This window comes from Eurytemora carolleeae, unplaced genomic scaffold, assembly GCF_000591075.1.
Source record: "Eurytemora carolleeae unplaced genomic scaffold, Eaff_2.0 scaffold369, whole genome shotgun sequence".
NCBI lineage: Eukaryota > Metazoa > Arthropoda > Copepoda > Calanoida > Temoridae > Eurytemora > Eurytemora carolleeae.
In genome coordinates this window covers 204,261-259,266 of record NW_019396298.1, presented here as the reverse complement: position 1 = coordinate 259,266, position 55,006 = coordinate 204,261, and the positions used below count along the sequence as shown (strand labels likewise).

Here is a 55,006-nt window from a genome sequence, read left to right as displayed (position 1 = left end):
TTCCTCCCCTACCGACCAACTTGAATCCCCCCCCCTCCATCGACCAATTTCTATCGGTAAAACGGTGATTAATTAAAATGTGGATCATGCGTGTTCTGACGGTATTGTTTAAACCTCTATAAAAAGCGCGTGCTAAACTTATAAAAAGCTCGTGTGCGCCTTCAGCAGGCAAAAAGTCCCGTGCCATGGCGCGCTTGAAAAAAAACGTGATCGGAAACCTTAAAATCAACCGAAAATTATTTTGTTCTTACTTTGGAGCACAATTTCAGCCAGTAAACGTCGCCCCCCCCCCCATGATTGAGTGTGGTAGCGAAGGGGGGATAAGGGGGGGAAGAAGGGGCAGATTGTTACGACTGATTAAACCATTTAATTCCCGGATTTGACTGATTTGCATAAACATACAGAATTACTACTGTCTTCAGTAGTTAAAGAAAGGAACTGTAAGGAGCTAGGACAAAAGATTTTCACTAAAATATATACATACATAATCTATTTATAAATTTAGCTTGTCTGGGTGTCTGTTTTTTTGTATCCAATAAACGTCAAAACGGCTGAACAGATCTGGCCCAAATTTTGTGTGGGACCTCACGTGATCACAGGGAAGGTTTAACAATTTGTGTTAAAAGTGTTTGTTTTTTTTGTAAAATTTTGAAATCTAAAAAATCTTGAAAAATCAGCAAAAAAAATTTTTGTTTTTGTTTTATACTGTACAACGAGAAGATGCTCACAGATTATAAAGCCACAATTAAAAGTTGAAAAAGAAGATATGCGCGAAGCTCCCTAAAAGCCTAGTATAATAATAATTCTATATAGATATTAGAAAAGACTTTTTTACAAATAATAAGAAAACTTAAATAAAAAGGTGAATATTTTTTCTTCATTTAAAAGATTTTAAACTCTTTTCCTTTCCACCTGATTATCTATCCCCTCTACCCCCTCTCTTCGTTTACTCTCTCTACCCTCTCTACCACCCAATTTAGTCTCCCCTTGTTATGTTGGGAAAGGAACTAAATGATTTGCGAAAATTTCCCATCACCTTGATTACATGTATATATATCCGTGATGGCTCCCTCAATATCTAGGATAATAAACAACAACGGTGTCTCTTAGAATCAACCTAAACAAATAACAGAAAAAAAACTTGTAAGAAAAGTCTTTAAAATAAATAAATAACAAATAAATATATGTAATTCAGCAACAACATAATAACAAATCTATGATAGATTAGAATAAATGCAGGAATTAAATGAAGGAAACATTTATGTTTAAAAGTCCAAAATCTACTGAAGTTTTCTAAAATAAATAAATCATGAAAAAAGAGAGTGCTTTATTTGATTTATTTATTAAACCCGCATAGATTGAAAGAGTCACTCTGGCATAAAAACAAGCACTGGACCAAGGAACTATTTACAGAACGCCCAACTCGGATATACGCAAATTGTGTACTGTTCACTGTGGGAGGAATGTAAACAAACCCAGTGCCCCCACAGAAGCTGAAGGGAAAGGACTATAACTCTGATGTGATATTACAGTCCAACAAAAAACAAGTTAATATATCAAGTTAGAGCGAATGCTTATACGATTTTTGGATTTTTGGTCAATATGGAAAATACAATAGCATTATATTCTTATTCCACCCCTTGGGCTCTTTTCCCTCAAAAATGATGCGTTGCCCCTAAATTTTTTGTTTTGATCTCCTCCCATGCACTGCAGTTCACAGATTTGACGCATCAGATATGGTGGTTCCTGGTCTATATATTTCTTGCACTGGACCAAGGTTATAATGTAAGAAAAGTTAATTTCAGTTGCGTATACTCTGCACACATATTGAAACCAGTTCTCTCTGGGTGAAATTTGTAAACAAAAATAGATGCATCAGTGTTTGTTTAGTATCCGAGGAGGTTAAAAGCATTAAATTTTGATAATTTTGATAATTTACATAAGAGTTTCCTATGACCAGAATATTTCATTGATTTTTATGTAAAAGAGGGATCCCATGTCAGGCTGAGACATCAGTCTTGCGTTTACATTACCCAGACATACTAACTAGGTGCCCCTGTATCTACCTGACATATAAACAAGGTGCCCCTGTATCTACCTGACATATAAACCAGGTGTCCGTGTATCTACCTGACATATAAACTAGGTGCCCCTGTATCTACCTGACATATAAACTAGGTGCCCCTGTATCTACCTGACATATAAACTAGGTGCCCTGTATCTACCTGACATATAAACTAGGTGCCCTGTATCTACCTGACATATAAACTGGGTGCCCCTGTATCTACCTGACATATAAACTAGGTGCCCCTGTATCTACCTGACATTAGGAATAAATATATCCATAGATCTGAATAAGATGGAGATCAAACTTTGATTCTGAGATTGTCAAAATATAAGTTGTGGCTTCTAAACATGTAGTTATCTATTTTTAATATCAGGGGCATAGTCAAGCCCACTGGGTTTGATTTTTTGCTTTGGGGCCTGAAAACCCCCTGAAATCCATAGATTTCCTTGGTCCATGGGGGGCTTAGCCCCATATCCCCCTCCATTCCTGACTACACCTTTGTCTAATATATCTAAAGAGCTTTTAGTATTGTTTAGTATTCATATATATAAAGTAGTAATCTCTGTGTGTGTTTGTTTGTATGTTCGATCATAACTCAGGAATCCATTTTCCGATTTGCATCAAATTTTGATGCAAAGATCCATGAGAACATTCTAAGCTTGGTTTTAAAATATTTTAAATTGAGTAGGTTGCATTTTAAGTGAAAGTTTAGTTTCCTAGCAAAGCTAGTTCAAAATAAACTGATTTATTTATTTTTGAGTATACTATATATTTTAACAGAGTATTAGACACTACATTTTTCCACATCCTGCAACTATACATAAATCTACTAAGGTACTTGTTATCTAAAATCCCTTTTTCTTATTGCGAATGTGAGTCTACCTCTCTACGTGTGTATTTAAACCTTCCCCCAAATATTTATTGTATTTTAAACGGCAATTTCCATTCCCGTCTTGCTTGGTATCGGAGGCATTTTGGTCTTTAACTCGGGATAAATGGCGGAGACTGCTTTTTAGGAATATAGGGATACAGAATACCAATAACTAGAAATATACTTTACTCTTTATTTCAAGAAAGGTTTTAGAATTTTGTTTTAAATTGTAAACGAGAGAAACGTGCTGTAGTTTCTATGTAGTTTCCGGCATTAGGTTCCAGGTTCCAGGAAAGGTTTCACGTTCCGGGTTCCAGAGTCAAGGTTCTATGTTTCTGGTTCTAGGTTACAGGTTCTAATTTCTAAGTTCTAGGTTACAGGTTCTAACTACTAGGATCTAGGTTCCAGGTTTTCTAGGTCCTTGGTTCTACGTTCTCGGTTCCCCGTTCACGGTTCCAGGTTCCAGCCAAGTTTTAAGCTCTAAGTTCTAAGTTCTAACTTCTAGGTTTCAGGTTTTATATTTGAGGCATTATGTTCCAGGTTTCAGCTTCTAGCTTCTATTTTCCTAGTTACAGGTTAAAATTCCAGGTTCAAGGTTCTAGAGTATATGTTCCGGCTCCGGGTACTAGGTTTTACACATTGGATTCCAGGTTCCGTGGGTGTAAAAATCCAGGTTTCAGGTTCAATTGATTCTAGGTTCCATGCTCCTGGTTCAAGTTCTAGGTTCCATGTTCCAGGTTCCAGATTCTAGGTTACAGGTTCAGGATTCAAGATTCTAGGTTCCAGGTTCAAGATTCCAGATTCTAGGTTATAAGTTCCAGGTTACAGGTTCTTGGTCTTATGTTCCAGATTCAAGATTCTAAGTTCAAAGTTTCAGATTCAAGGTTCCAGCTTCATGATTCAAGATTCAAGGTTACAGGTTCTTGGTTTTATGTTTCAGATTCAAGTTTCAAGGTTCCAGGTTCCAGATTCCAGGTTCCAGGTTCCAAGGTTCAGATTCTAGGTTCCAGATTCCATATTCCAGATTCTATGCTCTAGGTTTTGTAGCTGAATAATTTAAAATGTGTGGATTGATTAGAAACTGAAAGAATCTGAGATGAAAAGAATATTTTTCCAAGAAACAAAGACAAGGAAGAGATGTTTCTCAGCAAACTCATTCCTTACCTAAATTATTATTTTCAATATCTATCTTTCTATCATATACAATCAACATTCTACATTTTACATTTTACATTTTTCTTTCTACATTCTACATTCTACATTCTACATTCTACATTCTACATTCTACATTCTACAACCTACATTCTACATTCTACATTTTACATTCTACATTCTACAGTCTACAGTCTACATTCTAAATTCTACATTCTACATTCTACATTCTACATTCTACATTCTACATTATACATTCTACATTCTACATTCTACATTCTACATTCTACATTCTACATTCTACATTCTACATTCTACATTCTACATTCTACATTCTACATTCTATATTCTACAGTCTACAGTCTACATTCTACATTTCTCTAGTTTTTTTTATATCTAATTTCTACAGTCTGTATATGTATATATACATATATACTTTTCTTGTCTATCTGTCTGTTTGTTTGTATCCAATAAACGTCAAAACGGCCGAACCGATCTGGCCCACATTTTGTGTGGGACCTCACGTGATCCCAGGGAAGAAATATGATTGATCAAATTTCAAAAATTTCAAAAACTTTTTTTTATATTGTACAAAGAGAAGATGCTCACAGATAAAGCCACAATTAAAAGTTGAAAAAGAAGATAGGCGCGAAGCGCCCTAAAAGCATAGTATATATATATTTATATATATGTAGCAAATACCTACTCCATAACAATTTACTTGAGACGTATCAATCCAGCTTTACTCGTTACCAAGATCAACCAGGATTAACTTCTTAGATTCCATAGGCCATATGATGTGAGCTAATGATGTTAATTATTCAATTGAAACGCAATTTCAATGAATAATCTCATTATGTCTCAGTTTAAAACATTAAAACATTTATGACGTACAATGTTTACCCGTCTTTTGCTCCAACTGCAAAATCAAAAACTAATGAATTGAGGCCTACTGATGAGCCCTAATCGGACGAAGTCAATTGATATATATTATATATACTACATTCTACATTTTAGATATATCTACACATACTACAATCTACATTCTACATAATATATCTACACTACAATCTACATTCTACATAATATATCTACACTACAATCTACATTCTACATGTATAAATGCATTTTACTTTCAACATTCTACATCAATTTCATAATATGTATATTTACAAATCTAAAGTTTAAAATTTTAAGATGAAAAAATGACATTTAAATGGTAAGAACAGGAAGAAAAAGATTGCAACTGAAAAAGTTTCCTGTGGAGTCCATTTTTTTTATATTTTTCTTGTTTTTTTTTACCTTATTTTTCGTTGCTGCACCTAATTTTAATCTTTCTTCTCTTTTTTTTTCCATTTTCAGATTGAAACTATTCAAATCTTGGCAGGAGCTCCCTTTATGTAATAAAATCATTTGTATTTGTATAAGAAGTTTTGAATATTTGGATTCGGTGTCGATATTTATTTATTGAATCTTCCTGGCGTCCAGTTTTACATTTTTATAAGGAATAAATTTACATTTGTGTAGAATACAGGAGTAGGATATATTCAATGGTGTAAATAAACTAGAAATATATTGCTTGGAATGTTTGGCTTTATTGGAGAATATAAGAGGGGGGGGGTAGAATAGAAAGGGGAAAATGCAAATAGGAGGAGGGAAAGAGAAAATATATGGGGAGGGGTTTGTAGATTTTTTTATGCTTATTTGATGAATGCACTTCATTTTTTATATCCCATGGTTTTACCATGCAAGCTTATTTTTGTGACAGTTTTAGATCTTTAACTTTTATGGTGTAAATGTGTGAATTTTAGGTAAGTAGTCTGGAATAGGCAGTCGACTTTTAAACTCAAGTTATGGCTTTAAATTGTTTAATGAACATGAGACACAGCAATTGTGCAGTGTAAACAGACCAATTTCACTTAATAAGTGATTTAATAACTTACTAGTAAAGCGTTTTGCCTTCGAAATACATGAAATGTACTTCAGAATTACTATAATTTCGTCTTACTATTCCACAATTTTATGGTTATCACTGTAAGTAGTTAAGTTATTAAAACATTAATTGGCTATTTTTTTATTTTATTATATATATATATATATTACCTAAAGCCGGCCCTTCAGCTAGTTATACAAAAAACACATTGTGTGATTTTTAGAACGCACTTATTTAACGTATTTAATTGTATTTAACCCTTAATTCATAATAAGGACGCACATCGAAGACGAATTTTGAGGACACACAATGAAGACGCACATTGAGGACGCACATTGAGAACGTATATTGAGGACGAACAGTGAGGACGCACATTGTGGACGCATTAAGGACACACAATGAAGACGAATATTTAGGACACAAAATGAAGACGAATATTGAGGACACAAAATGGAGACGAATATTAAAAATACATATAGATGAAGCACATTGAGGACGAATTTTTTAGGACAAAACGTATCGACGCACTTTTAAGGACGCACATTTGGACACTCATTTAGGTTGCACATTTAAGACTCATATTGAGGACATATATTGGGGACACAAATTAAGGACACACTAATCAGGACGCAAGTAGGACGCACATAAGTGTGACATAAATAGGACATGGATCTCAGCTTTATGATTGTTATATCTCTTGTGTTATATTCAGCCCTGAATACCTAATCCATTAGATTGAATAAACTCCTCTAAAAAGGATTAAAGAAGAAGAATAAAAGTTTGCTGAAGTTCTAATTATAAAAACAAAGGATTAGGGGAGACTTGACACAATGTACAACATCTTTAAGATTACTCTCAACAAACTAATTTAAAATAAAATAAACATCAAATCCATTTTCTGAATTAATTCACGAATAATTTTGTTTTTAACAGTAAAGATTGGGTTTTGATAAAAAGAAGATTTTGTTTATGTAAAGGGACTTGTGATGAAATTCAGATTGACCATCCTGGCTGATTGACAATGGTACCCTTGAAACATTCATCTGGTCACAATAATGTCAGATATCTAATTAGAGCATAGGTTTATTTCTGTAAACCGAAATATTTTTTTAAAATGCGCTCAGTTTCAGGGGCGAATACAGGATTTAAGTAAAAGGGGGTTCTAGATTTATTTCGAAATAAGAAAGCCAGATTTATTAACAAAAAGACACGCCGCAGGAGAAATTTTGTTTTCCTGTTTTGCACTATGGTTTTCTTTCCCTTAAGTGGAATTGAGGAGCTATTTTGAAATCTAAAGAGGGGGATATGCCCTCCTTTGAATATGTCAGAGGGGTGCGAAGGACCTTCCCCCCTCCCTAAATCCTTTTAAAGAAACTGAAAACGTAATTTAAAGTTACCCTCTAACTGAAGCGGCGGGTGCGATTTACGACGGTACCTTGAACACCTTTGTCTCTTCATGTCAACTATAAAATAGAGATGCGTGTTATACTTAAAAAAGAAACAGATTATTTTAATTAAATAATTCTTATAAAAGTGACAGTCGCATTTCTTACTTTTAAAACAACATAATTGGTTTTCATACATTTTGATCAGATTTAGGTTTTAAAGGGAAACGTTGCAAATCAGGGAAGTCCCTCTTTAACTGAAGGGTCACTTAACATTCTGACATCAGATTCCCTCCCCATAGTCCCATAATTCTCGCATCTATTTATTCGATCTAAACATGCTAAAGATTGCGGGATTTAGAAACCTTTTTTGCCGGTGTTAATCCCGGAACCGAGACTCGGGCTTAAAAATGCAAATATCCCTCTCCCCACCCCGCGGGAAAAAGTCGGCCCCTCCCTCGGTATTGTATACAAACAATGCAGCAAAAAATTAACAAAAGGTGTGATTCGCGCATTATCTCGTTTAAGTTTTACTGTTAATAAATTAGTTCATTTGATTGTACTCAGAAACTTTGCTCCAAAAGCAGTTAATACTTTTGGACAGGTTTTATTTCTTTTTAATTTTTAAACTTAGTCTTTAAAATCTCTAAAAACGATATATCATGCAGCCCTCCAATTATATTATAAAGATTCACAACACCTTAAACGATATATCATGTAGCCCTCCAATTATATTATAAAGATTCACAACACCTTAAACGATATATCATGTAGCCCTCCAATTATATTATAAAGATTCACAACACCTTAAAACTTTTCTCAAACCACGGAAGAATGAGATATACTATTTTTTTTTAGTGAAAATCAATCATTTTCTATTGTGTTAAATGTTTAAAGAATTAGTCTCTGTTTGTCTTCCCGTTTGTATGTCTGATCAAAGATCATGAACCCCTTGATTTGTTTGCCAAAAATGTGTAATAAGCAAACACGGTAGAACCACTGGAATGTTCTTAACTTGGTTTAAAAATTCTAAGTTGAGAAACTTGACTTAAACTAAGAAAATGTTTATTTCCAGACAAAGCTGGGTTCCCAAGCTAGCACATGAATAAGGTACAATGCTGTAAGCTCTAAGCATCAATATATTGGATAAATCACTTTAATCTGAGTCAAATGTTATTTTATGTAATGTTTGCAAACTATTCAAAAGTATTTAAAAGTATTACTTAAATTTTGCCAGTTAAATATGAGTCGGTAGCAAATGCAAATTAACCTTAACCAAAAACAAGGGGAATAACTTCCCCAGGGGTCAAGTGAGTCGACCGGCTGTAAACTTCCCCAGGGGTCAAGTGAGTCGACCAGCCGTAAACTTCCTCAGGGGTCAAGTGAGTTGCCACAATAAAATTGTTCTCATCAGTTCTTATATTCGTACACAGACAAAGAACACAGGCGCAAAAGAACAATTGTGTTTATAGCTGAATATATTAAAAAAGAATTACAAAATACACAGTGTTACCCACAAAGGATGAGACTTCAAAGACGACAGTGAATTCATACTATCTTTGTCTTTATACAGTCATGATTCCCTGCAAATGTAACCTTGTTTCTCTCTTTGCAAAATCAAAAATAAACCATTAAAATGGTATGGTGGTAGGCGACTGTATCAAAATAATAAAGACAACTTTTGATTTCAGTTTTGATTTATATTAAGCTTTTTAACAGCACAAATACACAAAAACATTGAAACAAAGAGGAGTTGTCAATTTAACAATCTTCTTTTTATTACTTTTAAACTTGTATATAGTTCGTAAAAAGCTTGTACACAATTAAAACTTAAATTAAAAAAGTAGTCTTCTTGTACACAATAAAAAGTTAAATAAAATGTCGTCTTCTTTATATTGAACTGGTATATAGTTCGAAAAAATGTCGTCTTCTTTATATTGAACTGGTATATAGTCTGAAAAAATGTCGTCTTCTTTATATTGAACTGGTATATAGTTCGAAAAAATGTCGTCTTCTTTATATTGAACTGGTATATAGTTCGAAAAAATGTCGTCTCTTTATATTGAACTGGTATATACTATATAGTTCGAAAAAACCTTGTACATAATTAAATCTTAAATAATAAAGTCGTCTTTTTTATATTGCTATAATCGCCTGCCAACGTATGTTTTAGACAGAAGACCTAATTTGAACTTGTTATTGTCATATTTTAATAGTTATCGGTTTTCTTTGCAGTCTCATCTTTTGTGGATAACCCTGTATATTACGCAATATTTATATGATATCAGTTGAAAATATTTTGATATTTTTTGTTCTTCTTTTTCTTCTTGTTTACATCTTTCAATCATATTTCGGCTAATTTTCAGAAAAACGAAAAGATTTTTTTGGATAACTGCACCCCTTACCCCTTCTACAAAATGGAGAGGAATCTTCCACAGCAGAACAGGGTGTTAAGGATGGTGGATACACAAGCACAAATAAGCTAATAAAGTTTCAGTTTTTTTTTTAAAGAGTTCCATATATAATCATTTAATTAAAAAAACTAAATATCTGCAACATTCCATTATCAGAAAGTGAAGAATACGACATTTGATGAATTCTTTCGATGTATTCGTTATTAAAGGTTTCACTGTATGTTAAGTTAAATTAAATTTTAGCACAAATACGAATCAAGTACTAAAAATTATGTGACTTTTATAAAGAATAGTAACTAACTGACACTAGAATTATCAGACAAACAGACAATGAATGAGAATGAATACCAGACAAAGCAATCTAAAATCTTAATTAAAACTTTTACAAATCTTTTAATCTACCTAGAGAATAATCCGCCAAACAAAACTCTAGAAAATGTTTCAGATTTTCAAGTATTTAAAACACTATTTTTATTAATAAAGAAGTATTACAAAGATATTTTTCTTCCTTTAGGGGGAACTAAAAGGTTCAGAGCAAATGCTTAATGATACATAGCTATTTTTCGTAAATTACGATTCTAACTTTTTTCCCGATAAAAGACGACCCACTAAACTTAGAATCTCAAACCCAAACTAAAACATACTCGTGACTCTTCCGAGTTCCCCTATCAAAATTGGAGGCAAATCGGTCCAGGGGTTCCTGAGCTATGATTGGACAAACAAACAAACAGACATGAGACAAACAGAGATTACAACTTTATGTATAGATTACTCTTTGAAAACCTCTAAACTTTTTAAACATCACTTCAATTGAAATAAAAAAGTAGATTTTGGACATTTTTCAGTTTTTTGTGTCGCAAGGCCCAGTGGGTGCAAAAAAGTTGAGTCATTATCTTTCTGATATGGTTTGCATTTATGTTTTATAAAAAAGGATCCTTTAAAAATATATTCGTCAATATTTTTTTTAAATCTTACATTTTTTATTTACATTTGACAAATTTGTTTATTTACATCATTTGCTAAAAAAAAATTTGCCTTTTTAAATTGTTTTCTAAATAAACCCTGATCCGATTAATTCATGGTCTTTATAAATCATTTTTAAAGGGACCGTTCACTTATTTGGGTAATTTTGGGGTACACTAAATAGCTCATAAGCTATTGATTAGTAAAATGCTGAAAAGAACGCGGCAAGAAAAATTAAAGGTTGCGCGCATACGGGAACGGGATTGTAAATTATAAATGGGTAGTTGACAATACATTAGGCAACTGATTGAGGGGTGTCATCATCCGAGGGGGTAGGGGGGGTTGATTCTAGGATTTTCGACCTTTCTGGCAATAACAGATATTGGTTGGAGAACTGACAGAAGCTTTGTATGTGTGGAGAGAATCGACTAGAGAGTTGGGTTCTCCCATCCCGCTCCGAAACTTTTAAAAATAAACTATTTCGGATTACTCACAAATGCATCATTGCATGTAAGATGTATATTTTATTTACATCGAATGTGTAGTTAAATCTACGAACCGAAACTGCGTAATTGTTAATTGATTGTCGTAGAGAACGTCGTCTTTGTATATACATTTTACACGTTTTAATACAAAAAACGTAAATTTATTAAATATCAAAAGTTTTCATATTTTAGTATATACTAGCGAATACATAACGGCATTCAAATATGATAAATTTTTTTGGGTCCCTTTTTCTACTATATTAGACATATAGTATAAAAAGGGACCGTCCCTTTGCGCTCGAATTCTGAACAAAAATCGGCTTTTTGTTCGGCCCCAGAAAAGAAAGACTAATACCAATTAGCTAATAGGCTATTTAGTTTACCATAAAATCACCCAAATAAGTGAACGGTCCATTTAAATCTCATGTATAACTTATAAGTCTCATTAATGAAACTAATTTTCAACAGAAAACTTATTTTTCTGTTTCCTAGGAAATATTTTGAGATTAATTAAGAAATTGTAAACAGAGTTTTCTAGAAAAATACAAAAAATGTAACTTTTTTGAGATGTACTTTTACGCATTTTTCCTCTCCTCCCCCTCTCCCACTCCTCGCTGCGAAATTCCGTTGCTTTTAAATAATTCACATTTATAATTTCTATGATTGATCGTAATAAAAAATAAACAAATAAAGATTTTATTGCCAATCTATATTTTGCTTGTCTGGGTGTCTGTCTGTTTGTTTGTATCCAATGAATGTCAACTAAATTCGATTTTCATTAAATTCTAAAATCCGCGAAATTTTTTAATGAAATCCGCGAATTTTTTTGTCTGTTTTACAATGTAAACAAACAAAGAGAAAATGTTTCACAATTGAAATAGAAAATGGGCGCAAAGTGCCCTAAAAGCCTAGTTGATATAAAAAAACAGAATTATTCTGTAGTGGATATTTATAATTCTATTTTTCCACATAAGTAAATCTATAACAAGAAAAAGTGATTTAAATTTGTTAATGTCAAATACGTAAGCTCAAAGCTCACCATATGTAAAATGTATGTAACTTGCCCTACAAAAATGCAACTGTAAAACTGTAAAAAAGGACATGAACACTCGCAATCAAATCGTCTAATCAACAAATCATTTTAACCTTAGGGTATAACCCTATGATATTTTAAACTTAACTTTTACATCTAACAAATACCAAAAGTCTACGACATCAGATTGCAAAGATATAGTGATTAGAAAATTAGAATTTGTGGCGAGTGTTCAGTTTCTCTGTCAAGATTGTTAGTTGATGAATTTATCAGCTTTCTCAGATAACGTTTGTGGTTAAAATCAGCAAATCATTTTTGATTATTAATTATGCTTTTAACATAATATTATCCTCTAGTATAATTTTCTTGTTTTTAGATAAAAAGTACGTTCACATGGTGCTCATTGAAATTTGTCACATTTTCTGACATTAAAAAAAATTTTCACGTTTTTGAAAAAAAAGTTTAAATCTAAGTTCACTTTTTAACTTTTTTAAACGGTTCTTTATTCTTTTTCTGAATAATCATTTTAAATATCGCTAACGGTGCCCTTAAGAATCCTTGAAATTGTATTTATTTCTCAAGTTGAATATTGAATCATATGATTTGATGGTGTGACGATATAGTTCTTTAGTCTAGTTAAACATGAGGGAAAATATTCAAACATTTTTAGTCTTTCAACTATTTCAAGATATTTCTAGTTAGTGGCTTCATATATCAGTGCTCTTTATAATAATATGAGAAATTTATACATCAATGTTTAATGTTTTGATGATTATTTTGTTTGATTTTTAAAAAGTTTGTTTTCCATATTTGTTTAATTCTTTTTCGATGTTGAAATACGATTTAAAAATATAAATTTATAAAATATAATGCTAGCAAAGAAAATTGTTTACCTATTTGTAAATCAGAAAAAAATTAAAATTACAAAACATTTATTTTTTTTACTTATATTTTCTGCAATATGATTTGTTTAAACTCTCAATGGATTGCACATGTGATACGCTAGCATTATAGTGTAAACTCATGAATTCAAAAATGTCCTACTCAGGTTTTTTAAAGATTTAAAATTTCTGAGACTTTTATTATATGAACATTAATTTTTCTCAAATATTAAATATCTTGCAAACAAAGTCATCAACGATTACAAAAATTTGAAAAAATTAAATTTTAAATTATCAATGCTTCCGCAAAAATAACTTAATTATCTGATGATGTATATAAATATATTTTTAAACCTTAAGAAAAGCTTAACCTCAGATCTATGATTTATGATGTATTAAAATAAATGAAAATTCAGAGCTAAAAAAATGACAGAGGACAAAGAGAGGCTGATTGCAACCTCAGAAGTCAAGGTTTACAGGTATCTGCAGAGAAGAAAACTTTGTTGTGGATATTTTTAATCGTGAAGGCGTGATCTCAATATCCAATGTGGACACATTCAAATTTGAGGATGAATACTTGATCCCTTCATTTAAGTTATCCCTGCAGGGTATGCCAGGATATCAAAGAAGAACTAATTTAACCCGTAGGTAGCGTACGTAAGATGGAGATCATTGCTTAATCACTTTGTCAGAACTTTGTCTTGTGAATCTTGGGATCAAGCATTGATCTCCATATTATTCATAATTACAGATTAATTTAATTACTCTTTGATATTGTGTGAAGATCATAACATGCTGGGATAACTTTATTTGAGGGATCAAGAATTAATCATCAATTCAAAAATGCTCACTTTAGCTATCAAGATCAAGAGTTCAATACTAACAGTTATTCACACAAAGGTTCAGATCTCTGTTCCTTTTAAAAATATAAACTCTAACTCCAAAGTGGTGAAATTTAAATAATCTATAAAAAGTGTATTGAACAAAGTAAAAAAATTAATATTAATTTTTGGCGAAGATAACAAGAAAATCATCTATTTGCAGAAGAAGATGGTATATCCTAGCAGTGTTCTCTCTTCTGGCATTGTACCAATGTACTGTATGGAACACATGGGGACCAATTGTCAACACGGTTGAGGTATAATTATTAAACTAATTGATAATCAAAGGAAGACCTGATAAATTCAATAATAATGTATAAGTCTTTTGAGTTTTAAAATAGGCACCAAGAAATTCGTTTTTTACTCTTTTACACTTAACATATAAATTTTTCACTTGATAATGTTTAGCTTGTTTTTCCATCCTGGTCTGACTCAACTGTATCACTAATGGCAAACTGGGGACCCATCTCCTTCTTAGTCTTCCTGCTTCCAACCCTGTATATTTCAGAGCTAAATCTCAGGTGAGACTTTTTGAGATATGTATATATTTCAAAACTAAATTTGCTGGCTCTTTTTCTTATTAATTACCTGCACTGTTTGAAAAAAACTTAATTTTTTTATCCGTTGACTTTTAATTGACCCATACAGCTTATTAGATGCCTTTGGGACTGTAGAGGACAGTCTGAGGTTACTTAACTGAATCACCAAAGTGACTTGACATAAATACATCCAGAGACCAAATTTAATGAATTTGAGCTATGTCACTGGTTAAAATTTAAAACATGAACTTAAAGTCAAAAAATCTGGAAGGTTTGGAATTAGTGATACAAATTTAAACCGCCAGTAGGCAGTTCAGCGGCTCCTCAAATCCTGTGATCTTTTGTTTAGACTTGCCATAGTGTTAAGCAGTGGACTGGTCTTTTTCGGGTCAGGAGTTAGGTGTATGTTTGTGCTCTTCCCCGGGTTATCTGAACCTGTGTTTACAGGCCTTTGTCACTTGGGCGCTATTTTAAACGGGATTCCAGGCATTGTTGTTACATCAATACCTCCTGCCATTTCTGCAACTTGGTTTCCACCAGAGGTAAAACTAAAGTGAAAATGAAAAATAAAATTATAGAAAAAAATGCAATTGCAGGAAAGAGTTACTGCAACATCTATCAGCCAGATGTTAAACAACATAGGGACAGCTGTTTCATTTATCATGGCAACTGTGATTGTGCCAGAAACACCAAGTAGTAGTTCTGGAAGTGATGGTTCTAACTCTTCATGTCATACGCAGGTACAGAAAACCAAGCTGTAGTTCTGGAAGTGATGGTTTAACTCTTCATGTCATCGCAGGTACAGAAAACCAAGCAGTAGTTATGGGAGTGATGGTTCTAACTCTTCATGTCATAAGCAGGTATAGAAACTTGGCAACCAGAAGTTTGAGTGAGGAAAGTCTGTCAATCTACAGCTTCAGCAAGCTGTTCCTGTCAAATAGATTGACACATACAATAGGTGACAAAGTGATTTAGAACACATTGTACATGTCACTTTTGGTGTCAAATGGGACACACATCCAATAAGTCTTGTAAGGAATATTGAATTAAACAGTACATAAAACGTTGCAAAGAATGCAGAAAACTGCTTTAATTTCACAATTTTAAGAGTTGCAGCTTTCTTTCGAAAAGAATATTATTATTTTCCTCATATTTTTAGGGTGTGTCAAGCGATTTGACTCTAACAGATTTAGAAGTGAATACTATAAAGAAGGATGTTGAACACTACTTATTGATATTAATGGTTCCAGCTGCGGTTATCTTTAGGGAACAACTAAAGGTTATCTTATAAGAAAACAACTGCTTTAATTTCACAATTTTAAGAGTTACAGCTTTCTTTCGAAAAGAATATTATTATTTTCCTCATATTTTAGGGTGTGTCAAGCGATTTGACTCTAACAGATTTAGAAGTGAATACTATAAAGAAGGATGTTGAACACTACCTATTGATTTTAATGGTTCCAGCTGCGGTTATCTTTAGGGAACAACTAAAGGTTATCTTATAAGAAAACAAATGCTGTACAAGCCATAAAAATAGTTTGGCAAACAACTTTGGAAAACAGTAATTTTTGCAAATACATTGATAACCTATTCTGTGATACAGCTTCTCCATCATTTATTTTCCCTGTAAGCCACCACAACCTCCCAGTCTGAGTTCAACTCATCAACGTCTATCTTTTGTGTCCGGTGTGTGGGAACTGGTTAAAACACCGGCAGCTTGGATAATTGCATTAGTCTGGGCTATACCTCAGGTAGGTTGAGTAAGTTTAAAGTATCTTTCCTATGATTGCTGAGAAAAATTTTACAAATTAAATAAAAAAGTTTTTCCTCTTTAAGGCAATCTGGAACAATTGGTGTGCAATGATGGTCATAAGTCTAACTAAGGTAAAATTTTTATTTCATTTTATACTTTGAAACAAATATGACATTTATGCAGATCGGAGAAGGAGATGAATGCCTGACAGAGAAGTGGGTCAATATACTTGGTATTGTTGCAATCCTTGTTGGAACAGTCATTGCTATTTTGGTAAAATCATATTCTACACTGCATGCTTGGATCACAAAGATGTTTTTGATTACTCTAATAAAGCTTGACAAGCTTACTCAGAGTTTTATAAAATTTACTTCACAGGTTGGAATGTTGACAGACAAAATCAAGGGCTTCATGAAAGTAACTATTTTTGCTTTGCTAACAATAGGTAAAAAAAGTTGTCGTCACAAACTCTTCCATTTTCATATTGTTTACGTTTAGGCGGAATACTGTTTACTCTTCTGTCTCTTGTCTCCATTCAGGCCATTGTTTTACCAACAATGCAATCACTAAAGATCACTGTGTACTCCCTTCTCCTACTTGGGAACAGCATGGTGGTCTCCACCTCCCCTCTCTGTATGGAGTTTGCTGTGGAGAAACTATATCCAGTACCTGAGGTGATAAAAAAGCAGTGCTTAGGATCATATTCATTTTTATGCAGAACATATCTGGATCTGGATGCGCCCCCTAAAAAAATAATGGATCCAGATCAAGAAAGCCAAAAATGTTGTGGATTTAACAGATCTGGATCCAGACCCTGATTCTAAGCATTGAACAAAAAGATTCTATTGTAAGGCATTTAGATGATCAATTTTATTTACAAATGTACTATAAAATGTACAAGTGTACTATAAAATGCTCAATACTATTTTGATCCCAGTAAGTTTTTCAACTAAAACAGCACCCCTGCTAAATGGTCCCTTTTGGTTGGTCTATAGCTGAATGCTTAAGTATTAGGCCAGTATGATCAATGTAAAAGTAATCATTGACATCTTATTATATGTGGATATTTTAGGGAATCGTTGGTGGTTGGTTGAATATTTGGTACAACATCATCAGTGTTATATTCCTCTGCATCTTCAATATTCCTGGAGTTGGTACTGAATGGTTAAATTATGTTCTTCCTTTCTCTTGCTTTTCAGTTCTTCCACTTTTACTACTTGTTAAGGTGAGGAATACTTTGCAACTAGAGTTGTTAATCGTTTTTTGCAAACAATTGTTAAACAATTGTTAAACGATCGTTTTTTGTTTTGTTTTCAAAAACGATTGTTTCGTTTTCGGATAAAACTATCGTTTTTAAAAACGACCCACTCGTTTTGAACTTTTAGAAAATGAATAGCGAGAGTTTTTGAACCCGAATGTTTTTATTAAAACGATTTGCGACCTTTTTTATACGATCGTTAAAGAAGGTTTGTCGTTAACGATCCTTAACGCATGTATTATGTTCTTCCTTTCTCTTGCTTTTCAGTTCTTCCACTTTTATTACTTGTTAAGGTGAGGAATACTTTGCAGCTACAGTTGTTAATCGTTTTTGTAAACGATTGTTAAAGGATCGTTAAACGATCGTTTTTTGTTTCGTTTTCAAAAACGATCACTTCGTTTTCAGAAAAAAACGATCGTTATTAAAAACGACCCACTCGTTTTGAACTTTTAGAAAATGAATAGCAATCGTTTTTGATCATTTTTATTATTATTGTTTTTTCCAAAAAACTGAAACATTAACATCCCTATTTGCAGCATCCTGAATCCTGATCAATAATTGCTTAAAGATTTCATTTGCTGGAACACTGATGTAGCAAGATTTTGCGTTCAATTTTGTTAGAAAAAAATGATCATTTATCAAAATTCAAAGAATCAAGGTACTTAGTTGAATTTCGCTGCGATGCTCCATCAAATGTTTTCCTATACTAATGAAAAGGATGCCCGTTTAACCAATTTTATAGACATGATGGTTGAGAAATTATTTATGCTCAAAAAGAGATTTAAAGGCAACATTGTGATTGGACATTCTCCCTTTGCATGGAAGGTCACCTTTACATGGAAGGTCATTCAACATTTCTGAAATATTTACTTTAATTTAAATTAATGACATATGATCTGTGGCCTTCAAAGAGATCAAAAATTATAAAGATTATCTCTTTCAATCTGTTGTTAAATAGGAGGAATATAGAAGAAGAGGTGTAGATGAGGGTATGGACGAGGTAGATACTGGAAGACAAGAACCTGGAATCCAAGTGATCAGCACAGAAGCTCTCAGTCAAACATTAATTCTTTAAAGAACTCAGATGTATTAAGCAATAGGACTAAAATTAAGAAAGTCAGCAAGCAAATCCTCTACAACATAGTATAAAATGAAGAAGTTAAATATATGTAACAGACAAAATATATTGATTCAAAGATAAATACTATATATAGATATTGTAATCTGTGTTTAAAATAATAAGTGTTGTTTATTTTGAACCAGCTTTGTTCTTTGGTTTAACCTCAAAATAATTGTTGAGACACAATCAATCTTTTAGCAGGAAAAACTAAGATATCTCATTCCTCCATGATCAGCTAAAAATTTAGAGATAAAATTGTCAATCAAACATTCCACTCTTTAGGTTGAGGGGCATTTTAAATTACATCAATACAGCTCCTTTAAGTCACAAATTAGTTACAACAGCATGTAGCAAATACCTACTCCATAACAATTTACTCAAGACATATCTATCCAGGTCTACTCCGTACCAAGATCAGAACGGACTAACTTATCATGTTCTAAAGGCCACTCAGCCAATTTCTCAACCAGGATTAACTCCCAGGCTCTAAATGACACAAAGGCAAAATTCTCAACCAGGATTAACTCCATGGTTCCATAGGACACACAGCCCAAATCTCAACCAGGCTTAAATCCCTGGTTCTGAAGGACACACAGCCCAATGAAATTGCTACACAGGATATTTCTCAACTTGTATAATTCAACAAGTACCAAAGCTTTCTTTCAAGCTAACTTGGATAACATAATCAAAAGTCTCATTCAACAAACTTTATTCAATAGCTTCAGTTACAAAGTTAACAGGAATTTACGTAATTCAATTCCTACAATGTTATTAATATCACATGATTAAGAACATTGTATTACATATTTATCGCACAGGTAGAGTTTATTTTACATATTCAATGGATTAAATAGAATAGATGTAACGAAGTTGATCTATGTCTGACCATATTTTACAGCGTAATTTAAGTATGTCGCATGATTTGAGCTAATAATGTTAAGTATTTGAATGAAATGCATTTCAATGAATAATCTCCTTATGTCCAAGTTTAAAACATTAAATTATTTAGCAATGTACAACGTACTGCAATTTCACAGAATAACATTTTTCCCACTTTCTGCTACAGGCAGGGATAGAATATGGATGATCAAGTGCTATATTTTCTTCCAATACTTTATGAAGTTAAGTTGAGTTCTAGGACACTGGTTTATTTCAAGAACCGGGTCGACATCTAACCATCCAGAGCGAGCTGTACAGTACACTTACAGATTATACCAGGGAAATCTGGACGGTACATTACTAAATGCACTGGCCCCCTGTAGGGAAATTGAAGTGATATGACTGGGTGGTTGGCTGTCTAATCCAATAAACTGATGAGAGAGAGTGAACTTGGTTAAAAATGTTAATTGTCTAAAGTTTGGAACTGTTTAACTTGGTGAATAGTTGCAGAGGATTAAACCCTCAATTATGTTTATTGAGGAAACTTCTAGAATAAAGATGAAATAGTTGGAACTTTTCTTTTAAATAGTTTGTAAATGTTTATTCAGCAAAATACAGAGAATTTGGCCGGGGCTCACAGGGTGTACAAGAATATGTATAGGATGAATCAAAAAAAAAATAATTTACAAAATATTCTCCCCACCTCAAAATAAAATTGATTACATGTGGGATTTCTCCGATGTAACCGTAAAAATTCTATTTTCTCAAGCATGTGCCAAAAATTAAACTAATTGAACTACAAAATCTAATCCGAATATACATGGTATAAAGTAAAATTAACAAATGTCCCCCCCCTCTCTCTCCCCAAACTCCTTCCTACTTCGAAATAGGTATTTATGCGGAATTACTGCTACATTTTTTTTTACATTTTACATTCAAGAGTCAAAAACGGCGAAAATAAAATGGCTTTAAAAAAGTAGCTGTCTTTGAAAATATTAAATATTTTATTCTGAATGATTTCAACTTTAGTATTATCCCCCTGCGTCCTAAAAGTTTCCCCATCTCTCTGTATAAAGTATAATTACCCCCCTCCCCCCTGGGGCTATATCTTGTGTATGTGTGACGAACAGTTTTATTTCCTAGAAAATCTAAATCTAAATATTGCGAGGATAAAATTTGAATAATCTTTTTAAGCTTTGGCAGTATTTATGTTAACAGGAGATAAAGGTTTCCCATGCATAGATAATCAGGTTTCACTAGCTCATCATACCACAGGGTGAACACAAAATAAAAACATTGCACTTATTATCTTACCGTGTGTCCAAAATATATAAGTCTTTGCTTATACAGGGTGAACCAAGAGTTCTGATGAAAACTAATTGCTTATTATTCTTACAGACTATTGGTGTCCCGGAAATATTTAGGCCATTGCTTTATCATCATTCTTTCAAATTATATAGAATTAACCGGTAGGCTTTATTTTATTATTTGTCCAGGGTGTCATCAGAATCAGATTCACTAAAGTAATACCCGATGAATTATTACCATAGAGAATAAAATATATAGAGAGGAATTTAATGGAAAAAATTGTAAAACGGCCATTTTGTTGCACTGTTTCCATACTGCAGGTGTACTTCACATATTTATGCTATATAACCTTTTGGGCCCTAGAATATCATTATATAGAAAATCTAATATTATTGTTAAAAGAAAACCAAATTATGAAATAGGCTGGTTTCATAATTGACCAATGATCATTTCACATAGACTCTATGCCTTTNTGTCCAAAATATATAAGTCTTTGCTTATACAGGGTGAACCAAGAGTTCTTATGAAAACTAATTGCTTATCATTCTTACAGACTATTGGTGTCCCGGAAATATTTAGGCCATTGCTTCATCATAATTCTTTCAAATTATATACAATTAACCGGTAGGGTTTATATTATTATTTGTACAGGGTGTCATCAGATTCACTAAAATGTTACCAGATGAATTATTACACTTTTTTACTTAACATTTTTTTTAGTTGTAACTTAGATTTCTTTCTTCAAAATATTTGTGTTCACATAAAGATTTTTTTCGAGACATGGCAAAAGGAATGTTTGAAACGCCTTTTTGAAATGTATAATTTCTGGAGGATTTTCACGATTTTTGATATTTGCATTTTATTTCCAAATTTAGATTAAAATCAAATCTTCAATATCAAGAATTAAGAGAAGCAGAAAGACGGGGAGTGAAAGGGAAAGAAAGGGAGTGATGGAGAGTAGAAGGATAAGAGAGGGGGTAGAGAGTAAAAGGAGGAAAATTAGACATTATAAAATATCAAAATTCAATAAAAGAGAAATATTATTCCGACGTATATTGATCTTGAACAGACGTGGATAAAGATAGATGAGTTGAGATGAATAGAATCAAAATGTATAAATATTGATGCAGGGTGTCCCGGAATAAAACCAAACACTAATCTATACAGGGTGTACCAGAAAAAAAAAAGAAAAAAATTCACAGAGGGTGTCTCAGAAAAACAAAATGCAATGCAAATATTCCAGTGCATTTACTTAGGGATCTACAGAATAGAAAGTTAAAGAATATAGTTATAATAATAAAAAACCAAAGAAATATTATTAAAGGGTGTGACCGGCAATGTATGAAAGTTGAACTGAGAATGTAGTATTGTGGAGATTTTTTTAGGATTCATTTGGGACATATAAAACCTTTTAATGATGTATAATTACTGAGTTTGGGTGGTTACGTTTTGAGAATTGATTTTTCCAAAATTATTAATTAACGACGACAAAAAAATGTAACAAAAATTCTACACTAATAAGTAATCTTATTTAGTTATATTTTACTGTAAAGTCTCATTGCAAACGAACTTTTTCTGTAGATTTCCTGGAATTTTTAATGAAAAGACGACATTTGAAGAATTTGATAAAATCTGCGAACAAATTGGTAAAGAATAAGAAATTCAATATAATGATGAAACATAAATAATTGATTCTATCATTAATGATTTATTGACAAATTTCTAATGAGAAATATGTTTCTAAACATCTAATTAGTTTACTTTAGAATTTTTGTTACAGTTTTGTTAACTTAAAAATGTCTTGAATGGCAAGACAATTGGAAGGTAAAATTTTTTTAACTTATTTCAATGAGACTGATCTCTCGCATCAGACTCTAAATTCCTTACTCTTCTATCTTTGCAACCTAATTCAATATAAATGAATATTAATAAATGTTTAATCCAATAGTTAAAATTTGAATTTTCAAAGGTTTTAACCATCAGGTTGCAAAAATACAGGGATTATTAAAGTTGAGTGTTAAGTTGCTTTGAACGGCAATGCAATTCACCAAATTAAAATATGCTCACGCTTTCTAAGAACTTTTTCATGATCCATACCCACAAATGAGTCTTTAGAGACGTTTGTACGCGTCTATACTGTCTATTTCCATATTTATTGTTCCCTGCAACTGTTCTCTTGTTTCTTTCGTTAAGCCATTAAAAGACTGTATTTAAGACTTAGTTCAAACTTATGATCATATTTTGAGTTTTAAGTCGTCTTTTAAGACTTATTTCTTGTCTGTAACACTGTTTCTAACATATAAAGTTCATTGAGGCCATGGTTGCCACGTTTTATGCTTTAACTTTCTTCAGATGTGTCTTTCCAATAAAGGAAATGAGTTTTTGCCACAAACTCTGTATTTGAATCCAGGTATCTTTGTAACCCGATGTTGTAAACCTTCTAAGTTTCATACTGTAATTTCTGTAAGAATAAATAATCTAAGTTTACAACTTTCATTGTTTACACTGTCAAGTTGTGAAGATGTAGTGATTTGAAAATTTGTGTTTGTAGCAAGTCTCAATTCTTATGAATTTATTAAATATCTTTTCCAATTTCTGAAAACAACAATAATGTAGTCCATTAGATGTAAAGATTTTACTAATTTAATATTATTCATCAAAACACCTAGAGTCCAGTTGAACCAGGGAAGTCTAAAAGGAAGATAAATAAAAAAAATTCTTTTTCAAAAAATGAAATAAATATATATACCATTGTTTGAAAGTGTAGGTGTCAGGGGATTATCAATGCCTGAACAAAAATAAGCCAAGAAATTAGCGAATTAAAGCAAATCAAGTTATTAATATATTTGAGATTTACTTACCACCCAGAGGTAAATTATCCACATAGTTTATGTCCTGAAATATAATTTTGAAAAAATAAAGTGTTAATGGTGATTTGATAAAGGTTATACCTTATTAGTTAAATGTGTTGATGCTACAATATGTCCAATAGTTCCAACTCGATGAAATATCATTCCAAAAACTGAAATATTGCGCATTTTTAGATTTTTACTGTGTGGAAAAAAAACAAAGCTTACCTTGAATAAAAAGAACAATTAAGAAGAACAAAATAAAAACAAAGTTAATCGGGTCCAAAGGCATATATTTAATACCAATATTACTGGAATTGGAACTAGTTACGTTCAATGGACTCGCAATCTCACACAAAACCCAATCAAGAGTAAATGCTGATGTGTCTACTGATGAAACTTGTAGCAGAAAGATTCCCACTGCCCAGGCTGCATTTAAGAATACAAAAAACAATCCAATTTCATTTTTCAGGTTTTCAAGATCTTTCTTTAGTTTTAGTTTCAGCTCTGTATTATCCTTCTCTGGTTTTAAATAGTTTTGGATGATATTCTGCAGATAGATTTCCTCATCTGATTCAAGACTGGAAAACTCTCCATCTAAAGATTGAATCCAATTGGATCCTGCATCAGTCTCATCGTGAACTTCAGATGTGTCTTCTATTGGGGCCTTGTTCAGGTTTTCAACAGCATTTTGCAAACTTGTAATTCTTTCTGATAACATTGTCTTTAGTTCAGATATCTCATCTGAAGGGTTAAGAATGTATCTGATTTTCTCAGCAAGAATATTAGTTGAACTTTCTTGTCTTTCTTCTCTGGTCCCCCAACTAACATCATCAAGGTTGAAGACACAGTAAAGAGGAAGCAACATGTACATGCAAGGAATAGTTAGGTAATAAACAACTCCGTACATGAGATATTTGATCTCCAAAGGATGAAGAAGGCCAACAGCAATGAAAGCCCCAGCAGTTAACTCCAAACTGAGAGTAGAAGGGGACCAGGGACATGAATCCCAAATATTGAAAAATAATCCAAATACAATAGCAATCATTCCAATACCATAGACCATACTTAGAACCTTGGCACAAAGTACTTGACTAGAGGGTGAAGCCAGTAATGATACAAGAATAAACAAAATTATTGGAATTAGATTCATAATGAAGGATCCCCAATATGAGATTTCAAATGTCAATTGAAAACCGCCAACCAGAAGGATGAATATGCTTCCAGGTCCTATGATGGTACCTGCAAGCATCAACAATTGGTAGAGAATGTGAAATATTGTAAGATTTCCATGTTTTAGAAGAGAATTCCATGATTTTATCAGTTCAAACAGGTTTGCAACAGTTGATGGTGTCCATCTTCTTCTTTGGTTATAGAACTCTGTGAATGTTTCGGGACATATGGTCATGGCATCACTTACAGCAGAGTACTCAATTCTCCATCCTCTTTTGATCAATAGGGTACATAGCCATCTATCTTCCCCCTGATCATGCTGAATGCAGTCAATAGCGGAAGTGGTTTCTTTAGAAAAATCAAGAACTGCTGGTCCAAGATGATCAACATGACTATTCACCATAGCACTTAACCTGTAAAGAGAAAAGCAACCTGGACTGCATAAAACATTTCCCAAAACATCTTCTGTTGTCTTCTGAAGCCAATGTCCAACAGCATATTCAAACTTCTGATACATTGATATAAGTCCATTTCCCACCGGATGAATCCTACCACAAACGGCTCCCATTCTGTCATCTTTTCTCATGAGATCGATCAATTTCACAATAGAGTCTGATTTGAATGTTACATCTCCATCAAGAGCTAGTATATATGTGTTTTGATCTAATATTTTATCAGACAGTAAATCTTTGTAGTCTGCACTTTCAAGGTGATTAATGACATCCTGTCCCAAAAACTGTAAAATGTAAAGAAGTTGACTCCACCTCTTTTTTATTTTGATCTTTGATTTGTCTTTGAGATGACAAACCAATGTGGTGTGGTTTTTTAAATTCCAATAAAGTTTTCCTCCATAGGGAGTAAGGAATTTCTCTAATAGAAGAATATTTCTATTTGCCAGCAGGGCTATTAGCTGACTTACAAATATATTAGGATTACCCAGATCATCAAATGCATTGTCAAAGAAAATGTGCATTTCAAAATTGAAATAATCTTCGTGTGATTTTGACAAAGTTTTTGTATAAGTGTCTATATCTTGAATGGAATCTATTAACTTTGACATTTCTGATTCTGTCTCATGCCACATTGTTGCACATCCAAGGACAGTTACATTCTTCAGATTTGGATTTACTTTTGTCTGTGTCTTCTTTTCATCATCCATTCTTCTGTTAAGTAGCAGTGATTGATCAATAAGTAAAGAATCATAAAACGGAGTATCAAAAATCAATTCTGCTTTAGCTAGCTTTAAAGATTTCTTTGTCCAAATATGACTTGAAATCCATGCTTGGGACAGGAAAGCTAAAATGTAAATCCAATTTTCAGCCATGAATTGGTAGAACGTGGTTTCACCTGAGCATGAGAAAAAAATTGCTGCTGGAATATAATCATTTAGATAGCAATTATTCTGTATGACATTATTACAAAGAACTATCAAAATTGGCACTACTATAAGAGGCGTAAATGTCATAGGCACAGCAAATCCCCAAAGACCCACTCTGGTTTCTAGTGCAAAGTATGCCAACTGGTATGCAACTAAAGTAGATACAATCTGAGTCAGAAGAACGATGAAAGGAAAAAAGAATCTTTCATCAATTTGAGTAATAACTGTCCAGTCAACAAATTCTTCAGAGTTAGGGGGATATTTAGATTCCAAAAATGTATCAGGGTTGGGACAGTTCTGAAAACTCTTTCTTTCTCCACATTCAACAATGGTTTGACTTTGACAACAGGTTCCCTCATTATAGCAAGAAAGACTGTTTGAGCTGCTAAAGTATTGAAAATCTCCAGGGCAGAGAGCATACTTCAATGTTGGGTATTCTTCTAAACATACCCTAACCCAAAACCCGGAGCAATCATTTATATCTGGATAAACCAGGTTAGGGACAAAGCCATCAGTCTCCTTTGCTGAAGTCATGCAAGTTGTCAGTGTTTCATTTATGAGTATTGCTGGTGGACGCCCAGGGGAAACTACAGTTTTAGCTGAATCTGCATATTTCCATTTAACAGATGTAAATAAATTGGAAACCTTTTCCACTGGGTTCATGGCTGAAGTCAAAGATAGAACAAATACTATTGTCAGGAAGACTTTCCAAACAGATACGATACAGTTGACAACATGCTGTTTTCGCTTGTGTAGGGACTGATCCCTAACGACTCTGAGAAAGTCAAAAAATCTTTGCATGATGATGGCATTGTTATAAGGAAGATAAGCTTCCCACCATCCAAAGGAGGTGAACAACAGTCCTACCAGCACGCTCCATCTTTGTGGATGTTGATCACTGTTCAGGACCCAGATAACAATGCTTAGTATTTGTATTGTAAGACATATTGCATCTAAAGTTTTGAATAAATAACTTGTATTTCTGCTGCTATGTTGCCTATCTGACAAACCTTTAAATAGTGAGGGTATAAAACATGAACTAGTAGTAACCATACTCATTGTTACAACAGACATTCCAGGTAGAGCAATAAAAAATAACACACATATCCCGATGATATGTATTGTTTGGAACATCAGGGGTACCAATAGGTGTTTAAAAGGAGGGATGTGAACATGCTGGGTAACAACAATAAACCCTGATTTTGCTATAGTTAGAAATTCAGGGAAAAGAAGAGCTATTGTTAAACTCCAGATCCATGCAGCACTTGCATCTTCCGTCTGGACTCTGTGCTGAAACTGATATAAAGAGTTTTAATAAAATGTTGAAATATTTGTACAGAGCTGTGAACTTTAATTCAAATATCTGATGTGGACACTTTTAATTTCTTGCTTAACCTTAAAAAGGCTGGGGGTCTGAATCTATGTATAGCCTGGGGGGGCGTTTGGCGCCCCCCCCCCTTGAAAAAGGCCTTAGAGAAAGAGAATAGGGTTGAAATGCATGTTCATAGACAAATTTTTCAAAGCCAGCTCATAGAAAAAAAAATTAGACCGATAACTTTAATAGTTTGGGCGCCAGGGAGGGTGGAAAAAAATGCCTAAAAAAAGGTTAGAAAAATGGAAAAAATATTTTTTGTTTTAAACAAATATCAAAGAGTGACATATGTTTCCAGGTGCATTTTTCAAGGGCTTTTTAAAAATATAGTTTTTAGATCTGTAGCTTTAGTAAAAAAAAGTTATGGGCTATGGATTTTTTCCATCCTGTTCCCTACCCTATAAATAAAAAAATGTTAACAAAAAATCCTTTATTCATTGAAAGTCACAAAATTTCACGGTGATAGTGTCAAAAATGAGAATGCCAGAAAAAAAAATTACAGTTGGAAAAGGTGGTTCCTCAGCCTGTTTAGGCCTAATCCACTCTTTTAATATAGTACAAAAAAATCCAAAAACCGTTCTTTTTCAAAATTAGAGAGTCCCTACCGTCTCTGTATGTTAATCTTAATTAAATGAGAGAACTCATATAAAATGGCGCGCAAAATTTAAATTTCCCGGCTTCTGATACTCCACTCTGATTGGTTGAATTTTACGCAATTTTCAGGACACAAACACAAGATTAGGTTAGTCTCGAGATTAGGAAAAAGAGAGGATCAAGCATTGATCTTGAAATCCACCATTCTAAAGTTTTCAGCTCTGTTTGAACAATTTGTGAAGGAAGACTGAAAAAGAAATATTTGAATAAAAAGTTTTTGCTTTGTTTGATTTTAATATTATTGAAAATGTGCTCAGAGCAGATAACTTTAAGTAAGGAGTAAGTAAAGTTTTGTTGTTTAAATCAACTTAGTTTATTTGGTAAGATTTGATAGAAAAGGAATTAATTCTTTGCCCAAACTTAAACATTCTAATCCCTACATCTTTGCAACCTGATGGGTTAAACCTTTGATATTTCAAACTTAAATCATTTGATCTATCAGAATTCATAGTTTTAAGGTCTACAAAATTAGGTAGCAAAGATATTGGGTTAAAAATTTCAGTGACATCTTATAATAAAGCTCTGATCGTTTTGTTATGATTATGGATGGTCATATTTCACTTACTTAAAAACCCACTTTGATGGTTTTGATAAAAATTAAAACAAGATAAATAAAAAAAAATTATTTTTTTCGAGTCTGATCATTTCTTAAATGAAAAAAAAGAATTAGATATTGTTTTTAAAGATTATAAACAAAATGATTGTTTTTTAGTTTAGCAAAAGTGAAAACTATCGTTTTAAAGAGAAAAAAACCGTTTTTGAAAAAGTAAATGGACAGAAGAAAACCATTCAAAAACTCTGACACCACAACCAGCTTTTTCAGACAGCCTTATCCTACCTTTTCACAGGTACTACCACCAGAAGTGCAGGATAGTTGTAGATGAGGATAGGAAGGAAACCTGATTTGAGAGACCAGGAAGAAAGTACTCGTCTTACTGCAAATCATATATCTTATTTTATGATGTATAGACCAATTAGGCGTACGGAAATCCCCAACAAACAATGCTAGGTTTTGACGAACGTAAGAAGCAGTATTCAATTTTAAGTGAAGTTGGTTTTATTTTTTATGATAATGCCACAATATTGTATATCAACGGCAATCTTAAGATACAGGGATACAGAGATTATGATAATGCCACAATATTGTATATCAACGGCAATCTTAAGCTGTATGTATTGCTAAAGTTTGTCAGTCATTCAGTCAGTTTGTTTTTAATCTTTGTGAAGAAACAATCTCAAGAACTGATGAGGGTCAACCCAGACCGAAATATATTTTCAATAAATGTGGAACTAACATCTACTTTTTTACTCTACAGAGGTTTGGTCAATCACCATCACCGAGTTTGTAAATGTATTGCTAAACTTTCTCACAAACATGTAGATTGTATGTTTTAAAAACTATTTGTTGATTTTAAAATATTAACCTGATTTTTCTGCATTTTTTTATTCAAGATTTGTCCTTTTTTTCAGAAGTTTGTATCTTTTTTTCGGATTTAGTTTTTCATGATTTTTAATTACATAAGTGTTACTTGGTTTTAATAAACTTTAGAATAAGATTTCCTAATAAATATTGCAAAAATCGAGAGAACAAGCACAACGCTGTAATAAAAAAGAACACCTTTTTTTCATTTTCAATAATAGCAAATTTTTGCATTTGTCTTGTAGTTTGCGCAGTTTTGCACAGTTTACAAAGGTTTGCGCGAAATTGTGCGGAAAGATTAAGATAATTTATTTTGTCATCATGTTCTTTTATTCCTTGTTGTTGAAATTTTCACAAACTTGTTGAGTGGAGTGCTCTTCGACATTTTCTAATGTTTGACTGGAACTGGAGCAGTTATACTGAAACACTAATCATATATATTCACAAAGAAAGAGTTTACAAGAAGATAAATGATAAAGAGTTTTGCGGTCAGAATTGCAAAATGAAATAATGATGCAATTTTGTATTAATTAATATTTTGCAAGGAAAAAATTGATAAGATGATCATTCAAAGCTAGGGGGTAAAATGATAAAATCAGAACCTAAAACTTTTTTAAAAACGTTTTTAATGTATGAGTTTTATCACTTATGTAGAAGTCATAGTTCAATTTAATTTAATTTTTGTGCATGCAAATATGCAGATTTAAAAAATTGAGTTGAATTTGCATATAATATATTATTTATTAAAATTTAAAATCCAGAATTTAATTAGTGATAAAAATATCTTATTGTCTTCATCCCTATCACGATAGATTTTTTTTATTCATAACTTAAAAACGGTTTTTTTAAACACGTGTTTCTTTTCTTTTCAACCTCAAAGCTACGATCAAATTTTGGAAAACAAATTTTTTTGAAGCATAAGGTAAAGGACAATTAAAAGGCTGGTCGGTGTTTAAAAAAATCAAAATAGTTCATATCTTTGTTAATAATTGATTAAACTACATATCCAAAATTTACTAAAGTCTTTCAATCTATTTTATCAGTTGAGGGTTCTAACCAGGGAGGATGATAGTTCTCTACCTGTGTGCTCAGTTATAGCTGTACTGTACACTTACAACTGTTTACTAACATTGATATACTATAGGTTAGGCCAGAATCAACTTATAATAAACAAATATGCAGTACGCTCTCGGTATAGTTTATGGCCTATAAAATTAGTAATGGATTAGCGTACATCATCACTCTACACACTATAACCACTATAACCTCGTTGGTTCTAACTAGAGTTTGATAAAGAAACGTGATGTATATATATGTTTACAGCTTTAGGTTTGCGGATTTCCATGGCCGGGGGAAAATATTTTCCCGGATTTCAGGGATTTAATTCCCCCGTGGACTCAAACAGAAGATTCATCAAAACATAGAAAACCATGGATCAATAAAGAGTATATATATATATATGTATATATATATATATGCTGGGTGTTCCAGTAAACATTAAAAGAAGTTCGTAAAATCAGATCTGATAGTTCATAGATAATAATCATAATATTTCCTGAATTCTGGTATTTCCTAAATGTAGTCCGGTGTTTTCCCATGATACCAAATAAAAATTAATGTCAATGTCAACATTTAACGCACATGCTATAATATTTTCTTGCCACTTTTTTCGGACCTCTCTGTGAATATTTTACTGCAGAAGAATAATGGGATTGAATGATAGATAGGCTCAGAGAGATCAAAATAACTTGAATCAAAATACAGAAATCTAACTCTTTGGGAGATATTTACCAGTTATTTTCCTGCTGCTGCTATTTTACTGATTTTTTGTATTTTTTTCATGTTTTGCCTCATTTTCTCATTTTCAACAATTTTTAAGGAAAACAAAAGATTTGCAACATCATGTTTACGAGGAATTCAATACATTAACTTAAAAAGATTTCCAGTTTTGCTGAACATAAAAGACAATTTTTTTAAAAATTGTCTTTTATGCGAAAGAATTAACAGTTTATTAGATGGAGTACGAATATAGAAGCCGAAATTCCATCAACAAAGAAAATTCTCCAAAATGAGCGTAAGATGACGCACGCTAAAGCTAGTTATGGGGTAATATCCGTTAATAAAAACGTATACAACCATTGGGAAAATTTGTGCATTTTTTCCATTCCAAAGCTTTTTTTGAAATATTTCTTAGTTTTGGGAAATTTAAAACCAAAAACATCTGATCAGATGGCTAGAACAGGATAATGATCGAATCGAAAAATTACAAAAGAAACCAGTATTAATTAAAACCATGTTTGTTTTACATAATAAATAAAATCGATATCGTTTTAAGATATTTTTATTGAAGAAACGAAAAATAAATACATTCAAGATAATTTATGAATGTTTTGTTTAAAGTTTTGAAATTGCGGAGAAGTATCCAGATCTGCTGACAGGATAACAAAAGAACACTCCAGCAGGACCCCGAACAGTTCTATAAATATGAAGACGACATAAAACGTAAAAAAGAAGACGACATTTTTAATAGTGAAATTGAAGATGACAGAAAAATAACTGATAGCTAATCATAATGGAAGCCAAATTTGAGATAAAAAAGAACATTTGGTTAAAACTGAGTACAAAGGAAAATAAATTTTAAAAAAAGATACTTTAAACAGGGTTTAAACTCTTTTATCAGGCATAAGATTCACATAATTACAATCATTTAAGTTCTTTGAGAATAAAAAATAAGAAACACAGACGACTTTCAATCTTGTTTACATGGCTGTGCACTGTACAGGAAAAGAAATTTGAATAAAAGAAAGAAGGTCCTAAATGTTTACATTAAAAGAACTGAATATGATTGAACTAATTTAACGGAAGTACATATATTAAAGGAAGTATATAAATAAAAGACAGCCTGCATGAAGGAAAGCATACAAATTAAAGAAAACATAAAAATTAAAGGATGTAATAATAAAAGGGAAACCCTGTAGTATAAAGAGGAAGATACATTATTATAAAAGGAAGTATGTAAATATAAGGAAGTATATAAATATAAGGAAGTATATAAATATAAGGAAGTATATTAATATAAGGAAGTATATTAATATAAGGAAGTATATAAATATAAGGAAGTATATAAATATAAGGAAGTATATAAATATAAGAAAGTATATAAATATAAGGAAGTATATAAATATAAGGAAGTATATAAATATAAGGAAGTACAGGGTGTCCCAATAAACATTGGAATTGAGTGACGAATTCGATATCGTCTTTTTAAATAATTCTTTGATTTAGTATAGTGATACCTACTGGGAAAGCTGTAATCTGTAAGAGTTCCGTCTGCTATGTTCACATTTTGTTTGTTTTTGTTTTGACTGCATACGGTAACACGGTTGTACTTAGTAAAACAAGAAAATTGCAGTATACAAACCGAGTAGACTTGTCCGTCTTCACTGTTCTTCTTGAAATAAACTCTAGCAGACATAATAATTTTATGGCTTTTAAAATTAGGTATTACAATGCTTATTTATAACAAAGACGATATCGAATTCGTCACTGAATTCCCATGTTTTTTGGGACACCCTTTATATAAATATAAGAAAGTATATAAATATAAGAAAGTATATAAATATAAGGAAGTATATTAATAAAAGGAAGTATATAAATATAAGGAAGTATGTAAATATAAGGAAGTATATAAATATTTATATAAATATAAGAAAGTATATAAATATAAGAAAGTATATAAATATAAGGAAGTATATAAATATAAGGAAGTATATAAATATAACAAAGTATATAAATATAAGGAAGTATATTTATGAAATGAACTAGAAATGAAAGTAAATACAAGAAAAAAAGTGTTAATGAAAAGCAAAAAAATAATTAAAATATCCCGACCTAGTCCCTACTAAAGATTTGTAGAATGAAGTCCTAAGTGTAGGTTCAGGAGTATACGATTTTCCTTTCTCTAAACTAAACCTAGCCCTTTCCAGATCCTTTCTTATAGCACTGAAAGTAGATAATAAAAATATAAGGAAGTATATTAATATAAGGAAGTATATAAATATAAGGAAGTATATAAATATAAGGAAGTACAGGGTGTCCCAATTTATGGCCTATAAAATTAGTAATGGATTAGCGTACATCATCACTCTACACACTATAACCACTATAACCTCGTTGGTTCTAACTAGAGTTTGATAAAGAAACGTGATGTATATATATGTTTACAGCTTTAGGTTTGCGGATTTCCATGGCCGGGGGAAAATATTTTCCCGGATTTCAGGGATTTAATTCCCCCNTTTATAAGTTGATTTAGTTCTTTAATCTTCCTTTATGATTTATAAATTGATTTAGTTCTTTAATCTGCATTAACGATTTATAAATTGATTTAGTTCTTTAATCTTCATTAACGATTTATAAATTGATTGATTATTAAGATAACATCTTAGAGCATAATATAAAACAAACGAAAGAGCAAGGATAATTCACCAAGAACCTACACATCTGCCGTACACAAGTAAACAGACTTGTCAATGCGAGTTATGCATTCCTTTTTTGTAAGCAATGTTTAATGTGCACATTCCATATGTACATTACGTAAGACTAACTATAAAGCGATGTTACATTCTGTCTCTGTCAGTCATAGTTTGATCCCTAACTGAAATCCGCCGAAACAAGTATAAAAACTTTAAGCTTAATAATCAACATATATATATATATTTCAACAAAAAGGAATTAGTTAGCAAGTACGAAAAATCTTTTTTCAAGGGGTGAAATGGGTTTCAAAACTTAAGGCACACAGCCTTTTCGACTCGGAAGCCTAATTCTACAGTGATATATGCATGATGCAATATAATTCCTAGCCGCAGTGACATTTGTTTCAATTTTTTGTTCACAGAAGACGTCCTTACTCTCTATTCCTCAAACAATGATTTGAATGGGAGACATAGAAACTAAATTTAATAGTCTAACATTTTTTAACATATATTTCATACTTTCAAAAGCGCACTTCTGTTTCAAAAATATTAAATGTGGTGGTTTGATATTTTACGAACTAATATATGATTTTCTCTTTCTTAGATTAGATTCCTCCAACAATCGATTTCAATATTAACAATTACAGAAATAATTATTAGATTTGATGAGTCCGATTCCATATTATTTTTTTGCGTAGAATTACTTTACATAAAAAAATATCATTTGATTAAACCGTTTGAAAGTGAATGTGCAATGTTGACATAATTGAAATTAAACTAAGAAAATCCTATAGCTAGCCATTTCATAAGAACATGATAAAGGTTTAGCACAAATTTGGAGCCAATTTGTTTAGACATTTAGACTAGTAAACATTAGACTCGACATTTAGACTGTTTTTGGAACAAACTACTTAACATTAGACTCGAATAATATAAACAAACTAGCTTGGAAACCCAGCTTTGCTCGGAATCTGGAATTTCGCTTTTTAAACATGTGACCCCACTTAACTTAGAAATGTTAAACCAAGACATAAGAAAATTCCCGTGGTTCTACCAAGTTCCTCAACCAAAATTTACGGATAATCGGTAANTACCCTTCTATCCCTAGCTCAAGTTTAGAATAGTTGAAATTATAGAGTTGAAAATATTCCTATTTGCATATATATATATATATATAAATACTAAGTTCTTAAATTCAGTGTATTGCTTGGTGTCTGTGCGCAAGTTTAAGAAAGGATACAACAGTACAATATCTACATAAATATGGATACAGGTATAAAACTGTGAAATAGGAAGACGACATTCATAAAATTTTAAAGCAAAGAAGTATCCAAGTACAGTGCCTATTTGTTTCATGCTCATTGAACCATTTAAAATTTAAAAAATCTAAGAATTGAATTAAAAAAAAAGAAATATGTGAAAAACATTTTTATTAAAGATCTGCACAAGCATTCCAGAAGGTCTGGAAGCTACCTGAGACAACAGGAGAAATGAACCAGGGCTGAAAACTTTTGAATGAACGGGATGAGTTAAAAACTTGTTTCAAATCAGTGAAAGAAAGGAATTGAGTCTTAGCCGCAAAACTCTGTATTCTAATCCCTATATCTTTGTTACCTGTAGTTTTTAGATATTTCAAACTTTTAATTCTGTTAGAATCAAATATTCTTTAGTTTGAAATATATATGGTTTACACCATCAGGTTCCTAAAATAAAGGGAATCATTGGAAAATTTGAGTTTGTGGCAAAGACATATAATTCCTTTGAGGCTCTTTCTCCTTTACCGTTACGTAATTTAACCAAAGGATATGAATCTTATATAATGTACCATGCTTGTAAAGCTAATAAGTTAAACTCTAAACTTCAAAAGTGTCAATCATGTCCAGCTTAAATAACAGCTTAAATCCATTTAATTCAAAAGTTCCCGGTTTAGGACACCGAAAATCAAATCATGATCCCAAGGTGAAAACTTTATTAAAATCTTTTTTTAAAAAGATTTTAAAAAACTTAATGTCAGGTGTGGGAACCCAGATATCGGGGACAGGCTGCCACGGCTTAGAAAACACGGAGAAATACTGACATACAGGGAATTATTTCTATAAAAAAAGTGAAAACAAAATATCATGACATAATTACATTTTTATTGATAAGGTTAATTCATAAATCATAAAAACCCACCCATTTGGCCTTTTAATTTAGATAATCAAATAATATTCTAAAATCACTCTTTTGGTTAATTGCAAGTTGGATATAATTTGTTGATTATTATACTTATCCATAAAAACTATGAGTAGTTCCTAGAATTGATTAGAAAAGAAAACCAATTTCAAGTTTTTTTTACAGTAGCAATCCTTTTGAAATTATGAATGCTATCATTTATGATTTATGCCGAATATTTTAGCGGATATTTTACAAAATTATGCCAAATATTTTAGCAGATATTTTACCAAATTATGCCGAATATTTTAGCGGATATTTTACCAAATTATGCCGAATATTTAAGCAGATATTTTACCAAATTATACCAAATATTTTAGCGTATATTTAACCAAATTATGGCGAATATTTTAGCGAACATTTTGCCAAATTATGCCGAATATATTAACGGATATTTTACCAAATTATACCGAATATTTTAGCGGATATTTTACCAAATTATGCTCTTCTATCCCTAGCTCAAGTTAAACAAATATTCTCACAAGCTGCAAACAAGGTAAGTATATATAATTTAACAAGTGTACACTCTGAGAACCAGAAAACTCTGAAATAGAAAAATGTCTTTTAGACTCTAGATGTTTATGAACAGAGACTTGTATCAATTGAGGAGTTTAAACAGACCCATTTCAATTGATTAGAGCATCTCGTAAAACTATTTGATTCGACGTCAAATACACTTTAGTTTTTCTATAATATCGTATTCCTTTTCCAGTGTTTTCTGGTTATTATTGAACTTCAAATTGTTTTTATTTTATTTTCAAATGTGAATACCAATGAGAGATTGATTTAGCTCTACTTGTGAGCAAGATTTCCATAGATTGATTTGAATATTTTTGTTCATGGACAATATGAAAGCCGAAATGAAAAAGATATGGATTTTCCCGGACCAAAGCTTATTCAGTGTTTTTTATCTCAAAAATAGAATAACGTTAATATTGTTTTTTTTTGCGACTTTTTGTATACAAAATTGGCTACTTTCTATGACTATTTTTTTCGGTTATAAATTTGATATTTGTCTGACAACCTTTAATCAAAATCTAGAGATATAAATAAGTTACTATTTTAAAGTTTAACAAACGATTATTAGTAAAAGAAAAGAATTGAGATGATAAATGAGTAGACTGAAGAAATTCATCCTCTCCTTTATTCAAAACTCATTTATCTCTTTTTTTTCTGCAAGACCTTTTTCCATTTTATGTATTTTTCAAGAAACCCCAATTCTTCAGTTCTATTATTTTATCTTTATGTAGTGGTCGGATACAGGGATTCTGATGAAAAGTGTTGATTCGAACAGAAACCCCGAAATAAAAATACAATTTTGTGATTTCTCCGTTTGCGCTTCTGATGGTAATCAGGTAATTCATTATTTATTTCATTTTAAACATTTTTTTTAACCTAACCTTTGATATTTCTAACTATGAATTCTGCTAGAATTGATAAATAGCAAGGACTAGTTGAACCACTTCTCTTCAGAAAGGGTGTTCGCACACATATGTTGGGTCTCGCGCTGGTTCAACTATGTCACAACATTCATTAAATTTGGTCTCAGGCTTTAAAGATACATAGGAATTTAAGACTATTTGAGTGTGTGGAAATAGCTTACTTCCTTTCTTAAACTTTTGTTTGAAATGTTCAAGATGGATGCTGAATTATTTGGTTTGGAAGGAGGAGAGTTGGCAACAACACGTGTTAAGGGAGATACTACCTGGATACTTTTTGACGACAGAAGGTATAATAGTATAATAGTAATAACCAGAGCTTAAATAACTAAAAATTTATGTTTTAGTACAGTATGAGGCATGCCCATAACACTGTAGAATAAAAAACGACCTTCAGAAACAAGTTATTTACAGAAAATAAAAATAAGATTGCTGAAATGGCGTCTTTCTATTCTACTGTTTTAGGGTCTAACTTTCCAGGAAAATAATTTCGTTCATGGCATTCTCCCCAAATCCGAATTTTTCTCAAAGGAATTGAGTTTTTGTCCCACACTCTGATTTGCTTATCCCTAACTTTGCAATTCAATGTTGGAGGCCTTAAATATTTCAAACTATGAATTCTTTTAGATCAAATATTGATAGCTTAGGTTTACACCATCAGGTTGCAAAGATGTAGGGATTAGAAAATCAAAATTTGTGACAAAAACTCAGTTCCTTTACAAAATTTCTCTAAAGTATATGAGGAGGCACGATATACTTGAACAAATTCTGTCATTTAGAAAAGGTTTATTCTGAAAAATCGTCACTTGACCTCAAACTGAAAACTTTTAATTGGACCAAATGAGTTTATAACATGTGACAAGCCTGTCACATGTTATAATATTTTAATAATATCCGAAGTTTGTCCAAAGTTAGCATATCTGAAATAGAATAGTTTTAATTTACTTTTAGATTTTGGGGAGGAGAATCCAGTCTTGCTCGTCTTCAATATTCAAACCTGAACCTTCAGACCCATCTTCTTCAGGTGAGGCAAACAATATTTTTTATATCATTTTCGCGGATATTGAAACGGTTTTGCGAATTTTGGACATTCCGAAATTTTCGGTAATACCCCTAAATACTATACAGAGTGTCATAAAAAACATGGGAATTCAGTGACGAATTGGATATCGTCTTTGTTATTAATTAGCATTGTAATTCCTAATTTCAAAAGCCATAATATTATTATGTCTGCTAGAGTTTATTTTATAAAAACGGTAAAAGACTGTTAAGATGTGTCTATAATGTCTACAAAAGATGAACAGTGAAGTAGGGCAAGTTTACTCTGTTTGTATATACTGTAATTTTCTTGTTTTACTAAATACAATCGTATACATTAAAAACATAAACAACCTAAATGTAAACATAGCAGACGAAACTCTTACAGATTACAGCTTTCTCAGTAGATATCACTTTACTGAATCAAAGAATTATTGAAAAAGACGATATCGGATTCGTCACTAAATTCCCATGTTTATTGGGACACCCTGTACATGTCATGAAGCAGATCTTGATATATATATATGTATAAATATATAACATCAGTATAGTATATATTTATATATATATATAGATTTAAAAAAAAAATTTTATCAATTATACATCTAGGTTGCTACTCATCAGTTTGGTCACGTGATAGGGTTAGAACATTCAAACAATACTAATTCTATTATGAACCCGTTTTACACAGGTAGACTTAAAGATATTCATTTATACTTTTTGTAACTTTTCTCTTTTACCTATCAATCAATTTCACTTGACATAAATAGTTCTTCAGAAACTCTTCTGAACATCTACTTTCTAGCGCCTACATTTTTTACGCCTGATCTCACGTTTAAAATATTCAAAATTGTTCTTCAATTTCTCTTAATCTTTTTCAATTTTAAAGAAGATTATTTTTGATTACTTTTATTGCTTTGAATGCGCTTTAAAAGTGTCATTGGAACAAAAATCTCTTCAGAAAATTTAAACAAAAAAATAATATTGTTTGGAAGCAAATAAACATTTTTTTGAGCAATAGTAATTTTTAGATAAAGAAAACTAACTTGATAATAACTATTTCGTTTCAGAATGGCTGACTGAAGTATCTCCTAGTGAAGACGACATAAGAAAAATATCTTCTCGTCGACCGAAATCTAGTGCCGTCAACTTTATTACTTTTAATTAAAGAACCTTCTACGATGATTAAACAAATTTGAAATTTAAAACTTTTATTTTGGAAAAGTTATGTATCTATTTATATACGTAGAAATATGTCATTGTTTTCATTTTTACTATTATACTATACGCAGATTTTATTAATTTAATATAATATTGAATAGATTATAATTTGTAATAATCATATAGCTAGTAAAATAAATGTGAGTGGGCCGGGGAGAAAAAAAAATCTTTTTAAACGTCTAAACATTCAAATGAAAGCAAAACTAAGATAAATTTTCTTTTTTTCTTTAGTGTTTAATTAATTATTTTAATTCGATAAATAATACTTATAGATAATTTTTTCGTAAATAAATCTCAGTTATAGCTCAAAATTTGATATTTTATTTGTGAAGGCGACATTCACATAAAATTAATCTTTCTATAATATGATGTTGCTGCAATTGGTGTGTATAACTAGATAAATTCAAGAGATTAACTTAGATTCGGTTAATTACCCTAGTTATCATTATATTGCAGGGATATAGGATAAAGCTGGGGATACATTACAGATTTCAGCTAATCAGGAAATATCATTATTCAACTGCACTGCAGTCTGCAGAGACCACTGCACTAGACCTGGGCAACGAACACAAGTTTTTAGAAAATAAATTACCACTCTTAACTAACAATACAATAACTTCAGTCAGTGTACTGCAAATTACTTCAAAACGTACTGAAAGCAGTTGAGGGTGTTACGTTAACGAACCAAAGAAAGTAGCTAACGGACAATTTCATTATAATATATAATGATGTAGTTATAAAGTAATTATAATCTATGTTTTTTATTTGGGGAACTCGGTTGAACCACGGGAATGTTTTTAAACTTCCGAGTTGAACAGGATTCAATTGTATCGATTTTATTTTAATCAAAAACACCCTTTAAAAGTGCTAACTGCAGGGATCTGCAGTACTTAACAACCGAAGAATTGGTGGAGTTACGTTGATTTAACTAAACGTTAATAACCGAATAAAAAAAGATTATAAGATTCTCAGCTCTATAATGCGAGGGAAAGAAGGCTAGTCACAACAATTTCTCGTTCTATGTCCTTGCCATGCATCTCGAAATTCTTGCCCTTCCCAAATTATTTTTTAAGTTTCCAATCCTTGAAGGTTACTAATTTTTTATAATCTGGCCTTGTTAGGGCATAATTAAATTATATTTGTTTAACCCTATTTAGCCTGATGTCTGGATTACTGATCGACTGGCTGCCTGTGAGGAGTGGGGGGGGGGTAAAATTGCCCCCCCCCCTCTATTTTCTTATTGTGACACAGATCTATAACATTTGATAAGTTTTTGGAAAGCCCTTGGGCTCTACTTTAGTAATCTGCAAAAAAATGGCAAATTTGCAAAAATCCAAATATTTATTGCAAAATCTAGAAATTAAGCAAAATATGCGCAAACAAAAAATTGCAACAAATTATACATTTCTGAAAAGCCCTTCACCAAGCGAATTTAGATTTACAAAAACATTTGAAAAATTTTTGAAATCTTAATGTGTATTCAAGAAAAACTGAAAATGTATAAATTTCCATTTAAAAATCTGTGCAAAATTTCATGCACAAGTTGTGCAATATCCCTGTTTTTGTTATAGGCTTTCCAAAGAGCAATCCACTGATTGGAAGTAGGTCTAAATAAAGATTTAGTCTGGTATAGGTAAAAAGACATTTAGTAGTGTGCCTGAAAAGTCAAGCAGTATGTATAAAAGCTCAGCAATTTTAGCCTTATGCGAGGGGCTTGTGTTAGTTAGAAAAGGCAGAAAATTTGAGCTTCCTACCTCAAATACTTATGCAGAGGAGATTTAGTTTTAACCTTAATAATGAAGTTTGACATCATTCTCTTTGGTTAAAAATGATGTAATCATTGCAATGCTTTTCTTCTGATCCATATTTATAACATATAGCGTGGCCAGATTTTATAAATAACATTATAATGGCAGGACAATGATTTCAAAATAGCTCGAACGAGAAAATTAGGAGAATGTGGCTCGGACGAGAAATTGTGGCTGGCCTTCTGCCCGCATGCTGCACCATGCAAAATAAAATTCCATTCACTGATACTTCCACTTTGTGACAAAGAACAGATGAAAATTTCTGTAAAAGACTAAATTTTACAGAGCTTTAATTAAATTAAAAAGCTAAGCCTTTATGCTAAGCTTTTCATTATAGGGGCGATAATGGCTCTATTTTTCTTATTTCAAAAATGTTATGAAATTAAGACAAATGTTGAAAGAAAAAAATCATTTTTTACATGGTGTCATCAATATTTTATTAATGGAGAAAAAAAATTTAACAGCAAATTAACTCGTTTTCAAAAGCTTCTTGGAAAATAAACAGTTTTGAAATGATGAGAGACAAAATTCGAAAAGTACTGCTTTATTTTGCTTTGTTTGTTGGCTTACCTTTCCCCCGGCTGAAAAGGAGTTTTCTCCACGTATCCGTGTCTCTGGTATTTCATCGCAGTCAGAGATGAAATCTGGGGCCATGTCCAGTTATATCCAGAACTAGATAGATAAATAAACCAGTCATATCCAGAACTAGTTAGGTAGATAAACCATTTATATCCAGAACTAGATAGATAGATAAACTATTTATATCTAGATCTATACAGTTAGATTAACCAATTATATCCAGAACTAGATAGATAGATAAACCAGTTATATCCAGAACTAGATAGATAGATTAATCAGTTATATCCATAAGAAGATAGATAAATAAAACAGTTATATCCAGAACTAGATAGATAGATAAACAAGTTGTATGCAGAACTAGATAGATAGATAAACCAGTTATATCCAGAACTAGATAGATATAATTAAGAACAATTTTAATTACAGGAACAATTTTTAGATCACTACAAATGTTTAAAAAGTTCAGCCCCCTGATACAAGTTGTATTTGTTTACCTTTTTTTTTAATACTCATTGAAACAATGTGAATTTCTTTTCTTGTTTGTAAAGTTAAAATTGGAACTTTTAATGGAGATTGTTTAAAAGTTTTCTTTTTAGATCGAGCACACATTATACTTTTCAACATTTTGTTTAACTTGTCTTCGCCTTTTAACAGGTTAACCCTATAAATAATCTATGTATAGAAAGGGGGGGGGGAGTCCCACGCCCCGCCTTGAAAAAAGTTGTAGAGAATAGGTATTGGGTTGAAATGCGGGTTCATAGCCCAATTGTTCAAGGCAAGCTCATTGAAAAAAAATGGATCGATAACTTTAATAGTTTGGATGCTAGGGAGGGTTAAAATAAAATACCCAAAAAATTTAAAAAATATATTTTTGTTTAAAAATATAAAAGTATGACAAGTTTATACGTCCGTTTTTTAAGGGATTTCCAAAAATAGCTTTTAGATCTGTAGCTTTAGTCACTTTTTACCGCCCAGTTTATTAAAAGTAAAAATATTTCACGGTGATAGTGTTAAAAACGAGGCTGCTACAGTGTGACCCAATAAATCTGAAGAGGATATTTTAGGAATTTTATTTATGTAATGTTGTTTTACCGTACGCAAAACTGTTACCAGTAGCTTTGTTGTTTGACTGTGTACAATTATTGTGTTCCATGTGTATTGGCATATTTATATATCTTGAGTTTAAAAATCGTCTTCCTGTTTTACAGTTTTATAGTTTCGGCCCACTGGAATATATTGATAAGATGAAATTCATGAATTCATACAATTCATACAATTTTGCCAAGCTTTTAGCCTTAAGTGAGAAAATGTTTTAGTTATAAAAGCCAGAAAATTAGAGCTTCCTAGCTCAACTATTTTTTGAGTTATCGCAAAAAAAAGGTTAGGGGGTTAAATTGAGCCCCTCCCCCCAAGCCAAATAGGGTCTACAAACCATTTGTTTGATAAATAAATAGAAATCACGAATTTGTATTTTTAGATACATGCTTCCAGCTACCTCATATTGTTCAGGAGTTAGGTAAACAACTGGATAACTTACTGACAGTGTTGACAGTTTGAGAGATTTCATGAATTTTAACAATTTTTCTCAATTATCCCAGAATCCACAGAAAGCTGTGTACACTCTATATTTCCCGCATAATTGGGCGCTCAAGCGATGTAATTAAATTTTAATTTAATCTTTCTGTATAATCATGGAATGTACTTCATTACTTTAACTGGACTGATAAAATTATAATAATACATGCCAGATTAAAAGTTTAATTCAAAAATGTTCTAAATAAAATTTCAAACATGGAAAAACAACATAAATGGAATAAACAACAAAAAATCGCAAATTATAAAATATATTTTGCGCGATATATGCGTGGTAAAAATGAAATTAAACTTTTTACTAACAAAAGATTATCAAGCACAATAGGTGGCAACGAGAATTTATGTCAATTATGATTAACGTTGGATGTTGTGTAGTGTGAACGTTTTTTTGAGATTTGCATAAAACCTTAACCTTTTATTTTTTGAAAAACGATCGCTTCGTTATGAAAACGACGACTAAAAATAGAAAACGATACAATCGTTTTTTAAAAAGTTCGTTTTTATAAAACTCGTCGTTAATTGTTAACGGACTCAAGGACATCTGTAGCATTGAGTAGTTTTAAGAAAATATCACGAAGTTTTAGCTCCCCCACAATTGTTTAACTTTGTTGTAAGACGACATTAAATAAAGTTGCATGTAATATTTTTTTCAAAAAAGACCGTTTTTATAAAGTTCTCCGTTTTAAAGATCGTTAACATAATTGTCAATTATTTTTTTCAAAAACGATAGTTTTTTCAAGAGCGATCGTTTTATAAAAAACAATCGTATAAAAAGCGGTCGCAAATCGTTTGTATAAAAACGATCGTTTTCAAAAACGATCGTTATTCGTTTTCTAAAAGTTCTAAACGAGTGGATCGCTTTTAAAAACGATCGTTTTTTCTGAAAACGAAACGATCGTTTTTTAAAACGATTGAAAAACAAAACAAAAACAACCCTTTTTGCATTCCCAGAATGATGAAGTATAAAAGAGATTTTGAGGCTTTGGCATAATAATAATGTTTCAACTTCATTGTTAAAAATAAGGTAAATTCATCGTGGAAATCATTAATACAGCCAAAGGAACAAACTCTGATTTTCTATTTCCTATATTTTTGCAACCCAATGACGCAGATCTGAGATATTTCAAACTATGAATTCTGTTAGAGATCAAATAACCTAAGCTTGAAATATCGAAGGTTTACACCCTTAGGTTCCAAAGATATTATAAAATTGAGTTTGTGGCAAGAACTTTGTTCCTTTGCATTGCCTCTCTAGCTGGAAGAAGTTGTAAATAATTATTCTGCCAAAACCACCTCCACCGTTCTTCATCCATCACTAGGGTTGGCCATCTTTGTTTTTAAGAAAACTTTTTATTAACAATGAAAAAAAAATTCACCGAAAAATCGTTGTTGATGAGATCAAAAAGTAAAAAAGTAAACAATGTATAAAAACAAATGTTAATTGTTAATTGTTAATGTTAATTTTTTTTCCTCCGTCAAATTCCCTGTAAAAAAAAAATAAAAATCTTCATATTCTAAATATAACAACTTGAATAAGTTTCATTTCCATTTTTTTTAAATCATTATTCTTGTGCAAGAAAATAACGAGAAAGTATAAACTAAAGATATATTTCTTTGTATCAAACAAAACACAAAACAAGAACAGAACTGTCTTTGTTTAAATTGTTTTTGAAAATTTTACCACAAATATAAAAATAGTTTTTGTTCAGTTTCAAACCCGAAAAACTATCGTTTAAGAACTACAATCCCAGAAATAAAACTGCAGAATTTGGCTTGGTTCAAAGCTGAGGTGGATTGGGAAATGTTATAAATAATCAAGTTTTATTTGTGAAACCCAAGAAATGGTAATGAAATATTTAGTTCTAAAGGGCACGTTTGACTTTTTTCACCTCATTCATTTTTTATGTTAGATGTTTACTACAACTGTTGCAACCAAAATTTAGATTTTGTTTGTCCGGCAAATAATACTGTTGGCTAAAAATAATCAGTTTCCGAATTTTATGAATTTAAGCCGCGTCTCAAATCACCCAAAAACCGGTTTCAATTGAGCGCCGGCTTAAATCTTGAAAAACTGAAAACAATTTTAATTGGAACCAACCATATTTGAGCCACGGTTTAAATTTAAGCCGAAGATCAAAATTTTTAAATTCGGGCTCAGGCTGATAAAATGTGGGGCTCAAAAAAAGCATAGAAGAGCTATAAAGGGTTATAATCCCTCAGGACCTCAATATACATTTGTATATTGTACAGTTCACATTTATTCAAAGGATTAATCTCAACTGATCCTTCTTAGTTTCTTAATTAGGTCTGCTGGAAGGGGGTGGGGTAAACTGGGAGCTATTTGTTGGGGGAATGGGCGGGTCTTAAAGGGAGTGACCGGCAATGTATGGAAGTTGTACTGAGAATGCGGTATTGTGGAGACATTTTGTAGGATTCATTTGATACATATAAACATTTTAATAATGTATAATTAATCAGTTTAAGTCGACGTTCAAAATAATCATCCATTTGGGTGGTTACGTTTTGAGAATAGTTTTTTTTAAGTATATTAAATAACGACATCAAAAAATGTAAAAAAAATTCTACAGTAAACTAATTATATGTTTGGGAACATATTTTTTAATTGAAATTTTCTCAAAAAATAATATTAAAACTATTATTTATTTTTCATTATTATATTGAATTTCTTATTCTTTATGAATTTGTTCGCAGATTTCTTAAAATTCTTCAAATGTCGTCTTTTCAATAAAAATTCCAGGAAATCTACAGAAAATGTTAGTGAACATGATGAGACATTACAGAAACCAATAACTGCATAAAATTACTTATTTTCGTTGAAAATAGTCAATTTTTATTTTCTGAACCTGTTCCTAAACAACAAAGGAGTTGAGTCTTTGCAACAAACTCGAATTTTCTAATCATTATATCTGTCCAACCTAATGACGAAAACCTTAGAGATTTCATACTTAGATTATTTGATCTAACAGAATTTATAGTTTGAAATATGAAAGGTCTACGACATAGGATGGCAAAGGATTAGAACATCAGAGTTTGTAGCAAAAACTCAATTCCTTAGTATACTGTAGAATTTTTTCTACATTTTTCGTTGTCGTTATTGAATATTTTTTTATAAACCGATTCTCAAAATCATCCCTCAAATGAACAATCCATGAGGATATTAAAGATTGAATTTGCGCTCTTGCTGAGCAAATATGCACCGTAAAACGTCTGATAGGTCTCAAATGATTCCTAACAAATTTCTCCACAATACTACATTCTCATTTTAACCACCATACATTGCCGGTCACTCCCTTTAAGTAGAGGAAGGGGAGATCTGAATAGTTAATAATGTAAAAATAAATTCATGCATTGTTTGGATAAGAGCCCTTTCATTTTGCTGAGATCAGATTCTCAAAATTTCTGCGTTTTTCCATTATCTTTTATTAATATTCATTTCTTGAAAATTTGAGAAAGTTTAAACTCTGTTTAATTTTCAATTCACTTGATATTCGTCAATAAAATGGTATTTGTATATTTTACTAAATTACCAAATGTAGAATCTTTAAAGTTTAAATTTAATAATTTAAAATAAACAATTTTAAATTTCGAATTTTGTATTATTTCTAAACAAACGATAGTTATTTTTCTCTTTCAGAAATTCACAAATGCTCTTTTTTAACACTGCAATCAATATTTATCAATTTTCAGATGAAGAAATTTATTTGCTAGATTGTTTTATTTATTTATTTATTTATTTATTGTTTTATTTATTTATTAATTTATTGTTTTATTTATTTATTTATCTATTTATTGTTTTATTTATTTATTAATTTATTGTTTTATTTATTTATTTATTTATTGTTTTATTTATTTATTTATTTATTGTTTTATTCATTTATTGTTTATTCCAATCTTTAAATGGAGGGTTAATGAATTATCTTCGAAAGTTTAGCATCTACAGCAATTCATAACTTTAGATTTTTTAGCATACATACATTGAAATCTTAGTTGATCTTATGTATATACGGTCATAATCAGATAAACCCGGAATTAACTGACAGTTAACCAGGGGACTTTACATATAAATATCCAATGTAAAATGCTCAAAAAAAGGCAGACCACAATTTGGAAACGGCAGTGTTGCCCTTGTGATTATGTTATTATCTTTTCATCAATCCTATTTACAAAATCAGATTGTAAAGTCGTCTGATTGAATGTAAATTAATTATGGTTCTTTCTGTATTATATTTTATTTCTGTATTTGTATTATACTGTATTTCCGTAGTTTCATTTTATTTGAATTTCCGTATTTGTAATATAATTGTAATTCCTTAGTTGTATTTGTATTTAGGTACTATTATTGTTCGTATTGCAGTATTCGCATTATATTTGTATTTCTGTATTATCATTATATTTCCGTATTCTTTTATATTTGTATTATATTTGTATTTACGTATTTGTATTATACTTGTATTTATGTATTTCTATTATATTTGTAATTCCGTATTTGTATTATATTAGTAGTATACTTTTATTTCCATATTGAATTATAATTGAATTTCCATATTTGCATTAAATTTGTATTTCTGTATTATAATCATATTTGTACTTCCGTATTTGTATTTTATTTGTATTTCCGAATTTGTATAATATTTCTATTTCCGTATTTGTATTATATTTGCAAAGAACTAATGCAGTGCAAACATGTATACAATGCACATGCAACTCCATTGAAGCAGAGACAAAAAAAGTGTCTTTTATAAACTAAAAAATCCATTTAAATCAAAGATTATAATGATAGGACAATCAAATATTTGTTTATTGTATACTAGCTTGAGAACACAACGTTGCCCAGGGTACTTATGGTTACTCCCGCCGTTTACCCGCGCTAGGTCGTAAACTACGATTTTAGCTTTTATCCCCGATAAAAGTGGACCCACTCAACTTAGAATCTCAAAACCAAGCTATAGCCTGATATCGAGATTCTTTGTTGAGATTAGAACATTCCCGTGGATCTCCCGAATTGCCCAATCAAATTTTGAGGCAAATGAGTCAAGGGATTCCCAAGTTATGATCGAACATTCAAACATTCAAATTGATAGTTTAATCTGTCTTTATTGTTATGTAAATAAATCTTTAAAGAAACTTTATGATAAAACTTTATGAAGTTATAGTTGTTAGTATATCCCCTGTGTTGTAGTTCCAAATAGTTGGTGCTAATACTGATCCTTGCGGGACCCCTGAATCCAAAAGGATAGTTATGCTGGGAGTTTTTCCTAGTTTTATCTTCATGGTTCTTTTATATAGCCAGGATCTTAGGAATCTTATGAAGATTGCAGGTAAACCATCTTTGATGGCTTTGTGTGGCACTCCAGTGTGCCAAACACTGTCAAATGCTTTTTTGCATCAAATAGTGTAACTATCGCTGGTTTATAAGGGTGCTTCGATCTTATTGTTTTAGTGTATGCTCATTCCTTTTCTAATTCCAGTTTGTACTGGAATCAGGCCTCTTTTTATCCTGGGTCTGTAGGAGGAGGGGTCCTTTGCTGGTTTGCCCTTTTTTAATACGGGAACTGTAATTGCTTGTTTCCAAGTGTCTGGTACTTTTCCTTGAAAATATATTTCGTTACATAGTTCTAGGAATCTTTCCTTTCCCCCCAGCCTAAGTCTTTAAAATATATTTCGTTACATAGTTCTAGGAATCTTTTTCCCCCCCCCCCCCCCTCCCAGCCTAAGTCTTTAAATTGATCTATTACCAGAGTATCATGTCCCGGAGCCTTCCATTTCATTTTGTTAATAATTTTGAATAGATCTTTGAGTTCAAATTTTTTGCTTGCTTTCTCTTGTTCCTTCATCCCAGTTGTGCAGTTATGCGTTGTGCTTTCGTTCCAATTTTCGTCTACCGTTATATTTGGAATGTGTGCAGGGGGTAGCGGTTCTTTGATGTTTTTGTATTATTTGAAATTGTTGATTCCCCATTCTTTAATCTGGGGTTTCGTAGTTATATAGCTCCTTGACCCTGAAGTCGAGTGAGGGAGGTTCTTAAGTACCTTGGTTCAGAATATTGGTTCAGAATAGACAACAAACACCCCTGATTGGATCAGGCACTAATGGACACAGGAGTGTGCGACTTTGTGACCTCGCAGTATTGCTAATTTTTATTTAAAGAGCTAATTTATTCAGTTACTTAACTTACATATTGTATAAAAAATATTCAGAATAGGTTATTGTATGCGCGATAGTTGTACATCAGACAAATATTTCTTATTCAAATGGAGTACCGTCTGAAAAGCATGTAAAATCATATGGTAGGGCGGGCCGCGTCAGTTGTATCTCCCTTCTATTCCTTACTCCATGAATTTGCCCTTTGAAGCAACAGCAAGAGTATAGACTGAACAGCTTGAACAGCTTTGGTTTATGATAAGTGAGAAGAAATAAATTGAAAAGAGCAAATACCCAGTATGTTCCAATATCATATATCTAATATATATAATTTATCAGAAGATACTGGAGACAGGGGATATATTGAATACTAGCTCGGGAACCCAGCTTTGCCTGTAAACTAAAATTTTGCTATAAAAGCCAACCCACTCAACTTAAATTTGTCAAACCAAGCTAAGAACATTCCCATGGTTTACAAAGTTCCTCCATCAAATTTGAGGGGGTTTACAAGTTATGATCGGACATACAAACATAAATACGCACATCTTTATTTAAACTTGGCATTGTAAGTTGCGATGCACTGATCTCTCAATAATGTTAAATTTTATGGACTGAGAAATGCATTTTTATTTTCTTCTGTCCATTCTGAACATTTTATATCGTTAGAGGAACTATAAAACAAAATTATCAATGAGCAAATGAAATGTGTATGCATTTCAAATGTGAAAAATAAGAAAATTTTACGCAATACAACCTATAAGTAAGTTTGAAAATTTGAAATATTAAAATCTGTAACAAGTTTGAAAAAAAATATTTTTAAAGAACAAAATCAAGAAACCTATTATTATTTAGTAGGGCATCTTTTATTAAAGAAAAACGTTTGAAAAATGTGTAATTTTGAGATTATTAATTAATACTGCACTATATACACTTAAAATCCATCTTCTTCATATGTATTCAAAATACAAAAGTTGAGGAACCATGATTGGCAATCCAATCTATATTTTCTTCAGTTAGAATTTTATTATTGTAATTTTAGAAAAGTTTAGTTTTTCAACAAAAAATGATTGTCCAACTTTCCCCAAATATTGTTTGGAAAAAAAATCTTTTCTATGTTTATCGTTTAACCTAAAAGTGACTATAACAAAGCTTTAAATTCACTTATTCAGTTTTTTAACCCACCCTGTAGATTGGGCAATAGTCAGATTCCTTTTACAGAAACTTATAGTATTTTTAGACTTTAAACATGTTTTAAACGACAATATGAGAAGGTTTCATAGGGATGTTAACGTTTTCATTTTTTAGAAAACGATCGTTTTTTTGAAAAAGTTCGTTTGTTAAAAAAGTCATTTATAAAACGATCGTTATTAAAATCGACCGTTTTTTAAAACGATCGTTTTTATAAAGCTCGTTTCATTACCGATCGTTAACGAGGACTCTTCGTTAACGATCGTTAACGACGAACCTTCGCTAACGATCGTTAACGACGACCCTTCATTAACAATCGTTAACGACGACCTTTCGTTAATGATCGTTAACGAAGAGAGAAAACCGACCTGAAGGGCATCTGTACTTATCATTGAGAATTTTTTATAAAGTTCGTCATTTCGTTAACGACCGTTGTAAATGAATTTTTCTTTCAAAAACAATCGGTTTTTTTTCAAAAACAATCGTTTTTTCAAAAACTATTGTTTTTTTAAAAACGAGTGGGTCGTTTTCAAAACGCTCGTTTTTTTCCGAAACCGAAACAATCGTTTTCAATAACGATTAAGAGCCCTAGTTCCAACATTTTAAAACTTTAATCTGTAGAAGTTTACTTTTATCAAACATACACATTTGTAACGGCCTAAAAGAAAATATAAGGCAAAACTGATTGTTTTAAGACGATCGTTTTTGGGTTTTTAAAACAATAGTATTTGGTTCGTTTTTGCCTTATACATAGGATAACATATTTGCATGTTTGATAATAGCAAACTTCTACAGAAAAAAAGTTTTAAAATGTTGTAACCTTCTCATATTGTTGTTTAAAACATTTTAAAAGGCTGAACATTAAATATTGCCCATCGCTACCTGTAAATGCATTTTCATTCTCCTTGGTTTCCTATTCCTATTTGAATATATGGTAAAGAAGTCTAGATATAATTTATCAATGTCAACAAAACAAACTGACCAAATCCATGGAGAAATAAAATTTGGTTTTAGGTTTCACCTCATTTTATATAGAGAGATATATCTCTTATATAATAAATTTCTAAAACGTCTATATATATATCTATATCTCTACTTCAATTCATGTCGATAGATACTAGGCAACTTTTATTTGTTGTTCTTCTCTTTGTACAACATTAAACAATAACAGAAAAAAGTTCGGGGATCTAATAATAATTTTGCGAATTTTCACAATTTTAATGAAAATCAAGTTTTGGAGACAATTTTTTTGTATTTCTGAGCATCCATAAACATTTCCTAGGGTCATGTGAGGTCCCACAATAAAGTTGGGCCCAATAGGTTCAGTCTTCTTGAGGTTTATCGGTTACAAGCAAACAACAGACAAGCTAAGTATTTATGATAAAAAGAAGGCGATATATCTCATTTCAAATACATTTATGTAGAGATATATATAATCTCTAATACATTTATATATAGAGATATATTTCTCATCTTTGATATATTTACATAAAGAGATATATCTCATCTCTGATAAATTTATATAAAGAAAGAGATATATCTTATCTCTGATACATTTATAATAAGAGATTTATCTCATCTCTGATGCATGTATATATGGAGATATTTTTCATCTCTGATACATTTATATAAAGCGATATATCTCATTTCTTATATAAAGAACAATGTTTTTCCCATAGATTCTTTCTCTTAATATCCCTCCCTCTGGACTCAAAAGTTTATACTTTTGATGAACACTATCGTAACGAAAGCTAAAATCTTGAAAAATCAAAGCGTTGACATCTCTACTCTGGAGTACACAGAATTATCACATCATATATGCTAGTTCCGATTCAATATATTTCTTGGTTGACACGTCATATTGTCATGTATGAAAGAATTAGCATATTGCTACTTTTTACCAAACTACTAATAGCTCACACCAACCCAAATATTAAACGATTCACGAGACAAATACTTTATTTAAGGAAATGATATCAAACGATTATTCTGTAGATTGCAGGGAATTGAGTAATGAGACTATCTAACAGAAAACCACTATTATTCTCCTCCTCCTGGTACTAGATCATCATCGACTAACTCTTGTTTCTGTCCAGGTTGACCTGCTCACCTGGGTTGAGAATCCCTATTCTTCCCAAAATACCAGGTGAATTGTCCGTTGGAAATCCCGATTTCTTTCGCGTCAGGTTAAAAATAGATTTTACCCACTAGAATATATACAACAGAAGATGGGACTAAATATTCCCTGTTCTCAAAATCCTCGTTTTGCTCAACTGCTACTATAAAACTTATCTTCTTATCCAGGTTTTCTTGTTTTTCTCATGATTGAAATTCTGCTGTCATATCTCAGCACACTCTTCCTATCAAATACACTAGTTTCTTGTGATCTTTGCAGTGTTCTGTTTTCCTTTATGATTACTAGACAGAAATAAATAGAAAATATATTTAACACATAATATTTTAATATTCTGTTTTAAAGGGAGTGTACAGCATGACATGATAGTTGANCCACGCTAAACTATACTCCACCTTTATCATTCTACTTCACGCTAAACTATACTCCACCTTTATCCTTCTACTCCACGCTAAACTATACTCCACCTTTTATCCTTCTACTTCACGCTAAACTATACTCCACCTTTATCCTTCTACTTCACGCTAAACTATACTTAACCTTTATCATTCTACTTCACGCTAAACTATACTCCGCCTCCGAAAGCTCAAGCCGTAAATAAGGCCCAAGCCGTGTTTTCCCGAATTTTAAGTGTGGGCTCTGAACAAATATGCACCGCAAAAACGTCCGATAGGTCTCAAATGAATCCTGAAAAATTGCTCAACAATACTGCATTCTCAGCTTAATTATGGCATTCCCTTTAAGCATGTCAGACAGAAAAAATACTTAAATCCACGTGTTTTCAAATTAAAGATCTTAGCGTTTTTGTAAGATGGAGTAATCATTTTTCCGTTTTTACTTTTAGAAAGTAGGCAGCTGATTGGTTTTTCATTTTAAACGATGTCCGAACTGTAAGAATTGTTTTTTTAAGATCTGAAATGTCAAGTTTACAGTGTTCAAGTTTATTTCCTCTAGAAACAACTGCCACATAAAACTGTGAATATAAAACTAAAACATTTCAAATCAAAAAAATTTTCAAAAAAATATTTCGTTACAACCAAATAGGGGTGCTCGGTATCAGTTTATTTTAAAGGGACTGTAAGCGTAATTTCAAGTGATCTTCCATTTAAAGGGGAGAATCTTCGATTCACAACGTTACCCTTTAAACCTTTGACTGATCAAGGATTCACAACAGTACCCTTTATACCTTTGACTGATCAAGGATTCACATCAGTACCCTTTATACCTTTGACTGATCAAGGATTCAAAACGATACCCTTTAAACCTTTGATTGATCAAGGAATCACAACAGTACCCTTTAAACCTTTGATTGATCAAGGATTCACAACAGTACCCTTTAAACCTTTGACTGATCAAGGATTCACAACAGTACCCTTTAAACCTTTGACT

The 55,006-nt window shown here is 31.6% G+C and overlaps 3 protein-coding genes and 1 long non-coding RNA gene across 8 annotated transcripts; 3 read left to right on the top strand and 1 right to left on the bottom strand.

Moving 5' to 3' along the window:
* The first annotated feature begins 13,602 nt into the window (after positions 1-13,602).
* Positions 13,603-18,818, top strand: LOC111700452 (disrupted in renal carcinoma protein 2 homolog). 2 transcript variants are annotated; one of them, XM_023471360.1, is made up of 13 exons: positions 13,603-13,664; positions 14,230-14,323; positions 14,475-14,587; positions 14,955-15,147; positions 15,202-15,345; positions 15,979-16,085; positions 16,209-16,356; positions 16,442-16,489; positions 16,542-16,631; positions 16,737-16,803; positions 16,857-17,032; positions 17,431-17,583; positions 18,575-18,818. In XM_023471360.1, exons 1-13 carry the CDS (start codon positions 13,612-13,614, stop codon positions 18,689-18,691), a joined length of 1,503 nt encoding a protein of 500 aa, XP_023327128.1. In that variant the 5' UTR covers positions 13,603-13,611; the 3' UTR covers positions 18,692-18,818. The 2 variants fall into 2 exon arrangements, with proteins under 2 accessions (XP_023327128.1, XP_023327127.1); XM_023471359.1 differs by lacking the exon at positions 15,979-16,085 and adding an exon at positions 15,765-15,871.
* A 610-nt stretch (positions 18,819-19,428) lies between these two features.
* On the bottom strand, positions 19,429-30,189 carry LOC111700451 (uncharacterized). 4 transcript variants are annotated; one of them, XM_023471358.1, is made up of 9 exons: positions 30,105-30,189; positions 29,910-29,948; positions 29,188-29,284; positions 24,001-27,619; positions 23,875-23,945; positions 23,785-23,818; positions 23,673-23,711; positions 23,589-23,614; positions 19,429-20,162 (listed from the first exon to the last, which is right to left on the bottom strand). In XM_023471358.1, exons 1-8 carry the CDS (start codon positions 30,152-30,154, stop codon positions 23,589-23,591), a joined length of 3,975 nt encoding a protein of 1,324 aa, XP_023327126.1. In that variant the 5' UTR covers positions 30,155-30,189; the 3' UTR covers positions 19,429-20,162. The 4 variants fall into 4 exon arrangements, with proteins under 4 accessions (XP_023327126.1, XP_023327123.1, XP_023327124.1 ...); XM_023471355.1 differs by lacking the exon at positions 19,429-20,162 and adding an exon at positions 22,643-22,827; XM_023471356.1 differs by lacking the exon at positions 19,429-20,162 and adding an exon at positions 22,891-23,384.
* A 5,055-nt stretch (positions 30,190-35,244) lies between these two features.
* On the top strand, positions 35,245-35,744 carry LOC111700440 (uncharacterized). Its single transcript, XR_002764993.1, has 3 exons — positions 35,245-35,327; positions 35,441-35,514; positions 35,680-35,744. It is a non-coding gene; the product is annotated as an uncharacterized LOC111700440 (long non-coding RNA).
* A 1,150-nt stretch (positions 35,745-36,894) lies between these two features.
* Positions 36,895-40,156, top strand: LOC111700439 (matrix metalloproteinase-14). The gene is made up of 6 exons (XM_023471340.1): positions 36,895-36,951; positions 37,706-37,810; positions 38,093-38,184; positions 38,846-38,918; positions 39,542-39,623; positions 40,003-40,156. The coding sequence occupies exons 2-6, from the start codon at positions 37,727-37,729 to the stop codon at positions 40,098-40,100; spliced, it is 429 nt and encodes a 142-aa protein (XP_023327108.1). The 5' UTR covers positions 36,895-36,951; positions 37,706-37,726; the 3' UTR covers positions 40,101-40,156.
* Positions 40,157-55,006: the final 14,850 nt, after the last annotated feature.

Excerpts from the sequence above, each read along its gene's own strand:
- LOC111700452 (XM_023471360.1), top strand. The coding sequence starts at position 13,612 with ATGACAGAGGACAAAGAGAGGCTGATTGCAACCTCAGAAGTCAAGGTT. Across the intron at positions 14,588-14,954 it reads ATTTCAGAGCTAAATCTCAG|ACTTGCCATAGTGTTAAGCA; the intron begins GTGAGACTTTTT and ends TCTTTTGTTTAG. Across the intron at positions 17,033-17,430 it reads AACTATATCCAGTACCTGAG|GGAATCGTTGGTGGTTGGTT; the intron begins GTGATAAAAAAG and ends TGGATATTTTAG.
- LOC111700451 (XM_023471358.1), bottom strand. The coding sequence starts at position 30,154 with ATGTCGAAGAGCACTCCACTCAACAAGTTTGTGAAAATTTCAACAACA. Across the intron at positions 27,620-29,187 it reads GTGGTAGTACCTGTGAAAAG|TTTCAGCACAGAGTCCAGAC; the intron begins GTAGGATAAGGC and ends TCTTTATATCAG. Across the intron at positions 23,615-23,672 it reads ACCTACACTTTCAAACAATG|ACTTCCCTGGTTCAACTGGA; the intron begins GTATATATATTT and ends TCTTCCTTTTAG.
- LOC111700439 (XM_023471340.1), top strand. The coding sequence starts at position 37,727 with ATGAAAAGTGTTGATTCGAACAGAAACCCCGAAATAAAAATACAATTT. Across the intron at positions 37,811-38,092 it reads GCGCTTCTGATGGTAATCAG|ATGGATGCTGAATTATTTGG; the intron begins GTAATTCATTAT and ends GAAATGTTCAAG. Across the intron at positions 38,919-39,541 it reads TTCAGACCCATCTTCTTCAG|GTTGCTACTCATCAGTTTGG; the intron begins GTGAGGCAAACA and ends TTATACATCTAG.